The 71,416-nt window shown below is 44.9% G+C and overlaps 2 protein-coding genes across 2 annotated transcripts; both read right to left on the bottom strand.

The window, feature by feature from the left end:
* Nucleotides 1-23,258: 23,258 nt before the first annotated feature.
* LOC117003067 (transmembrane protein 182-like) lies at nucleotides 23,259-37,289 on the bottom strand. Its single transcript, XM_033072696.1, has 5 exons — nucleotides 37,137-37,289; nucleotides 34,636-34,753; nucleotides 32,680-32,778; nucleotides 30,208-30,345; nucleotides 23,259-23,619 (listed from the first exon to the last, which is right to left on the bottom strand). Exons 1-5 carry the CDS (start codon nucleotides 37,287-37,289, stop codon nucleotides 23,390-23,392), a joined length of 738 nt encoding a protein of 245 aa, XP_032928587.1. The 3' UTR covers nucleotides 23,259-23,389.
* A 5,648-nt stretch (nucleotides 37,290-42,937) lies between these two features.
* On the bottom strand, nucleotides 42,938-69,156 carry LOC117002892 (sodium/hydrogen exchanger 2-like). Its single transcript, XM_033072430.1, has 12 exons — nucleotides 68,968-69,156; nucleotides 66,467-66,930; nucleotides 65,552-65,802; nucleotides 62,149-62,366; nucleotides 58,640-58,836; nucleotides 55,375-55,464; nucleotides 53,198-53,268; nucleotides 52,026-52,190; nucleotides 51,533-51,647; nucleotides 50,066-50,194; nucleotides 45,291-45,363; nucleotides 42,938-44,397 (listed from the first exon to the last, which is right to left on the bottom strand). The coding sequence occupies exons 1-12, from the start codon at nucleotides 68,990-68,992 to the stop codon at nucleotides 44,261-44,263; spliced, it is 1,935 nt and encodes a 644-aa protein (XP_032928321.1). The 5' UTR covers nucleotides 68,993-69,156; the 3' UTR covers nucleotides 42,938-44,260.
* Between the last annotated feature and the right edge of the window lie 2,260 nt (nucleotides 69,157-71,416).

Raw genomic sequence — 71,416 nt, 5'->3', positions numbered from 1 at the left:
TTCCTGGGTGAATCACAAAAGCAGGATTTGGAGATTCTTCCGCTTCGGGAATTAAATGCTCAGAACTATTGGCTGTCAACTTGAAGAATGTTAGATCTGCATCTCTCCACGATTGTCTTAAGTTTCTTGGAATTGAGCCCAGCTATTAGCAGGGGGTAAATACGACAAAAATTGACAACAGTGTGCATTATAGGGTGAAGCGTGGAAGGCTGAGGTTTAGATGTGAATGGTTAATGGATTTCTTAGAGCTGTGATGTTTGATTTGAAGCTTACCATGTTTTTCAAGCAGGTTCACCTCAGTTGATCTCTGAAAACTTAAAAAAAAAAAAGAATATTTTATTCCATTTGAAACACTGCAAAAATACAGGGTAGTGTTTATTAACATGATGTGGTTTTGGGTGTTGTGCCATGTTATGATGGTTAAAAATATGTTTTAAATGTGCATTGTTATAAGTTTGAGTTGGCCAGATTCAGTTTGGCTGTTGCTGTGGACCAGTGCAATAAAATGAAATCTGCTTGGTGAAATAGGGGTTAAATATCTGTTATTGCCAAGTGTGTTTGTGTTATTTATAAACTCCTCCTTTTGTTTTTACAACATACAGTGGGTACAAGGTTGTGAGGTCAGACTGGGAGTGATTCTGCATTTTCAGAAAAGTGGCTTTTGCTTTATTCTTTCTGCTGCCTTATGTGTTTGGACCATAAGAATATTTTTTTCTCTTCTGTGGCACGATATGTGCTTTTTATCCCACAGTACTTTTACTAGGGATGAAAATACCCAAGGAAGAGTGATACTTTTACCACAGATCTAATGAGTCAACAGCACAGCTAAAATACAGCAAACTTGCGAAAGACCCCATTTCAAAAAGTTTCTAAAGAGCACAAATACAAATACCTGTTAGAACTCTTGATTTTCCATTTTCTCTGGAAGGAATGGAGGAGTTTTTAAATTTTATGTTCCCATGATTGCAGGTTACGGCACTGGAAAGGAAATTACTGCTGTATATATGTGGATGATGGAGACCGTTCAGGGCTCGTGATGTGCAGTGAGAAGCTCCCAAAAACTTTATCAAGGCATGACTTTAGTAACAAACACAAACCTGAGTTTGAAAATGAGCAGCTGGGTTGGTGAGATCACAGAGCAGGAGTTGGGCTGAGTTGGAGTGACTTTGGGTCTTGTTTTTAGCAAAATGTCACCCACTTGAGCCTAAGACCCTGTACCAATATAAAATAACAGCTTAGAGTCAGAGGTTTCACTGTTATTAGGTCACTGGGTAGAGGAAAATGCTAAACAGAAATTATTTTGAATATTCCAGCAAGTCCCAGGAAAGTGGGAGAGCAGAAAGCTCTGGTGCAGCTTCTCCAGGACTGCTGTAAATGAGGAGTTTCCAGATCATTCCTCTTTGCACCATGTGTATAAAATAGCAATTTGAGGTTTCAGGAGTGTCATGTCTGCATGATGAGTCCATCAATTTTCTTTGGCTGCAGGTTTCCCTTCAATGGCTGGGAAGTAAATTATGAGAAGTTGAAGGAGAAAGCCGTAAATTATTGGGCTCTGCCAGCTTCAATATCCGCAGCCTGACGGAGCCTTGATTTGACAACAATCTGCTTGTCAGTCTCTCTTGCAAAATATTAACACGCTCAATTATCAAATGTGTTACCCAACTGTTAAATCTCACGGATGGAGCAGTCCAAAGTCCAGGGTCAGGCTCCATTTCTCCTCCTTAGGCAAAGCATCTGCTCAGGCTTGGGAGCTGCTCGTTCTTGGCCCGTGACAGCAGCGTTTCTTTAGGGTTAGTAGTGGGTTTTTTTAGGAAATTCAGGCTCTTTCTGTGAGAAAACTGGGAAGAAAGGCACGAGTGTTGTTGATTGTTGTTGCTGTGGGTGCAGTTGGAGTTTCTGAGATGTGCTTTAAAAAAGCCTCGAGTTTTGGGAGGAAGCACCAAGTTACCTTCATTTAAGAGCATTTTACTAAATCAAGTGTCTTCTAATCACCAGCACAAAAATAATATCTCATCTTCCTCTGAAAGACCCTTTTGGAAAACCATCCCACTTCAGAAGGATTTTATCCATCCTCCTGTACTTTTCCCAGGCCATGGTGATGAACATTAGTCTGTCTCCTCAAGCTGTAAATTATGATGGGCCGCTGTAGATAGAGGGTTTGTGCTAAACATTAAAAACAGTCACCTGGAAACAAGTGAAAGTATGAGTAATAACCACATGCAAATGTATCCTCCATTTATCTTGCTAGTAAATGCTGACATTTGGAGAGAGGGAATGCAGTACAGGAGGAGGATGTTGAGTTTTGCAATTACAGTCCCAATCCATTCTCAAAAGATTAAAGTTTTACACAGTGGTTGTTCTCGGGAAATTTGCTGAATCCTAATATTTAAGATGAAAGCATAATGAAGGATGGGATTTTTTTTTTAAAGAATTGTCTGATAGGCTTGATTTGCCAGTTCCCACTGAAGCAAAACTTTCCTCTGACTTCAATTATCAGTAAATTGTGTTGACCTCAATAAGGGTTTTCACAGAGCTGGACCCGTAGCATGAATAGGCTGTTCTGTGCAGAAAAGTGACTGCATGGAAATGGCATCTTCTTACTCATCAGTTCTGCCTCCCGAGGGCACACGAGCTGCTGTGTCTGGCTGTAATGACAGAAATGAGCTTTTGCTGCTCTTTCCTCCTGTGAGACCTTCAGAGCTGGTGGAACCAGGCTGGGAGTTGGTGCAACAGCGACAGAATTTGGGTGAGAACAGCTCTGTCCCCTTGGTCCTCCACACCCAGAGGGGTGTGAGCCCCCAGATTATCCCCAAAAGGGTGTGACAGAACCCAAACTCCTGTCTGCACACCACAATGAATCAACCAGCATTTTCCCACTGGGCTACTCCAGACTGGGAGCTTTAAACGCTCTCTGTTTGACATCCTCCTGATTTATTGCATTTGTAAAGGTGACCTTAAATATTTTAATGGTAATAATTCTTTCAAGGGTTTAAATCAGTAAATGTGCTGTGTTCATATTTTGGCATTATATACTGTAGGCAATTTAATCCATATAAGCAGTTTCAGTGATATTAACACTGTAGGCAAACTGATACTAAAGTTTAAATGTCACAGAGAGTTTCCATATTACATCTAGTGCAAACAAAGCATTTTTTCCCCAAGTACTGAGGCATAAAATACCAGGAGATAGTAAAGACAGAGAGTGCCAATGAATCTGAAATAAATAGGAGGTGAAATTTATGGTATTTTCAAATATGTGCCCTATCCAAGGACTACTGCAGCTGCACAGATCTATAAAATTAGAGATAAGAGAAAAACCTTGTAGTGCTTCACAATAAATGCACCTCCACCAGGGTATCTATCTGGATTTCTGTAACTCCTCAGAGATTTACAATTTCACCTTGGATTTATTTCCCACTGTGCCTAGCATGGATGATATTTCATATTTCCTCCACTGTCCCACCCGTTATGCAGTGACAGGTCCCAGTTGTGATCACTGGGGAGGGATGTGGCACCACGAGCCCAGGGTGCAGACAGATATGGGCTGGGAAGATCCCACCAATATTAACTCAGAGGTGCTACAGGAGCTTGGGACCAGGCAGGTTTCCAGCCTGTGACCCCCAAACTCTGGGTGCCTTCTCACCCTCGATGGGCAGCCAAGATTTTGCCTTAATGGGGATAAAAAACAAGGATTGGGTGAGAAGAGGTGCTTTCCATGGTGAGGTGCTGCCCATGGGGGATAAATGATGCTTGTGGCTCTCTGAGCCACTGGCCCTGGGAAGATTCATCTGAGCCAGCCAAGCACTGGCTCATAAAACCTGTGACAAATGGTCAAGAGGTTTATTGGCCATGTACTGCTGTGCATGACCCCATAAACCAGCAAGGATGTGTGGAAACACGGGCTGTTTGTTAGGATGTTTGCTTGTTAAATAACCTGACCTGCTCTGAAATCTCCCGCTGGCATTGCTGGGTTAAAAATGGGGCAACTCAGTAAAAATAAGTAAAGCAACCCATGAATGATGTGTAGGAAGTCACAGGAGGAGGAAGCACAAGTGCTGTCACATGGAGGATGGGAGTGGAAGGGAACAACCACTGAGAAATAAAATTTATGAGCTAATTATGCTCTTTTTCCCTAAGGATTCTTGTCCTTGATTTAATTCCTCTGAAGGTTTGGCACAGCTCTGGTGACCATGACTCCTGGGAATGTTCATCAGTATCACTGAGGTGACGGGACTGTGGTACCAGCCTTGGCACTGCCTCTGTCTCAAGGAATTTTGAAGGTGCTTCAGGCAACTTTAGGCAGCTGGATATAAAGGAGAAAATGCTGCTCCTGTTGGGATGATGAAATCCTCAGCCTCCACCTTTCCTGGCTTCCAGGGCTTTAAGCTAAGCCAGACCTTGATGAGATATCCCAGACCACAAAGAGCTGCAGACCCCATGGCAGGAGGGGACAGCCGTGCCATGAGAAGTTTCTCTCACTACTTAGAAAACTCAAACACAAATAAGATCCTCCCAGCTGTGCCATTGCAGCAAGGTGAACTTTTTGTGCTCCAGGCTGAAGGATTCCTGTGGAACAGCACTTTTCCCATCAGGAGCCCGATGTGACCATCACCTTTTCTGGCCACAGCTCCTGGGTGAACAAGTGACCCAAAGCACAATTTACAAACTCCAGAACCTGTCAAACTCCCGTCAAAGTGAGGAGAAAATGAATGTGCTCAAGATCTCATTGCAAATTTCAGTCTTCTGCTGAAACAGAGCCAAGATCTTTAATTCATATTCACATCCCTAATCAATATTTCAAGAAAATCAAAGTGTAAAGCTCAACCTGTATAATCGTGGTTCTGCCTTCATCCTGATTGCACTTAATTTCATCAGGGTCACACTGAAGAGCTCAGGCTTGTTTAATTCTAAACTCCAATGACAGTCAGAGGAACCCAATTTTACTCGTGGCTCTGCAAGATTTTTTTATTCAAAAGCAATTAAATGGTCTTCTTAAATTGACAAATAAGGTGTTCTGGGGGATAGTTTCTCCATAGGAGGTGGTACCACCATATTTAAAATATATATAAAATGACTTGTGATAACAACCTCAATAGACGATATACCAATAAATTAAAGTAACAGCACATAAAATAATGAATTCTGGTAGACTTAGGGTGTTATAAAATAATTGGAGACTTCACTGCTATTTCCATTTTTAATGGGGTTCTGTGGCAGTACATTCTGGCAGAAGGGCTGGAAAGGTAAATTAATCTTTATGCATCATCATTGAGCAGTGTAAACACGGCCAAACTTAATTAGGACATAATAGATTGTTAAGTGTCTGCCCCTCAGAGGTGAGATTGCTCTGGCAAGTGATTACAGACTCTCAGGCAAGGTCTTCTTTAAAAGACTAATAGTAACTTTTCCATGCCTCTGACAACAAACCCTATGGAAAAGAGGCAGGTCCATGGTGCCAGGGCCAAGCACAAATCTGCAGTGAAATATTAATGAAATGTGACTTGAGGTTGTACTGCTTTGGTAGTAAAAACTTGTTTTACTGCAAAATGAAATGAATAATTGAAAAATGTCCAGCTGGATGGAAGTGCTCATCTTCCCACTGCCGTGGGCACCTCATCCTGCTGGGCTGGACAAGCATGGAGAGGGGAACTGGCTGAAGCAGGTGTGCAAAAACAGCAAAAATCTTACTTGACAGACTGTCTTTAGACATTATTGCACATTAAGCAGAGAAATGCAATACAGTCTATTTTTCACTTCTATTTCTGATACAGTTTTTTTGTCATTAGCAGATGCATTCCTGTGTGATTTTCTGTGCCTGTTGTGCTGTGACCTTTCCATGGCAGCAGTTGAACTTACACTTTTATATATAAGTATTACACTTTTATGTATAAGTATATATTTATACTTTGCTGTACATGCTCTTGCTTTTTAAGTGGACTAAGTTCACTAATTGAACACAAGGTGACAAATTCTGGTTTAAAAGTAGTTGCAAAACGTAGTTTAGAAATCTCAAAGTTTTTTTCTGAGAAAAGTAGGCAAACTTATTCTAAAAATACATTTTATTGAATAATTTCAGTCTGGATTCAATGTCTGTACAGTGTGGACAGCAGAAAATTCAGGCAAGAAAATATATTGTGGTCTCAGGGGAATTTTAGTTGTGTCTGCCTAAAAACTCATTTTGTAGTGTGGGTTTGGGGTGTCCAGGCCACAGTGGGGAAAACTGGCCAGATATGGAGACCTTTTCCACACTGCCAAATACCAAAAGGTGTCTCAATAACTGGAAATCAAACTGCAGCATCATCTTGAATGCCTTGATTGCACCAAGGCTCCTTTTGGAGTTCAACATTCTTGATTTTATTTCCTGATAATTGTGTTAAGAGTGTTCTGCTGCTCAGTTGCCTCAGGAATTAGGATATGGTTTTGAGAGCAGGGGAAGGACTCTCTGGCTAGCACAACTCTCCAGGGCAGAAAACACTTCTCATTATGGAAATTATCATAGATATTGTATGAAAAGGGGGGAAAATAAATTCAGAGCTGTAGGAAAGGTCTACTGCAGACCACCACACTGGATAAAACAGCAGAGAAGACAAAAATATTGAGTTCCCATCCTTGCAGAGAGGTTTTTACATATTTTAATTTCTATTTTAAGTCTTTAATTCACTTTTTAATTCCCTCTTTGCTAATTCATTATGTTTTGCTCTTTGTTTGCACCACCTAAAACTAAACCAGTTTAATCCACGTATATCTCAGAGTTAAACTCCACCCCTGCATTTGCTTTTGCATTTCCACTCTTTAGTAATAGCTTTTACAAGCAGACCAGTTTAAATTCTTAATTTTGTCTAATTCCTCTAAATGCACAATGATTCTTCAACTGGAAAGGAAAGAGAGTAGCTCAGAATGATCCATATGTTGAAGTACTGTATTTTCATCATTTAAATGATAAACTTCCCATCAAATATCCACAAATGTACATTCATGACTCCCATCCAATGATCTGGTGGCCAGAGGCACATACATTGTTTTAATTTATTTTGGAGTAAAGGTGCTTTCCTGCCGAGTTTGGATAAGCTTGCTATGCACCAAACAGATGTTCAATAAAAGAGACTTTACTGAATATGACAGAGGAACTCAGGGAGAGAGGAGGAAGGAAGGAAGGAAAATTACAGGATGCACGGATTCCTGGTTCATCAAACAACAGGCCACACTTTTATCTGGGGCCCTTTTGTGGATGGGGCAGTAATGAACCAGGAGAACCAGGGATGTCTTGGAAGAGCAGGGATGTCTTGGAAGAGGGTGACACCAATGTGCTGCTCGTGGTGGAATTAATTTTGGCAAACCCCCTGTGAAAGCACACCAAGACTCCCCATCCTCTGATGGGTTCAGTTCCTCCCATCATGGGAAACATCACCTGCAGGAATTCAGGTGATCTGGGAGAATTACCAGGTCTGGAGGTTGGCATGTGGGGGTTCCTTCCCACCATGTGAAACACCCAGTTCTGCTCTGGAAGGGAAAAGTGATTCTGAAAACACCCAAGCCTTACATCTATTCAGGCTTTTCCTATTTGGAGAAAGGTTTAAGGAGGAGTTGAGGAGCACAAAGCCAGCCTGATTCATCGGGAGATCAAAGGGGGAATGCTGCCTTTGAGATAAAGATGGCTCTGCTTTGAAAGGTTTCTCCTTTGTTTGGGGATGTCCAGCTCCTCCTGAGAGACACACAGAGGAGAAAAGCATCTCCTCTGCCTGCTCCCAGGGGGCTGCACCTCCAATTTTTGGCTGTCTCCATCAAAGAGAGAGTTCATGCCTGACCTTCTTGGAGCCCAGCAGGGATGAGCCTCCACCTTGTCACAGAGAATTTACTCCACAATGTAATTTTTAAACCTGGAAAATTTTAACACTCCACTGGAAACTTTCTTATTTACGAGATGTGAACCCCAATGTTGATTTGCCAAGGAAGAGGCATTGCCATTTCCTACCCAGCAATCTATGCTTGTCCAGGGGCAGTTCATACCCAGCTTTCCTCATTCTACCTTCCACCATGGATGTGTCAATGCAGTGAAAACTGGAAGTATTTAAATATTTTTGTGGGCATTTTGGTAAAATCTGATGGTAGAGAAGGTGGAATGGCTTCTGCAGGTGCAGCTCTTCCATCAGTGCTCTCCATCCAGGTTATTTGATGTTTTCAGAATCAGTCCTAATAGTAGTGGTAATTCCTTGGAAAGTGGTGTGGGACAATCAACACATGCCCTGATTTGCTGTTGAGAGTTTCTCCTGGTGTAATGGAATGGAGAGAGAAGGTAAGAAGGGGTTTTTGGAAAAGGGACCTTTATTTCATATACTTTCATTCAGGAAATCCTCAGCTTGGTTTAACTCTCTTACATTCATTTCTTTGGAAGGAACTTCCTTTCTACAACCTGCAAAGTGTGTATTTTCATGTAGACATGAGGTAATAAAAGTGAGTAGGATATATGGGGAAAGATGGCAAAAATTCATGGCAAAAGAGGATCCGAAGGAAATAAAAGGTCTAAGTGGTAACTACTAAGTATTTATTTTTCAAGAAGCTGCAGAGATGCTGAGCTGGATATTTACCAAGCTCTTCCTGGGCAGAACTTGCTGGTTACCAGCAAGTTGAGGTGAGAAAGTAACACAGATCTGGGACTGTGATGAGCTTGTCCAAAATACACATTGAGATTTGATAATTTGATAATTTGCAACACTGTCCCTTTAATAATAAATTGCTTTATAATTTATTATTAAAACCTCCCAGCCATTCAGCACCAAGGGTCAATAAACAAGAGTCTGCAACATGAAGTAGGATCCTTACTGAGCCATTACTACGTGTGAGTATCTACAACCAGGAGCACCAAGTCTCCACTGCTGCTGATGAATTCACACATGATGCTGAAGTTTCAAAACACTGAAGCCTGGGCAACATTTTTCACAAGATGGATTGGCATTTTTAATAATTCCCAGATCCCAAACACATATGAAACGAGCCCTTGATGAGAAAGGTCTGATTACAAATAACCTGCAGAGAGATGAAAGTTCGTTTTTAATATCTGTTTTTTTATTCTGCTTTCGACTTTCAAGAGGCTTCAAAAGAAGGCAAAGACTAGAAAACAGTTTGATTTAATACTGTTAGATGTGTGAAATAAAATGCTGGACAATAAGAGATGTAAAACAAGCAACAAGTGCAAATGACTTAAATCAAATTAAAGAGCTAATTGAAAATAATGGAATTAAACCCTTTTTTGGTTGTTTTTATTCATCTGGTTTTTAGCACTGTTTGCAACAGCACTTTGTTTTTTTTATCTTCTTTACTTTGAAGAACAAACTTTCTCTGCCATGAAAGACAATGATTTTAATCAGGCTCTGAAATGTCATTCTCTGGGGATGTTAAATGCCAGCGAGGAAGAGAAGCTCCATCAACACAAACCAGCAGGGCAACCACGGAGCGAAGCAGCCTCGGTGTGTGGGGCTCTGATACAACATCCTGATACCCAGATCCTTCAGCTCCCATCACAGGCATCCTCAGCAGCACGACCTTGCTTTCATTCCCTCTGTATCTAAAGGAATTCTTTTTTTGTGACATAGACACCCCCAGTGAAGCTGAGCAGATCTGGGACTCCAGTGAGGAACCACGAGGTATCTGCTGGTAAATCTGTGTTTTCAGAACACATCACCCAGTGTGGAGAGAGCTTTTGTTGGTTCTGTTTAAGCAGTTGAAGAGACATGGGGTTTATATGAGGGGTTTTGGGTGTATTTCTATCCATGAAAACAAAGGAGAGATTCCCCTGCAGTGGGATTGGGGTGACTGCAAACCTGCTGTGCTGCAGAGAGCTGCTCGTGGGTGCTCCTGCTTCTCTTGGAAGAACTCTCCTGGTTCTCCTGGGAGAGATGTCCCAGCAGGAACACAACTGTTCTTATGGATCTTCATTGTCCTTATGGCCCCCCACTGTCCCTACAGCTCCTCACTGTCCCTACAGCTCCTCATTTTCCTTATGTTTCCTCATTTTCCTTATGGTTCCTCACTGTCCCTACAGCTCCTCCCTGTCCCTGTGTCCCCTCCCTGTCCCTCTGCTCTCACCCTGCCCAGTGCCCTTGCAGTGCCCCGTTGACCTCTCCCCTGCCCACTCCCAAACCTCCTCATCCTCCAGCTGGGTTTGAGCTCCAGGGCAGGGATGGCTCAGCAAAGGTGCATTTGCCCAAAGGGCCTGAAGCCTTCAGTGCTTAGAAAAATCCTGCAGAGCAGAGTGGAGGATTTTAAGGGTCTTATCAAACTGAAATGATGGCTCTGTGATTGCAGAGCACATCTGCATGGGGATGTTACCCACAGACCTTGAATGAGGCTTGGCTTTGCAGAGCAAAATTAAACCTGTTATAAGCATTTTGTACAGAAAATTCCCTGCTAAATCCCTGTCATCAGTGTTCAGAAAGTTTCTCTCTTTTTTGACTGGAAGCTCACAGAAATAACTTCCCTGTGGAGTTCAGAGCTGGGCAGCACAGCAGGCTCAGCTGCTCCTTGGCTTTAGAGGTTATTTTTGCTTTAGCCCATCCTGCACAGGAGCAAACTACACTTGGAGCAACGTGGTCTAGTGGAAGGTGTCCCTGCTGGAATGAGAGGATATTTTAGTTCCTTCCAACCCAACCCACTCCAGGATTCTGTGATTAACTTTGCTGCCTTTCTCATGGGCAGCTTAATTTTAAGTCTTGCAGAAGAACAAGGAGAAAACCAACTGAGACAACATGAGGACAATTCCCTTGCATGTGGAAATTTATTTTTTTTTAATGAAATTATTTCCCCTGTGTACAGCTACACTGCCTCTTCATTAGAGGGACAGGAGAAGTGTGTGCTTGCTCAATGCTGAGCTCTCATGGTATTCAGGGGCTGCATTAAAAAAAAATCATTTCTGATGCTAAAAACCAACCTGACACTGCTCCTTAAGTTTGGAGAAATATCCAATCAGTCTCAGTGAGTTTTTCAGGAAAAGGAATAAATAAAATAACAGGAATAAAAAAAAAAAAAAAGAAGGGATGAAATAAAGAAGAGAGAAAACCCACCAACCCTGGTGTGTTCCCATAATAAAGGGTCTAAAAATGCCCCACTCATTGATGCAAAATTACAGTTATTGTTTATCCTCCTTCTACTTCACACAGCTTTATACAATACACACCACGAAAAATACAAGCAAACAACCGACACATTAGTTAAGAGACCTTCCATTTTACTTTGGCGGTTCACGATAATGGAATTTAATTGTGGAAAAAGCTGAATAATTTTAGCTGAATGTCATTTGGTTCATTCAAACTGGGAATCAGGGACATTTTTAACAAAGGTTTTCAAACTTCTTTTGAAATCAGGAAGCTGCTGTGCACAGATAAGGGGAGAGGTTTGAGGATTCTCTATCAGAAATTTCAAGGTTTTTTCCATCTGCTTTTTCACATTAACTGGTAATTATCCAGAAAGGCACATAATAGTGCAGAAATGACAGAAGCTGACAAAGGTTTTCCTAAGATATGTAAATTGTCAGTGATAGGCAAGGTGCAACAGAAAGGCTTTCTACAGCACAATTATTTATGCCAGTTTCATTTGCTTTTAGGTAGCACTGATGGTTCTACCCCACTGCTGCCTTTATCACAGGCACTGCACATTCCCTCACCACCAGCACGCAGGCAAGGTGGCAAAAACTGAGCTTGGAGCTTGGTGGTCTCCTCCAATGCCTCTATTTTCTATTAAACACATGCACAAGGGGCTGTGTGTGGAGATATTTCTGGGTTGGTTATAACCTTCCCCTTCATTCCTCACACTGCAGAAATAAATAAATAAAAAATGTGATCCTTCCCACATGGTGGTGGTCTCAGAGCCCACCTTCCTCACAGCAGCTGTTTGAGGGAGGAGGTGTTGGAAGGGACACTCAGTTGTGTGAGGTTCATTAGCCCCCTCTGCTAATTGCCTAATTCCAGCAGACAGATGAACCCCTTGGAGCTGCTCAGATCAGCCCCTTCCTCCAGCTCTCTCTGCTCAGGGCTGCTCTTGATGGGGCTGGAAAGGTGGGTGGTGGGACAACCACTCCATTTGGCTTCAAAAATTCATTCTGGGAATGTAGAATAGTTGGAGTTTTTGAAGGTCATCCAGTCCAACCCCCTCCATGAGCAGGGAAGGTCAGGTTTGTGTTATAATCCTCAAGGGAGGAAAGATCCCCTCTCTCTAAATTGTCCACTCAGTCTCAGGAATTTTACCCATGGCATCACAAACATGCCATCCCCTTAACCTGTCCCAGCAGGTCATCAAGTCTTGAACAGAGTTTTCCATGGATATTTTAAGTCTCTGCTGCACAGGCAGAAGGATTGGGTATTGTGAAATATCTCTGCCAAAGGAGAAGTTGGGCTGAGCTTCTGAGTCCCTCTGGGAACTTAATTTTTATTGAGGTGAGGAGTTAGGGGCTGTGCATGGGAGAAATTCCTGCCTGACCTCCTCATCATTCAGCTCATTCAGAATTACAGGTTTGAATTAACCTTGCCTGGGAATAGGAGTGCCCATGGAACTTCACATGCAACAAGAGGTTATAGGACCTTTAAAGGGTGGAAGGACTTCACCTGCTGTAGTGGCACAGAGCTGTTATGGTGGGATAAACTCTTCCCATCAACTCCTAAGTGATGTTAAAGTACCTGATGGGAGGAGTTTCTATGTATTTGTGGGGGTGGAATTAATTTCCTTTATGGTAATATTCCCTGAAGATAACGGGTGCTGAGAGAAAGGCAGCAAGATGCAACACAACAGATTTGTATAAAAAACCCCACCAAGATTGCATTTGAAAGTCAATGGGCTTTGTTATTAACTCTAAGGACCTTCTCTCCTATCTGATGCTTTGTTTTCCCAAACCAGAGAGGTCAAACTCGTGTGAAAGGCTTTGGGAGGGATGGAGAGGAAAGATTTCACCCACCAGAGCTCTTGGGCTGCAGCTGGTGCTGAGTGTCCCTGCAGGAACCAGCCTGGGGTTACTTGTTTTCCTTATTTTGTTTGATTTTTTTAAAAGACAGATTTTCTTCCAGAGGCTTTTATGCCACAAAGATTCAACAAAAATTTCCAAGAGCTTCTTGGCCAGTGCTGAACCCCACCAAGAGGTGCCAGCTCTGGGGGTTTGGATGGAACATCCCAGCAGCAGATTTTTGGGTGCTGCAGCCCCAAAATAGCTCACATGCTCACATCCCCTTTTGTCCCCATTCCTGCTAATTCCCAGGACTCCTTCCCTTCCCTGTGCAGCCCCTGGCAGTGCTGGAGGAGCAAAACCAGCAGCTCCAGCAGCTGACACTGGGCTGTAGCTCCACTGAATGATGTGAAAGCCAAAAAAGACATCAAACATGCCTGGGTTTAAGCAGAAGTTGATAAATTATTAATTGCAAGAGGAAACCCCAGCTCATACTCAGGAAAGACCCCAGGACACGATAAGGTAGGGAACAAAATCCCCAGCCCAGCTGGAAATGGATTTTGGGAATATGCAGGTGAATTAAATGGGGTGTGTGGGCCAGCAGCATCCTGCTGATATTCACACAGAGCATTTAGGATATTAAAAATTTCCTAACTGAGTGGTAATTACAGCCTTAAACTTTCTGGATTTCCTTCGGTTTTATTTTTTTTTTAGGTTTCTTTTTTAAAATAAAGTTTAAATTAGATCAAAAACCACCAGGCCTGTGAAGAGGGTCCCGGGTGGTTTGTGCACAGCAGAGCTGAGGACTTTGGAGTTGTCATGCACAGACATCAGGTGAGAGCTGGCAAAAGCACTTTGAAAAGGCACAAAGGCACTTAAGGACAGAAACCCTGAGGATGCTCAATAAACAATCACAGGAATGGTGCTGTGAATGTGACTTTGCCATTGTTACACATTTCTGCTCCTGTTTGCAATGACATTTTGGCAACTGTCTAAATACACAGAAATGGCCTGAAAGCATCATCTGGATTATCTGATGTTAGTTTGAATTTTTGGGGTTTTTTTTCTGCAGCCTCATGGTAGACTTTGAAACACAAAAATGGGAAAAAAATTTAAACATATTTCAGAGTAATTGAACTGTGTTCACATTAACTTGCACTAAAACTATTTTTAATTAAATGAACTTCCCCTGTTTGTAGCTGGAAGGTACTTGTGTGAGATAAAAACTCCATTCTAATAACGCTGAGACTCACCAGCACTTAATTAGCATGACAACTGAAGGCAGAGGGAGCAGGGGGGTGGGTCTGTGCTGCTGGGTGGGATTTTGGGAAGGGATGCTCAGCCCCCATCCCAGAGCCCACCCAGCCCTGTGAGCAACGCCAGGAGGGGAAATCACGCCTAGGGTTTGACACAGTTTGTGGCAAAAGCAATTATAATTAACATTATATTAAATATTAAGTCAAGATCATAAAATGTTGATTGGTACTGATTAGCTGCATAATCCATAATTAGAAATCACTGCACCCTTCAGCAGGTACTGTAGTGCCTTGCCTGTGATTTCACTGCTAAATTAAGCGAGAGTGATTCAGCTTTTGCCCTGAGTTTTACTCCTGCATTTCATTTAGGGCAGAAGCACTTTCAGGTAAAGGAAGGCACAGGATCTGTTTCCATTCAGGCTGCTCCCAAATTCCCCATCCTAAGGGCAGCTCCCCACTCCTTCCATGCCCATGGAGAAGTGATGGCCAAACTGCCCTCGACCATTCTCAGCTCTGCTTTGGTTGTGTCTAAAAGATTTAGGGAGGAGCTTTGGAATTGGAGTCCCCATCCCTGGAGGGGTTAAAAATCCATGTGGATGTGGCTTTTGGGGACATGGGGTAGTGGTGGCCTTGCCAGTGATCTTAGAGGGATTTCTCAGCCTAAATGACTGCATGGAATTCTGTATTCTCTGAAAATTCCTGTGTGTTTCCTCACCCCAAAGCAGAAGGTGGAGCTGAGGCTGTGCCCTCCTGGCTCAAGCCAAGATGAAGCAGAATCAGGCAGCTCCAAGATAATGATTTATTTTTGTCCCAAACTCGGAATATACCTCAGGACAGCTCAGCAAGGAGGGAGCAAAAGGAGATTCTTTATTCTGATTTGATTTTAGAAGACCAAACCCATCTGTGCCTCACTCCTTAGTGGGGTGCAAACAGGGATCCTTTGGAGAGGTTGGTGGCTCTGGGCTGAGGAGCTGCTGCAAGAGGGGGAATTATTCAGGGTGTTATCAAGGCTTGCTGCTGCAGCCCTGCTTTCCCCTAATTTTATGGGTCCATTTATCCTGGATATCCATTTGTAATGGATAATGTCATCATCACACACTGGGAAACGCTCAAGTTCTGTTAAAGTAAAGAACAAAGTCCCCTAAACCATGAGGTTTTATGTCTTTGCTGCTAATTTCAGTCACTGCCTTGGCTGGAGACCCAGCTGTGATTTTCCACAGTAGAGCTGGATAAAAATAATAAAATCTGGTGGATAAAATCCCAACCCCAATTGCAAGGAGCTCCAGCAGCCTCCTTGCAGCCAAGCTGATCCAGAGGGACCCTCGGAGGCTGCACTGGGCACCTGCTGGCAAACCCAGGGCAACAGAGAGAAAACACATTCTCATAATTTCCTCTTTTCCAAAGGCACTTTGGAGTCCTGGGGAAGAAATCTTTTCATTCCTTCTGCTGTTATCTTTGGCTCTGATTAGCATTGCCTGGGAGTGGAGCTGAGGTTCTGGGCAGAGCCTGGTGCTCTCAATCAATTAAATCAATGCAGCCGTGATGCTCCAGTGATTTTCCCTAACCAAGGGTTGGGCCTGGAGGAGGGCACAGGGAATCACAGGGAATGTGGTGCTGGGCAGGTGGGGAAAAGCAGGAAAACTGGGCTGAAATCCCCTTTTTTCCTGTGCTGGATATCATGGAATGCAGCTCTGGACTGGGTCAGGGAGGTACTGGCACTCACACACTCATTCCCACAGCATTTTAATTGTTCTCATTGTATTAATGACTATACTTTTATTTAAATCATTACTTATATATATATATTAATTTATTTTTATATATGTATTTATATTTATTTATTTATTTATATGAGATAAACTTTTAATTTAAATTAATGAGATGGCATGGACCATCTCCACCTTCTAAGAGCTCCTTTTGCCTCTTGTCCAGGGAATTCTCTGCCCTGCCTGAGCTCCTCGAGCAGCCATGCATCCTAAAGAGATTTTTGTCCCACTACAAAGCATCCAAACCCCACTCACATTCTTGGAACAGCCTGAAAACACCAGCAAGCACCAGAATGCTCCCAAACCTGGTGTGTGCTTTGCTGAAGTATTGAGAGTGTAGGGGCTGCCTCTGAGTGAGCAGTTGAACAAATAAATTCAAATATTTAAGAAGATTTCCATGCCATGACTATCAAAACCAAAATATTTCCACTCCTTTGGCATTCTCATTTGAAAAAAATAAAAATAAATTGTAGAAAAATAAAAGCAGAATGTGCTCTCTGTGTCAGCCTTTCCTGGGCAGGAGGTGCTGGGCACAGGGCGCTGCATTCCCAGTATAAAACTGGATTTGCATCTCCTGCCTGGGATGTACAGCAAATCCCTCCATCCAGACACAGCATTTTGGCTTCTGGAATACTAAAAATGTCTCTTTTCTTTTTTTTTTTTTTTTTTTTTTTTTTTTTGCCTGCAGAACCAATGCATTAACTCTGAGAAGGGGCAGCAGAAGGAAAGCCTGGAGCTGCTGCTCGCCCTGGAGCTGGAACATCCTTTGAGCAACAGCAAAGCAAGAAAAAGCAAAACCAGCCCTCTAAGATGGCTGCAAACAGAAGGTCTCTGCATCCTTCCTTAAACACTGAAGATATTTTCATTTTAAAATATCTACTTAAAGGCAGGTTTAATCTCAAAACAGCATTTCCCACTTTAAAAAAAAATCACATGCACACAAAAAACCCCCACCATCTAAAATGTCTTGAGTGATTTCTCCTTCAATTTTTTTTCCAATTAAATTAATTTAAACAGAGTGAAAAATGCTTTATGCCCTAAGAGGCTGAAACCTCTGGTGTCAGCTGAAACGGGCACTTGTGCTCTCAGCTTCAGCCCTCGCTGCAGGCACCTCTGCTTTGAAGCCTTTGAAGTGTTTGTGGCACAGGAAGAGTCTCTCCTCAGAGAACACCAGTTATTTTACAGATATTTAATGTGTGAAGTGTGTGTGCCTGTGTTTGGGTTCGGATAGTGGGGGTTTCACAAGGCAGGTGGGAAAACAGGGACGGGATCTTCACTTGCAGAGCAAAACTGAAGGGAAAACACCTCGAGAACATCTCTGAGAGGCTTCACCAGCACCACCCTGAAGATGAAATTATCTGACCTTCAGAGGGAGCAAAATATTCTTTTAGTGCCTTTAGAATTCATTCACTCTCCCAGGATTCCCTTTAGACGAAATAATGCCACCAAAAAATCCAGGAGCAAGGGGCTGAGGATGCCTGGTACAACCCCCCCAGCTTATTTTGGGGATGTGATGCAATAAATTTCATTAATGCCTGGATTTTGGAGATAATTCTTTAACTCGTAGAATGACCTTGCTTGTGATTTGAGAGGCAAAACCTCTGCCTGCATTTCAGGGGGGCTGATGAAAAATCTCCACCTCAACACCCAGCAGGACTAATTTTTGAGGCTCATTTGTTTAAATTGTTGCATTTCCCTTCTTTTTTTTGGGTGCAGGGATGTCCCAAAAGTCGATGCCTCTATTTCAGAACAAGCCACATTTGTTCACCGTGCACTGCAATTATTCCAGCTTGTAACAAATGAGGTTTAATTAATATTAAAATCTTAAATCAGCAAGTTTAGCCAATGTTATTTGAGCACTCATTTTTCTTCTGAATATCTTCTCCCATGGACTGGTATTTGAATAGAAGAAAATACCAAAAAAAAATTCTTACATCTGAAATGGAAAAACAATTATGTTCTGTGACTTTGCAGAGTTATTTTTGAGGACATGTAATATATTTTTGCAGAGTCCCTGTTCTTAAAGAGGCTCTTTCTTCTCAGTGTTTGTTGTTTCTCTTAATGTAAAGACAAGGAAATATTGGGTAATGGATATGGAATGTAAATAGATTACGAATAGAGAATAAACCCTCTGTTTTTCAAACAATTGCCCTTCATGCTGCTTTAATTTTTCATTTTTCCAGCTTTCTTGAAGCCATCCTCAACTCAGCCAAGGCCAGGTGAGACTTTTTCCTTCTTTGAGATCTTGAAGTTCATAAAGCTTCAATCTACCCTTCCATAACCAAATGCTTAGTAACTGCTGGACTATTTTTTCCTTTGATGTATTTTGTAACAGTAGTCCCACTCTTTAACCCACTGATTCTTTTGGGTTGAGCCAAGGATTCAACTGATCCACCTGGAAATATCAAGTTCCAGGAGATAAGAGCATCACCTGCCCTCCTGACAATTTTCAAACTAAATGAATCTTGGCTATATCTCAAAAATAAGTGATTTTTAGGTTTTTTTATTTAAAGAGGAGGAGAGAATACTTGTAAGGGGAAAAAAAAAATGAGAAGGAAGAGAGAAGATCAGTGAATGTCCAGCATTGATTTAGAAACAGGCTGTGCCAAGCAGGGGGAAAAGGAGCCTTTCCCAATCCATTCCATTTATGGTTATTAGTATTGATATTGTATTTCTCTTGGCTCCCAAAAGGAAAAGTGGGGAATGAATTAGGAAAAAAAAATACTTTTCTGTAAATAATTTTTTTTCCAATTCAGATGTTTTTTAGGAAACGAGGAGGGGGAGAAAAAAAAGTCTGCTTCTCAAATGTCAAGGACTTGAAAGACTAAAAATACATCACCGGAATAAATAAATTAACCCAGAAGACAGGACTGATGCTCTGCAGGCATCAGGGATTAAATAAATTCACTAAATTCAAAGTGGTACTGCAGATAAGAGCTCTTTGTGCTGCAGCATGTACAGCTTATTGATTCTGGGATTGAGGTGCTGTGCACTCTTGTAGAGGGGGCTCTGCCTGATCCAGTTTAATCCTGCCCTAATGCAGAGCCCCGTGCTCGGGGCGTGGAGCCTGCTCCCCTCGCCCCATTTGTTTTAATTTGCTTTGTGCTGCACCACATCTGTGCCCTCTCCTGTGTCTCTGTCACAAGGGGCACCTCAGGAGGTGCTGAGCCAGCAGGATGGGGGCTGCTGCAGGAAAGGGGCCCTGGGTATTTCCACAGGGATGGAACGTCCCAGCACTCCCCTTTTCCATCGGGTTTTGGGGACAAGGGGTCCCCAGCAAGGCCTGGATCATGCAGGGACCGGAGGGGAGCAGCTCCAGTGGGGATCCTGGTGCTGCACACTCGTATTTTGTTACAGGAGCCACCAAGGAATGTGTCTGACCAAGGTCAAAATAGGACCTGGACAGATAAGGAAAAAGTGGAAAGGTTTGTAATAAATCCCAGAGGGGCTGTTCCACACCCAGCTGGAATGAAGTTGGGCAAGTTCCAGTTTTCCTGTTTACCATGGCAGAGGGGGTTTTCAGCCCCTTGCTCAGATGCTGAACTATCAAAACCTTCACACTAATACAGAAGGATTTTAATTCCTCCTTGGGAAGCTCTCCTGGTGCTCAGCTCAGGTTTCCTCCACAGGTTGCTCTGAAGGGCCAGCAGAGCTCTTCAAACACAGAATTTCATCATCTCCCAAGAACGAGAAAAAGCTCCAGGTCCATGGCAGGAAAGAATTTGCTACAGGGACTTTTGGGTGACCTCCCCAGATCCCTGTATCTCCCTCAGGTTTGGCAAATCTCCCAATATCTTTCACCAAAATCAAGCTCTTCATCTCAAGACACCTCTCCTACGTAAGGCTGCCTCCTGAGACGATCCACAGGGCCCGTGTTTCAACACCCAGGATTCATTAATATTTCCTGCAGAGTGCTCAGTAAGTAGCAAATAAAGCAGGAAGTGTCCCAGATGTTGGAAAGAAAAAATGGAATTATTCATTGCTTACTAACATCAAATGCTAATGTGAGAAAAGCATCCTTGAAGAAATCCTTGACTAAAATTCATCAGAGTGATGTGAAATCACTGTTTTAATTATGCATTTTGAATGTATTTATTAGTCCCGGTTCTGATCTGACTTACAGATGTTTAGCAGTGATAAGGGTCTGCTGCAGCCTTCGGAATTACTCATGATTTATAATGACAAAACTTGGATCAGAATTAGGTCCTTGTCACTACTCTATAATATCCTTTCATCAAACTTCACATTCAACAGATGAAAGCAGCCTTGGTTTCTGCAATTTCCAGCTCTACCACGGAGCCCATGAGTTCCTTTTTTTGAAATTTCTCCTACAGAAATGATGACTCTCACAGCAAATTTTGTCTGCTTGAGTTATGCTTGCCACGAGAAACTTGAGAGAGCAAAGGAATTGGACTCTTCAATCCACCAAAATGGTGTGTTTGGCCCTGTGCTGGCAATAAGCATGGAATTTTAATGAGGGAGTTAATTGATTTAATTATGCAACTCTACAATCTCATTTTTTCTTATTGTTGTGACTACTAGATCTATATCTAATATTGAGAGATTTTCCAAACCTGTGGGAGATCCAGGGATTTGATGAGGTTACCCAAAATCTCAATCCCAGACAACAACTGGATGTGCTCAATACCAGATATTTAAGATAAAAACACCCTCTGTTCAAGAAGGATTCAAAGCCATGTGATTTCTTCCCAAAGAATGATGGAATTTTAAACTATTGCTTGTTCTAGAGCTGATCCAGAAAGAGCAAGTCTCAGGGGATGCTTTACTCCCTAAGGCATGAATGCATGATTAAGCTAAATGTATTCCATAAATGCCTTGATGACATTAAACTAAATTTTTTAAAGAACAGATGGAGAAAGTTAATAAATATTTCATTCTATAATATAAAACTCACTTCTATATTCACAACTTCAGGGATCCTCAGCTTCACAGATATCAATAAGTCTGATGGATTTCTTGCTGCATTCTCATTCTTCTGCCCTGGTGTCTCTTATGGGATCATCATTTCTGCATGCTTGGATTGTTTTATGGGATCAGTGAAAGGCAAGTGACTGTAAATCTTGACCTCTTCTGCTCCTGGATTATATACTTTTATTCTTTGTGACCATAAGTGTTCATCTCCACATTGAATAGATAATTAAATGACAAAAAATATTCAAAGGGAATTTATAGTGAGAAATTATCCCTTGAAGAACTGATGGGGAACAGGCATAACCCAAGGAGAATCAGGGAAAAAACCACAGTTTAGAATGGCCAAATAAAACACTAAAACCTCTGTGTATTTGGGAATGTCATGAAACATCCATTCACTGGGCAAAAAACCCTAAGATTTTTACCTGCACATCCCAATTCTATTCAAACAAAAGTTCTATTAAGGGAAAACAGTGTGGATATTGCTTAAGAACTGTAGCCCAAGCCTGTTATTCATATGAAAGAACTAATCTTTACATGGGGGAATTACAATTTCTCACTCTGTGTATGCCATGAATCTTGTAAAAGAATAATTAGAACTTGCTCCGAAAGGAAAGAAACGCCAGACTTGAATAATATTGTAGGAAGAGCATTAACAAACATTTTTACACTGCCAACAATCTTCAGCGCTTCCTAGCAGAGATTTACATTCCATTATTAATTAACTGCACTGAGTCAATAGTGTGACATAAAGCTTGGGAGATGTGAGTTGAGCACAAACTCTGACATCCACGAGCACGAAGCATTTTTGAGGAGTTTGATTTAAAATTTATGCAAATGAGCTCAGCAAGCAAGGACCCAACAAACTACTTCAAAGCAGCACGCTCCAGCCCGAAAAACACACAACAAGATCAAATCTTTGTCACTTCTCAAGTGTCTTTACAAACCCCTGCATATTCAGGACAAATTATTTCACCCCCAGTACCCAGATAGTTTGGTGGAGAATTAGGAGGGGATTGCTCTTTGTAGGGTGGAGAATTAGGAGGGGATTGCTCTTTGTAGGGTCACTGCCACATCAGCCAATCACCTGAGTGACTGCAAGAATTTCAATGTATTTAAATGTGATATAATTTGACTTTTTGAATCTGACTCTTGTGAGGTGTCTGTAGAATACAAGGTCCCAGCTGAGCTGCCTGAAAGGCTGACCAAAACAAAGCCAAAAAAATGCCAGTGCTATTGTCCCCATTCCCATCATCAGTTTTGGGCTGAGAAACTTCCCCAGACTGTGTCCAGGGAAAATATTCAATTCAGAGTAACGACAAAAATTATTCAAAACAGTTTTATAGTGAATTTATAGCGAAGAACTGATGGGGCACAGGCACAAACAAGGTGATATCACATCATGCTATTATCCTTCCTTCTTTTCCCTCAACTGGGATCACCTTTCAGTTTTTGGGTTGGGAATCCCCACAAAACTCCATCCAGGGAAAATCTTAAATGCAGAGTAAAGTATTACTGTAAAGAAATACTAATTAATTCATGTTATATTTCAGGCCACAGAAATTGGTTTATTCCCTTATTGAAAGTTAGGTTAGGACCAGGTACATTTGTATCTTCAGAACCAGGGCTTTTAAGGAAGAAAAAAGTTTCTCGTGTTTCCCGACATCCCATTAAAATGGTTGTCCTTTGACGTCAATCAGAGCCAGCTTTAAAAAAAAATCATCCTTAATTGCTTTTTAGAAACAGACATTATTGCTTGCACCATCTCAGCAAGATTCGATTTCCTTTTACAAGAAACCAGGATGCTGGGAATGCTGTAAAGCTCCAGCTCTGCTGAATATGGATGTGGGGCTCTGCTGACACAGAGCTGCAGAGAAAATCAGTGCAAAGCCCACCAAGATGCTGAAATGTGTCCAGAGTGGAAAAGGCTGGAGTTGGATGCTCAGGGATGGGCACCTCTGCTCTGGAGCCAGGCTGGGGGAGCTGGGGGTGCTCATCTGGAGAAGAGAAGGCTCCAGGGAGCGCTCAGAGCCCTTCCAGTGCCTAAAGGGGCTCCAGGAGAGCTGGAGAGAGACTGGGGACAAGGGATGGAGGGACAGGACACAGGGAATGGCTCCCACTGCCAGAGGGCAGGGATGGATGGGATATTGGGAAGGAATTCCTGGTTGTGAGGGTGATAAAACCCTAACACAGGGTGCCCAGAGCAGCTGTGGCTGCCCCATCCCTGGGAGTGTCCAAGGCCAGGCTGGACAGGGCTTGGAGCAACCTGGGATAGGGAAAGGTCCCTGCCCATGCAGGGGATGGAACTGGATGGGTTTTGAGGTCCCTTCCAACCCAAACCATGCTGGGATTTTGTGGATGCTCAGAGCTCCATCCCTGCCTCCCCACGAGAGCGAGTGTAACCCACCCCGACAATTAGCGCTACAAAACCCATCAAGCCCTCAAAACCTGGGTGTGTTTCTTTACAAGGAGCATCACCAATTTTCTCAAGGCCTTCTCCACGTTCCTCTTTACTGCAGGGAATCCTTAATGTCTCTGCCCACCAGGAAGAAGAGGAGTCCAGAGAGCAGCACCAGGGGCACGCCGGCGGCGGCGAGCATGAAGGACCACCCGTAGTAAACGTGCACAGGGACATCGTCCAGGCACCTCTCACTCCTCTCCAGCAGGATGTACTTCTGAAAGTCAGCTGCAAACTCCTTCCACATCACAAACAGAAACACCAGCAGGAGAAACAAACCTCCTGGGAAGAGAGACAAAAAGGAGTTATTGGCCGTGCAGGAAATGCAGGGATAAAGGTGAGGAAAGATCACAGCAGCTGCTCATCCATGCTCTGCATCAAAGCTTTGGGCTGCAGAATTGTTGCTCTGCAGGTTCCTGGGGAAGCTGAGGCCACTCACCATGGGAGAGCCCCACACCACAGAGGTCAGTGCCTCTGACACTTTGTGCTTGGAGCACCAGCACTTCTGCAGGTTCTGTGCAGTGGGATAAAGCCATGGAGAAACCACCAGAGCAGGGCTGGTGTTCCCAGTGTTCCCCTCTCAAAGGTGCCATGTTTCACCTTTTCACTTTTAATTTCTCAGATATTAATGAGGAGACACCAAAACTCACTCCTTTCCCTTTTTTTTGTCTCAACCCTTCCAAGCAGTGTCACAGCCAAAGATGATAAATGCCACAACAAATCCTGCTGATGGCAAAATTCTGGCACTGCCACCCCCAGAGCCAGCAGGGCCAACACATTACAGGGTGGGAAAGGCACACAGCCATGAGATATTAACCTTAGATGGGCCACTAAATACCAGAATAATAATAATAATAAGCAGCTTATGCCATGAGGCTGGAAGCAGATGACAAAAATCAGAGTGGCCCAAATCCCATTTACTGTGTATCATTAAAAAATACATATTTCTGTGGTGCATTTTAAACTCAACATCTATTAAAGCTAAATAGTGACAGTGTGATGACAGGTCTGAAAGCAGTTCAGAAATATCTGATCTTGCTACTTCACAGGTAGAAGCTGCTATTTTTAAATGGTGCTGTATAACATATAGATATACACACACTTATATGAAAGAAATATATCACAGCTTATATTATTTTTATGGTTGAAGTGAACTGCTCGAAATTAATTTAGTTGACAAGTTACCACACAGTTCTGTGGATGTGTTGTGGCTTCTGCAGGATTTAATTTCTCCCCTTGCCATTTTTAAATCAAAGGTAGTTGTGGTGTATTTAATTATTCTTCCTGGCAGCTTATACACTCCAAAATCCAGCTCTTGTGCTAAGGAAAGGAAAGGTGTAAAGCTTGACGTTGATTTATCTGCTCAGGGAGGTTACTGAATCTTCAGTCAGAGAAAACACATTCATGTTTTACTGTGATTCTGTTTATAATGGTTATAAAAACACCTCAGAGACAAAAATAAGACCCACATGAAGGCAAGAGGCTTCAAAGTCCTCACGAGGAATGAGACAGAAGTTGCAATTCCCCACCCTAAGCTGTCACATTTACTAAACTGCCTCCCATGCCCTGAAAAGATGCAATCTTATCATTCAGAAATTGGTGCAGCCATACAAATATTCTTTACATCACCCCACACTGGTATTCCAGCCATTCTCCCTGACGTGGAGGAGTCCTTGATTTTCCTGGAGAGGCAGGCAAGGAGTTAAACAGCAGCTGCTGGAACATTTGCATGTTCATTGAGGTTTTGATACCACTTGAAATTAAGTGCACAAATAAATATTTTACACTTACTATGATAGTTGTATGCTTAAAATACCAATTATTCTACTATAAGAAAGCCAAATAGCCGCATGTCCTTTACAAAATACAATGTATTGATAAGAAGGCAATTAAGTCTTTATTACTGATGTAATTTAAAATTAAATTAATTAGATAGCAACTGAACCTTGAAAAGTGCTCCTTTAAAGATCAATTTCTATTTCATTAACTTATAATACCTACGGTAAGAGACGCAAATGAAAGCGCAGCCCCAGTGGGACAGAGAACGTGGGGATGGAAAAGTACTTTGGAATTTTGCTTTAAATAACCAGGAATTCTGTGTTGATTTCTCCCAGGAGAATTTAGATGGCCTAAATCTCGTTTTTTGAAGTAATCAGATCAAAACCTTCCAGTTCTTACTGAGGAGGGGGTGGGAAGTCCCACGTGTGGGTGGCACCATCCCCAAACTCTTCAGGAGACAAGGAATGGGAGTTGGTTCCTCCTCTGGCCTCAGGAGGAGCTCCAGGTCTTGGCACAGAAGGATTTGTTATTAAACAGGTACTGGAGGTGATGGCATGGCCATGGCATCTAAATTAAGAATGTTTTCACACTCTGGGCAAATGACAAGAATATGTGAAGCAAGCAGCCTTCTTCCCTGGAATAATTACAGCTGAGAGATGAAGAATCCCTGGGATTTACACCATGTCCTGGCTGGGAAGAGAAACTCAGAAGGGCGGGTGCAGCCAAAGGATGTGGGAGCTCAGGAAGGGCAGCTCACCCAAATCTGCTCAGCCAGAAATTCCTGTTTGGAGAAATCACAAGTGTACCTGAACCTGCCTAAAATTTGTCACACTCACAGCCATCAATGCTTCTTCATTATGAAAAAATCAGGATGTGTCACTCCCATATTACCAAAGTGTTTGGCATTTTTGTTTTAAAATGCTGTTGTATTTGGGATTTTTCATTTGTTGAACAGGTTTCACTTTACCCCCTCCTTTCTGGGGTTTTTAGTGTTGGACACAGCAGAAAATTATCTTTGTTTCCTGCCAGCTTTGAATGTAGAGACATAGATTCCTTCCTGCTTTGGGCAGCAAAATAAAAAACTGAAAAAATGTAGTTTTTGTCCTAAACATGACATTGGCATTGGCACCCACACCCGAGACACAGGGTTTGGGTTTGGGTTTGTGAAGAGCTCATCAAATCTCATCCCCATGCTCCTCTCAGCACCCCTGTGCTTTCTCCACTGAAAATTCCCCGAGTGATCCCTTTCCTCTCCTCGCCTCCTTCTCCCCCTTTGCCTCTGTTCATTAGGATAGTACTGGGAAAAATTAACTGTGAAACTCCTTCTCCAGGCTGATGAGGTCACAGCATCTTCTGGGGAGGGGCTAATTGCCAGAAAATTGCAGTGGGGCATTAAATCTGTCTCCTCTGTGAGCTCCATCCCCCTCTCCCAGCAGAGCTGCATCTTCCATGTGGGCAAATTGAAGAAGAGCTTTTCCTTTCACTTTATTTCCTTGTGACACCTTTATAGCTGCTAATTGTGGGGACAGGTGAGTGAACTCAATCTTTAACTCTTATTCTGGGGAAGCTACTGAACTTCTGTGTAATCTGCTAATTAGGAGAATAATGAACTTTGACTCGTTCTCCTCTCTCTCTCGTTGCCTCTTACGGATGTTAATAATGATGAAATGGAGGGGTGACCTCCAGCTGCCCTTCCATCACTGCCAGCCTTCACTGCACGTGGAGCCTGAGACTGCCAAAGTGGAGCTGCTCCACTTGGGAAGTAGAATCTGAGAAAAAAAAATCCAGCATTTTAGCTCACAGGGCTGGGAAATGTGCCCTTTTTTCCATGCTGCTGGGTCATGGAAGAACAGGTTGGTCCCACCATGGGCAGGGATGTGACCCATCATCCACAGCACATCCAACCTGGCCTGGAGCACCTCCAGGGATGGGGCATCCACAGCCTGTGCCAGTGCTGCACTTCTAAATCTGGTCTCTAAAATGCCCAAAGGAAAAGAAAACCAAGGAGCATAAGGTAGGAAAAATGAAGGAGCACAAGCAAAGTCTCAGCAGCTCAAGGAGCTTCCAGAAGCTGCAGCACAGAGCTCACCCAGCCCTCTTGGGGACCCTGTAGTGACAATTAACCAACTCTGACTACTGAAATAAAGGGACAATCAGGCACCAGGCAGGACCTGCACCCCTTGGAAGCACTGAAGTTCATTCTGAGATGGCAAATGCTGGGAGGAAAGCATCACACTGGCTCGTGTATTCCAGATGCTTTTGGGAGAAGCTGGCAGGGAAAACTGCTCAGCTGGGGCTGTGGATGTGCAAAGGCAGCACCAGCAAAGGTCAGATGGGTTCTGGCTCTTTCCAGAGTCACCCAGTGGAGGAAATCCAGAGAAATGCTTTGGAAGGGCTCCCAGAAACAGCTCCCAGAGCAGTCCACTGGGTATGGGAGCTGGCACAGTCAGATTTGCCCTCTGGAATGCACAGGAAATAAAAGGCATCTCAGGGAAATGCAGAGGGATGAAGTTGAGCCATGACAATCCTCCCCCTTTGGCACTGGATTCCCCCAGCGAGGGATGGACACACAACCCCCCTCTGGAGCACGCCAGGCTGGTCATCCATGAATAGCTGGGGATGCATTTGCACCAGTCTTGTCTTTTTTGGTGGAAAAACTGACATCAGTGAATAACCAGAAATTCTCCCTAGGGATGGGGGGCAGAACAAAGCTGCAGGTGAAGGCTGGGACATCCCACACTCCTGGAGCTCCATCTCCCATTCCCACTGCCACACCACACTCCCACCCTGCAGACTGCAGCTTTTTCACACCTCCTCAAGGAGCGATCCTTTCTGCAGGGGAGGTTAATTAACACTGACCTGCAGGCCATGATTAGAAGACAAGAGCTTTCTCCTGCATCATCCCTGCACATCCCGAAGGGAGGGGATGGCTGGGGACTCGAGGCTGTGCTAAATCCATTGTTCCTACTGCTTAGTGCAATTATGCAAAATATTTTCAGAAGGGATAAGGAGAAAATAACCATGGAGGGATGCAACCCAAATCCATCCAGAAGCCAGGCCCAAGCAGGATCCAGAGGTCTGAGATCAGGATAAAACCCCCTGAATAAAGGGATCAGTTGAAACACTGAGGAAACTTTGCTGCAAAACACATTGAATCCTTCTGCTATCATTTGAATGGAAAATACAGCAGGAAGTGTCTTCCAGATGAACTCGTTCCCCCGAATGACTGTTAATAACAATGATTGCTGTTCAGATTGAAGCTGCATTAATACAAACTTCAATTTTAACAGCAGCATCTTTGTCTAATGCCAAGAGGTTTATGTGATGCATAATCAGCTCTTCTAAAAAGTGTCACATTCGAAACCCCAGCCTTTTAATCAAGGAATAGTCAAATAAAGTGGAAAAACAATGAGGAAAAAAAAGAAAAAAAAAGGAAGACAGTTGAGTATTACTCGGCATCCTTTTCTGTGATATTTCTGCCTGATGTGCAGGCTGGACACACTCCTAGGGACATCTGCTGCCTCCTGGGAGCCTGGACTGCAGATGGAAAAAAAACTTCCTGCCCTGGTACAGCCCTTGGATTATTATCCATTCTGGGATCACAACAACCCCATGGAAAACTCCAGCTCTGGGGCAGCGTGGCTGGAATCTGTTTGTGGAAAAGGCCCAGGGGGTGCTGGTGACAAGGGCTGGACATGAACCCAGGTGTGCCCAGGTGGGCAAAAGGCCAAAGGCTTGGATCAGGAATGGTGTCCAGGGAGATCAGGGCACTGCAGGGACACCCCCAGTGCTGGGGACAGCTCTGGGACCCTCAGGACGAGAGGGCCATGGAGGGGCTGGAGCCAGTCCAGGGAAGGGAACAGAGCTGGGAATGGAGCTGGAGCACCAGGAGGGGCTGAGGGAGCTGGGAAGGGGCTCAGCCTGGAGAAAAGGGGGATCAGGGGGGACCTTGTGGCTCTGCACAACTCCCTGACAGGAGGGGACAGCAGGGAACAGGGACAGGAGGAGAGGGAACAGCTTCAGGATGGGCTCAGGTTGGACAACAGCAGGAATTTCTCCATGGGAAGCATTGTCCATCTCTGCCCAGGCTGCCCAGGGCAGGGGTAGAATGACCATCCTTGGAGGAACTTAAAACTTGTGCAGATGTGGCAGTTGGGGACATGGGGCAATGTCAGGACCGTTCTTGTCAAATATTTTCACTGACATTTGCAGCCCCCCCAAATTTGGGCTCACTTAAACCATAAACTGAGGGCAAAGACAGTGTTCCATGTGATTTATGGCAGATATGAGGAAGCAGGAGCTGGTGAAGGATCTGCAATTAAGCAGTGGTTTTTCAGAGAAAGGCCTGATTTCATTACAAAGTTCTTCACTTGGCGCAGCTCAACTGAGCTCCAGCCTGTGGCTGCTTGAGTCATAAAAGAGCTTTTTTCTGAGTTTGAGTCACTGGTATAAATCAAGTATTTCTACTGTTGAAGCCAGTTATTCCTCTCAAATGCAGAAAAGGAAAAAGCCCAAGTGATAATTCAGTAGAATCATTGGTAACAGCAGTGGGGAAAATGAATAAATGCCTATTTTTAATTCATTTTCCTGCAGTGCCATCGTTTCATCTTTTCAGGTCTCCTTAAGCCAACCCTCCCATTTTGGATCATCAGGTTTGCCTTTCATCACTCCAAGGGTTTCCAGCTCTATCAAAGCTAACAGCAGAGGCAGGAGCAGCCCAAATGCAAAGCCTGACTTTGGGGAACTGAGCTGGGCTGATGCTGCCCAGGCTTAACACACCTGCAGGCTCCACTGAAATAAAAGGCTGGCATAGAGGAATAGTAAAAACAAAGTGATTTTCAAAAATCTCAGCTTTGCTAGGACTAAGGACTATCTTGCTAAAACCTGGCTGAGCACAGAATAATGGATTGGAAGGGACCTTAAAGACCACAAAAGACAGGGACACCTTCCACTGGCTGCTCAGAGCTCCCAGGGGTTTAATTCCAGTGGGGAATCATTTGCTGCTCCCAGCAGAGCCCCATCTCCCAGGGCAGCCCTTCACTCCAGCTGCCCCCATCCCAGAGCCACCCTGCCCCAGCCATGTCCCCTCACCTGAGAGCAGCAGGAATCCTCCCCCAACTTTGTAGGAGTTGGGGCTGTGGAAGGGGACCCCACACACCAGCAGGAGCCCCCCCACGAGCCCAGCAGCCACGGCCAGCAGGATGAACGCCGTCCAAAATCCTCTGTACACTGCAACAGGAGCAAAGTCAGTGACAGGGGAGGGAAAGAGGCTTTCTTCAACCTCAGGAATCTTCTCAACGATGCCATGTTTAAGTCCTGCTTTAGCAACAGTGAAAACAACAACTTGTGATACATGCCCTACATGCCCTACATGCCCTACAGAATGGGACTGGAATCAGGCCAAAGGGTTGGGAAGGTTTGCCAGGGAAGCACACCAAAAAAAGGGGGTGGGAGGAAAGGACACGGCTCTTAGTCCTGGGGGAGGTTGGAAAAGCTTGGCAAGAAGGGAAAGCAAAATTTGGAGAGGTGGATTCAGACCACAGCTTTGTTCCACTTTAATTAACACTTCAGGAAGGCACCAGGCTCCTGGTTTAAAATAAAAGCAGTGTTTGCTAGCAGGACTGCAGGAAAAAAGGAGCTCATGAGGTCCCCACTAATGGCCTTGTTTGACTCTGGGAAAGACAATGGGGCAGGAGAGCAGCTGCCTCTTCCTCCAAGGAATTTGGGGGATTGGGCATGACTTCATACAACCACCCCAGGCAGAGCTGAGCAAGCTTGGCCCATCACATCCCACCACATGGAACAGGATGGGATGTAGCCCACTAATTTAAGCCTCCCAGTGGGCAAGTGTCGTGCTGACACTGCCATAAACCTTATCCAAAGGTAGAATCCTCCAGCACAGACCCTCTGACACCCTGCTCCCCATGCCCTGATTGATCCCATCCCTTGGATCACCACATCTCGCCCTGCCACTCGTTTTCCAGAAGCTCCAGCTCGATTTAAGCCGAGCATGAGCAAGTGGGTAGTGCTGAAATGATTCACACTTGAAAGAAAAATGATACCGAGAAGATGCGTTTTCCTCATTTGAAACCATTTTGTCAGGAGAGCCACTTAGGGAGAGATAAGTATCTTGAACTCTCCAAAACCACAGAATTCATTTTCATGTTTAACCTCCCGTCACCCGTTTCTCTCAGGGAGCCTAAGAGGATGCAGATAAGGCAGAATTATCTCTGGAGCAGGTAATAGCTGGAGGACCCTCTCCTTGGACAGCCTCCTGTTTTGTCAGCAGCTGCAAATGAGGATGGGCTGGTTGGAAAGAAAAGGGAATTAACCACAGAAGTGGCTGCTCCCCACAAGGGCTTTGCAGAGGGTTGGGGCAGGGGAGGAGCCCGTTGTGTCTCTGCCCAAAATGTGGGGTGAGCCACCCCCACATCCCCAGAGGGGATGGGGACAGGCAGAGCCTGTGCAGCCCCCATCTCCAGCAGCTTCACAGAACCATCAGGACCAGAAAAGAACCTCTGGGAATATCGAGGAGGTGCCAGGAGTGTCCCTGGGGACACATCTGGGAGGCAGCTGGGGAGGGTTTCACAGGGTCTGACAGGCAGGGACAGATGCCTCCAGTGCCCTTTATTTGGGATGGAAAAATAGTTCCTGTGTTTATCAGCAGGATCATCCAAGTCCTGGACACTGTGCCCATCTCTCCCAAGCAGAAACAATCCCACTGCTTATCCCGTGTGCTTGCTGCACATCCTGCTCCTCCTCCTCCTCCTCCTCCTCCTCCTCCCTCCACAGGTCCCTCGTATCCATCTGACACCACAGAAAATTCCCCGGGGCAGGAATTCTGCACAGCACAGCCAAAGAAACGAGCTGCCCTCCCTCACATGCTCCTACTGGCAATATTTTTATTTTTAATTAATTTTTCATAGAAAAAAAATAATAAAAACTAGGGGGAAAAAAAGGTACTACTAAAGGCTAAGGAAAAGGTCAAGATGTTTGTTTGTGCAGAACGTCTGCCCTGCATCCCCGGAGGCAAGGCAGACTGATGCACACTATTTAAAGAAATCAATTCATTTCAAAAAAGATCATTGAATTAATTCTAACTGCTGCCACCAATTTAGCAAATTAAAATTCCTAACAGCAGCTGATTCATTAAAGAACTCGGAAAATATGGAGAAACATAAATAAAAAGGGACCCGGTTGAAAGGGAGCTCTCCAACTGCTTAGTGTTCAGCGCTTTAAAAATAAGCCAGTCACTTAGGTGGGTTTTCTAACAATTTGGTCTCCAATTTTCCAGTGCTTGTTTGTTTTGTCTTGCAACAAATCAACACCTGAGTTGTGGGACTGAGTCAGACTCAGGCTGGGTTTGGGTTATCTGAGCACAGCCCAGCCCAGCCCAGAGGAGAGAAAACATGGGAGAGCCTCTCGTGGTGTGCCTGGGGCAGCCAACCAAGCGACCAACAGGAGAAGCACAGTGCTCACACACATCCCAAACCTCTGCCTGAGCCCTGGGAAAAGGAGCTGCTGGGGGAGGAGGGAAGAAAACGAGGAGGGAAGAAAACTCACCTGCAGTTGTGTCATAGGAGGGATGGGGGAAAGGTCCCACAGCAATGGGCATGGGGAACAGGTAGCCATGCATGCAGAACTTGGGGTGTGCTTGGCTGGCTGGAAAAGATGAAGAAAAAGAATTTAAATCCCTATCTGCTTTTATTTCCTGCAGAATCAGTTACAGTACTGAGATGGTGTTGTGCTGTTCTGCAAAACCTGCAAAACCCTCAGAAGGCTGGGGAGGAAAAAAAAGATAATAAATCTTGGTTAGAGAGAAAAATTAAAATAGAAATAAGAACCATGAAAGAGGGAAGATATCAGAGTATCTGAGACTGCTTCTTGCACATCTTCTCATCTTCATAACCTGAGTGTGAGGTGGACAAAAATCATAAAAGATGGAACAACTGAAGTCAGTGTCAATATTCCCATTACTTTTTTCCTCCAGAGAATGTGCCTGTCCACCTGGAAGGGTCAAAATGTTTGGCTACCAGAACAAGGAACTTCCAAGACCTCCAGCTGGTGAGGAGGAAAAGCACAATTAGAATGGAAGTGGCCCATCAATATTAATACCACTGAGGCTTATCATGATTAACAGTAATAGAATGAATGTTAAATGAATTAATTAATGGTTGGCCACTTATTTAAATATGTTCCCCAGCTCAAAGGAGCACTTTATAATAGGTGGACATTAGTTCATGCTAAATTGACTATGGAATACCTATTGAATTAATTATTACATCCACAAGAGCAGCAAATTAATTTGCCATGATCAATCCTATTATAATAAATACCTAAAGAAGTAGCAAAAAATTTGCCAGTTATCAGAGTGACTCATTTTACTTCAGGTAAAATTATATTATGTATTTCCACATAATGCAATTCAGTAGCAAACTCCCTGTCTCAAGCCTGTCCTTTATTATTCACAAATTTCCCGTGTGAAAAACCTCCCATTGTTCAGTTGAATGGTGGTGGGAAGAATTCCTGCAAGATTTTACAGGAAACAGGTCAGGGGCTGGGGGACAGTGAAGTCATTTGAAATTTTAATCACTGCAGAGCAAATTCAGTGTGGGAACCTGCATTATTTTCAGAGCAGTGCCCTCTGAGGTGATTGTGCTGCCCCACAACCACAGCAACATCTTCCATCAAGAGCACAGGGCCAAGGTTTTTTCGTGGTGTTCAAAGACTTTGCAGAATTTATTTAAAATCTGGGGGGGTTTATCCCAAATCCAGCAGGGTTGGTGGTCTCAGTCCTTTCCTATTCCTGCAGGGAGCTCTTGGTTCCCTGGGCCAACCCTTCCCTGCTCGAGGACCACCAGGTTGGCACCACCAGGTTGGCACCACCAGGTTTCACCCTTTCCTTCAATTTGTTTTTGAAGAATGAATGCATTTAAATAAAAAAAAAAAAAAAAAAGTAAAGGATTTTGCATCCCTCTCTGCTCTCAAGTGTAATTTCAACAATCTTAAAAAGTTTAAAAAAGGTGAGATCTTAAAGTAAAACGGCTTTCCATGGTGCACCACTGGTCCTGAGCACCCAGGGACATCACAAACGGGCTGGAATCAGTGGGAGCTGGGAATGCTGAGCACCTGGAAGGCAGAAAACAGGGACAGAAGGGGAAGGGCATGGGCTCACATCACCAGAACTTTGCTGAACACAAACACCAAGAGGTACTGGGAGGGAGGGGGAGGAAGGAAAGGTTCTCCTTCCACCACTTTGCGTAATTTTGCAGGTGATAAATTAAATGGCCCCAAGAGATTGCAACATTTCTGTGAACAGCCCTCTGAGAGCAAAACCCAAGTCAGAGAACGAGCACAGAAAAGGCACAAAAAGAGCGAGCCAGGTTTGCTTTTGACAGAAGATGAGGATGACAAAAATGAAACAAAAACTGTCTCAGCATCCCCCAGAGGGGAGAGCTTCCTGTGCTTGGCTCCCACCCAGCTGAGGGATGCTGTGGGTGCAGAGAGGGTTGTACTCACTGTACCAGAAGCTCCAGATGGTCTCGGGGTGGCCCTCACCAAAGAACCAGCACCTCCAGAAGAAACCCTCGTGGTGGAACGTCAGGATCTCCTTCCCAGCCTCTGCTGGAGTTTCTGCCTGGGGAGGAATGAAAGTCCAGGCTGAAACTGGGAAGATGGTGGTACCAAGAGGGTATGCTTTGCTTAGACGGACATTGATGTAATTATTTGTTTTCATTTGCTTTTTGAGTCAGTTTGGAGGGATTGGGGATCAATCCTTGACTTTCTGCCATGACAAGTTCTGAAAACAAATTGTCCTGCAGACCTGCACAAACCATTTGCTGCCTGCTCTGCTGTCCTTAAGCCCCTGCTGGCCAGAGCTGGATGGGAATTTCAGGGAGCTGGACCTTCTACTTCCAAACACCTTCCTCCAACCCCCAGAGCAGACCTGTGAGCACAAGGTTTGGTCTTTCCTGGAGGGACTACATTGTAAAGTTCAGTCATGGAAGATTTACTAAAGGATTTATTAAAATTATCTCAAAACCAGTTTTATCTTCCTCCCACACAGTTTGGTAAAGGAGACAAGGCTGTGACAAAATTAAGAAAGATGGGGAATGTCCAAGGAGGAATCTGCCCTGTGAAGCAGAAATGGGACTCAGCAGGGAGGTGCTAGAGGTGCTTACCCTGTCACAGGTTAATGGATTTGGGTGGGAAGGGACCTTAAAGCCCATCCAGTGCCATGGCAGGGACACCTTCCACAGTCCCAGGGTGCTCCAAGCCCTGTCCAGCCTGGCCCTGGACATTCCCAGGGATCCAGCTGCTCTGGACACCCTGTGCCTGGGCCTCACAGGGAAGAATTTCTCCCCAGTATCCCTCTGGCAGTGGGAAGCCATTCCCTGTGTCCTGTCCCTCCATCCCCTGTCCCTCTCCAGCTCTCCTGGAGCCCCTTTAGGCTCTGGAAGGGGCTCTGAGCTCTCCCCAGAGCTGTTCTGCTTCCCTCACCTCAGGGTTTTTATGCATCATGTTACAGCAGCTTCCAGAGCTCTGACCTGATTCTCCTTTTACTTTCAGGATAAAATCCTGGCTGTGACAAGGGGAACATTCAGCCCTGAAACCTCCTCAGCTGGTGGCTGGGACTTGGTGAATCCACAGCACATTTGACTGAGTTTGCCAGACACTGAGCCCATCCTTATCTGCAAGGGACAGGATTTGACAGTTTAAGAAGGGGCAGAGAAGGTAGAAACAGAGCCTGTTATCCACAACCAGTAACAGAAATAGAAATAATAGAAACAGTGTCTAAAATAGAAATAAAATAGCTCAGAGGGAAGAGTAAGAGCAGTTCCTATTTCTGCCTGGTGCTTTTGAAGTCACTGCCTCAGCGTCAGGCTTCCCAACACTTGGCCAAGAGCGTTTCTGAAATGTTTGAGATGCTTATTTGTGTCATGCAGGGCATCATCTCTGCTCTCTCCATTTTCAAAAACAACTAAAACATGCAACAATTAACACTGTCACTTCCCAAGTGCACAAAAAACAAGTGGCACTTCTCTGTCTCTGCCAGCCCCAGGCTTTACTGAGATGCTTGAAACTAAAGACCTTCTCTTCTGTTTCACTTCTCCAGGCATTTTTGCCATCATATTTTATTTTTTTTTAGTTGGGAAAGTCGTTTGGAACCATGACTCAAGCAAACAGTGCCCTACATTTGATTATGGGATTCTGAAATGAAAGAAAAATGTTTCTTGCTGGCATCATGAGGCTTACCCAGGGTGACTCACCGCACCAGGAAAAAAATCAAACCTAATTGGATTGAACTTTGAAGTAACAAAAAGTCTGCACACAACAAGGATCTTCCTGTCATTTAGTAATGGAAACCACACATTGATTGGCACAAAAACATTTTGGGGGAGTGGGTGGCTCGAGGAACTGATCTGGTTGTTATTTCATTGGAGAGTTAGACAACAGCAAGTGCAGTGAAAATCCAACTTGAGGGATCCACAAACGAGCAACACCAGCCCTTAGCACTGCAATATCAAGCTGCCCCTTGAAAATTACATTTCCTGCTAACTAAAATCCTACCTAAATCTTACTTTGAGGATATCCAGGCCACTGGTTGGATGGGCAGGAACCCCTCTGCTCTGTGTCTGGTGTTCACTTTGGTGTCTGTGCTGCAGCTGGACCACTTCAGATGGAAGTGATTGCCAAGCCCCACACTTTTAAACATGAACTAGCTTTAAATGAAGAAACTACAGAGGGAGAAATCTTGTAATGCCAAATATCAGGAGATATCTTTGGTCTGTCAACAATTAAAGCTCTTCATTCTCTAATGTTCATATCTGCCAGATTACAGAGGTGCCATCCTAATGTTTCCTAGACACAATTTACTCAGGTCAAAATGCCCAATATCATGGAAAAGCCAGGATGGATTTTAAGGAATTTAAAGTTTCACATTCACTGAGCATAAACATTATGACAGATTTCAACATTTCAGATCTGAAATGACTTAGGTAAGTTGTTTGAGAGCTCACCCCCCCGGTGCTCAGGGTGCTGTTCCCATGCTGCAGGAGCCCGCAGGTGTCCGTGGCCAGGAGCCAATAATCCGTCCCAAAGGCGAGGAGGAAGAGCAGCACCCCGGTGCCCCCCAGGATCCCCGCTGCCAGGGTTGCTGCTCCAGCCTTCATGGGGCAGCAGGGGAAACAGCACAGCTGCAAGTCAGAAAAGGAGGAAAAACCCCCGAGTTTCCCAGTCTCTGGAAGAGCAGGGCCGGAGAAATGCTATTTTGGGATGTGGATAATGATCTCCTGGCCGGTGTGGGTTTCAGTGGGTGTGGAGCGGGACTATTAAAAGCAGATGACCCGGTGTGAGTGAGCAGCTGTGGCATTAGGGATCATGACAAGCAGCCATTGAGGCAGAGCACGAGCCACCCACGGGGACACACAGGGCAGAATTCCCAGGACACCAGGGACTTATTCCCATCCCTCCCATGAGGGGTTTTCCCCACACCATGGTGTCCTCAGCCACTCACCTCTCACTGTGTCCCCACAAATGGCACTCCTGGAATTCCCATCTCCTTCTTCCTCTGAGCAAAACTCTGAGGTGGCTTTTACAGAAAGTAACCCCAGGGATGCAAGAAAAACATCAAAGCACGGGGGGATCTTCAATATCCCAGACTTCTGGAAGGGTTGCAATCAACACCTTTGCACCAGGCAGGTCCCCATGGAGCTGGACAAGGAGAATCCAACCAGGGGCACACATGGACACACCAGGGGTGTCCTGCAGTTGTTTGTGAATGATGTTCTCCCTCCTGCCACAGAAAAGTGAATTATACGGATGCACACGTGTCCCATCCACCCAGCCTGCAGTGGGATAATGTCTCCTGGGAGCAAGGACATTCCTGCATGGAATTTCACTGCCATTTGCTTCCTAACGTTTTTTGTTTCTGCTGGAGCATCTGCTGTAGATCACTGCCAGGAATGGGATGCCAGACTAAGAAAATTATAATTTCTGTAGGGCAATAACTATATTCCTGTGACATGCCAGGAGGCTGGGAGAAGAAATTTAAATTACAATCAAAAATCAAGTTGTGATTTTCTTACCTTAGCCTTAGTCATGACCTGCTCTGAACAAGGGAGGGGGGTGATGATGTTGACTTCTCTATCCTATGGGAATTTGTGTTGCCAAATTAATTTCCAAATCAATTTAATATTTAAAGTTACCAGTGAACATATGGGTATCTCAAAGCAACTGCACACTGGTTGGGGAACCTGGAGAGGGCTGGGAACATTTTGACTACACTTCTTGTTGAGGCATGATGAATGTTCTCAATCTTCTGCTGAGCTTCTATGAGCACAAAAGAATTTAAATTATAATAATTTATTTTATCCTCTGCATTGTCTTTCTTAAATATTGCAGGGGTAGCTGTTAAATAACACATTGGATCTCTCTCCCTCCCTGTCCCAGGAGCAGAGTTGCTCCTGGTTTAACCTGACTGTGAGATGTGAGGAATTCCACAGGATCCAGGGGAATCCCTTCACTGACAGAGAGATAAAGGAGAGCTGGGACAGGCTGCAGACTTCCCATCACACAGGGGTAAAACTCAGCACAGAGCTGGGATTCTGCAGGAATAAACTCACCCTGTCCATCCCATCATCCTGCCATTAACTCCCAGCTACTGCTGGGGAATTCCATGGAGGTTCTTGTGACCTTCCCTAAACCTCCACTCATCCCATTCCTACACAAATCACCCTTTCCCACCACATCCCAGCATATTCACTCTTTTTCCATAGTTTTGAACAGCAATAACACACCCATCTCCCAGTCACTGCTGCTCCACTGCTGCTTGTGCAACATAAAATGGGTGATTAAATAAAAAGTAAAATAATCAATCAGTGCAATTCCAATCAGCTGTTTAACCACCACAATCCTGGCTAAACCTGTCTGAAGTTACAATGACAATTGGTTGCCATCTCTTCTTGTGATCTCCTCAAAGCTGGACACGACTGGCAGGAGTTTGGCAATGCTCAGAGAAGCTGGGTTAAAACAAGGATTTGCACACCAGGAATGAAGAATTTTCTTTTTTTTTCTTTTTTTTTTTGTAGCTCACACTGCAATTACATAAAATTAAAATGCAAAGTGGGCACTTGTGTATTTTTGTTTTTAAAAGGGATTAATGCACACTTCCACATTTCTGGGTGTGTTTTGAGCCAGCTGTATTTGGCGCTGCTGGTTTTGTGCTCCTGCACATCCCAAGTTCGTGCTGTTTGCCATTTGGAAATGTTCTCAGGAATTCTGGGTCCCACTGGCACAAAAACCCTGCGTGGCTGAGGCAGAACATTGCTGGTGCCCAGCCTTGGCTCTTCACAGGATGCCTTGTGCCCAGTCAAACATCTCCAGATCCCGAGGCTGTGGAACAGGAATTGAGTTCCCAAGGTTGAAATGTCTCTCTGGGCACTGAAATCCCACTCCTGGCAGGTGTTTATTTTCAAAGACAGGTTGGACAGGAATTGCAGCAGCCTGGTCCAGGGGAAGGTGTCCCTGCCCATGGCAGGGTTTGGAGCTGGATTATCTTTAAGGTCCCTTCCAACCCAAACCATTCCAGGATGATTCTGATTCCCTGTCACAGCCCCAAGCCTGTCCTCATCACCCTCAGGATCCAAAAAATTCCTGGGCAATGAGACCTGTGTGGTCTCCCCCATAGCCTGTAGAAAGTGCTCATGATGATGTTTGTCCTTTGGAGCCCCTGCTGGGATCTCTGGAATGCCACACCAAAGCCAGGGGGGTGAATTAACCACCCAGCACCACATTCCATGCCAAGGCAGACACAAATACCATTTAACTCAGGAAAACAGCCCTTCCTTTCTTCCCTCACCTCTCCTGGTGCCAGCAGGGATCTGCCTTCAGCATCCTCTTACCCACAGAGGTCAATGCCACCATGGGCAGCTCCAGGACTTCAGTGGATGGACAGGAAACTTGTATCCTGAGCATTTTATTATTTTATTAATTCCTAATTGACACTGAGGAATTTTTTGTTCTCCCTTAAGCTTTCAAACCAAAATTGTGACTCCCCAAAATATACATATTCTAGCAAGGAGCTGGAGCAAGTCAAATTTTTCACAGAATTAGGTGTTTTACCTTTGAATTGATCAAAGACTCCATCAGCACAGTCTGTGTTGTTATTTCCTATAGTTTGATCCTTGCTCACAGAAAAATTTACATTTTATGTAGATAGATCAACATATTTTCACTCTCTCATGAAGAAAGCAGAGGATTTATTGGAATTTGATAGAGAGGGGTATCTTTGGAGATTTCACTGAGTCCCTTTGGAGATCTGCAGACTTTTCTTTGTTGCAGCTTGGCCTGACAATCCTGGGTGGTGAAATCCTGGAACAGTTCAGGGCAGGGGTGGAATTCCCATCCCTGGAGGAATTTAAAAGCTCTGAGAATTGGACACTTGGGAACACGGGTGAGTGGTGGCAGTGCTGGGGGAATGGTTGGGCTCCATGGGGCTTTTCCAAACTAAATAATTCCATGGTTCTGTGATCTGCCCTGCTCCAAAACGTGGTGTTCCCTTAGGTAGGTGGGTGAATCTCTCTAAAGTCTCTTCTTTCACTCTTTTCTCCCCAAAACTCAGAACCAGAGGACACCAAGAAGCAACAAGAGCACCCAAGCACTGCCAGCTGGAAAACCACCAACATCCCCAATGGTTTCACAAAAAACAACCCCCCAGTGTGAGCTGTGCTGGGAGGGAGAGCAATAGATACCCATGGTGACATTTGCCCCTTTAATTCTGCATTAAAATGATAATCTCCAGTTCATCTCCATCACATGCTCCTCTTTCATCTCTGCCGTCTCCACGTCTCTTGGAAGAAGCACATAAGCCAGGATGTTGAAAGATCCTTAATGGTTCTTCTGAGGCTGAATCCCCTCCAGGACTTGATGGCAGGAGAGAAAAAAGCTCAAATTTGCCTCACCTGCTTCTCAAGCACTGCAAGCCCTTTCCAGGATTAAGTCATTATAATCTCCTTAAGCAGTCACGAAATAAAATAAACACAAGCGTGGTTTTCTGCTCAAAATAAAAATACTAAAGTTCACATGAGGAAATGCTTATGGAGTTCTGAGTACAGGGGAGATTTTGCCTGATTTTCAAATGCAGCTGATTGATGTCTTTGCAAAGAGTTTTCTGATGTGGTTTTTGGGCTCTCACTTTGCCATCGAGCTGCTCCCCCTCATTAACAATTTTTGCCCATTTTAACCTGAACTTTCCACAGACTCCTGTAAACTTCCAGAGTAAGCACAGAGCAAAAACTCTCTGAACTCCTAAAGGAATCAAATTGATGCAATTTATTTCCACAGAACCATGCAATATTCAATGATACACTGAATCCATGTTTTTAACACTTTTTAAAGGACTAAAACCCTGGAAAGAATTAATTAGGCATGCTCTGAAGCCTGAGCACTTAACAGTTTTCCACTTGGTTGTAGAATTTTAAGACCACCAACACTGGATACTGGCAAAGATTATCAAAGGTATTCTGAGCTGAAATACAAACTAGTCAGAGGGCTTGGCCACTAAGTGGCTGGAAAATACTTCATAAAAGCTTTAGCCAGGCTATTATATTTTGCAAAGAAATTTTAAGAAAAAATCCACAGTATCCCGAAGGTTAAATTTAGGGCAGAGTGACTCATTGGGAAAAAATGTCCTGCTGGGAATATCTCTGCAGATCAAGCAAATTGTGCATGCAGCAGAGAGGTATTGATGGAGCCAGCACTCAGAGTGGGGCTGGAAGGGAATGGTGCAGGAGGGATCCCGTTCCTGGGCACGGGAATGTGGAGCCAGCAACCTCTGAACTGCCAGAAGCTGGGAGATCCTGGCATGGAAACATCCCTCATGCTGAATTGAGATTAAAATGTACAATTTAAAAAAATATAAATAAATAAATGCAAGGAATGTTTTTAACCTTTTTTTTTTTTCACATGAGATAAAATTTCCATTCCATTTTCTGACATTCTTCCAAGCAATTCAAAGAAATACAAAGAAATCTAACCCACCAAAACAGCCAAAAAAAAAAGGTCCTTGATAAAAAAAAGGTCCTTGATAACCCATAATGATATTGCAGAGAACTGGTGGAAATCTCAATTGGAAAAACTCTGTATTTAAGTGCCTGATGCCCAGAAAAATGATGGATGATGTACAAAGATGACAAGGATGGATGCAAGACAAAGATGGCACAGACACCCAGGTATTTTGGGCAAAAATAACACAGTTAGATGCAAAATCATAAAACCAAAATAAAAGAGCCAAAAACCCCCAAGCAAGAATTAGCCAATCACATTTCTAGCCTTGATTAAAAACTCTTTGACAAGCAAATTGATTTAATTTCCTTTTTGCTCTCCCACTATAGAATAAAAACTACTCACCTTTGTAAATCCTTTTATGACTGTTTATTGGGTAGAACTTAAGGAGAAATTTAAAACACTGAGGACATAAAACTGCAGGTGAACAGGGACATTCCAACCCCAGAGAGCTGAGAACCTTCAGGTTCAGTGATTTTTCTCTCCCTGTATTCAATGGCTTTCACCAATGAACAACAACACCAATTTTATTCCCTTGGTACAATCGCTTTCCTCACTCATGATCCTGGGATCACTGGCCAGGGGTTGTAGAGATGCTGTTCCAAGAGGATCTGCCTGGAATGACACCAGAGTGTCCCCAGCTCCTGATGATGTCACCAGCAGCTTGTTGAAGATGAAAGCAGAGTAACTCAGATGATCCCAGTTTAATTTTGGAGTTTAATTGAAATACAAGCACAGAACATTTCAACATATTCATAAATGTCTTCAATTGTATCATATATTACAACACACTCAAAGATGGGCTGTTTTCTGGTACAGCCAAACCCACATGGCTCCCATGCATGTAGATTAAACCAGGAAACAAACCAAAATCGTAATAAATTAACTGAAGATGACAATGAGCCTGTATTAAAATCAATGCATATGTACATGTATGTATATACACATGTAAAACACATCTATTGCTAAAAATTTCAATTTTCTTTTGCATTTATGGGAATTTCAAGTGATGGAAGGACCTTCAAGTCAACATGAACCACCTCAGCTTATGCCAGGACATCATAAAGGGGTTTTTTCAGAAGAAAATGAGACCTTGGATCATTGCAAAGCAAATACACAAAAATTTGTGCCTTTAATTTAAAATGAAAGCCCCAATGTACCATGCAGGGGTCTCCTAAGGGAATATTTCTGCACACAGGAGACTGGTTCTGCGAGCCCAAAAACATCATGGAGGGGAGTCTGTGCATTCCTACAGTTCCTTTTAATGCTGTTTCAAAAGGAGCCACTCATTCAGATTAAACACTCTTGGACCAGAGGAAGGAAAAAGAAAAATGTCAACACAATGTCAGAAACCTTTCCCAGATATTTAAGGGCAGTCACCCTCCTCTCCTGGTATCTCCACTGGGTTTGGAGCTTCCTCATTTTAACTTTGAGGTGAACCATTCCTTATGTAAATTTTTAAAAACCAGTAAGAACATATTTCCTCCTTTTAACTCAGCTGCAATAATTTTTCACTGGCAGAACTGGGTGTGGGACAATCCCTCAGGTAAGACACAAGCCCTTACTTAACTATGTCATTTAACTTTGGGCTTCATGAGATTAATGTTCATAGCCAGGATCCATCAGCTCCTGAGGAGCAGAAGAAATCTGTTGCTGTTTCTGCTCTTTCCTCCATCCCCTAATAAAACCTGATTTGAGATTATCAACTTTTTCCCAACCTATAATCCAAACGCTCCCTGCTGTTTAGCCTATCCCTGAAACCTAATGAGAAGATCTCATATCTCACCTTATTAAAACATCCTTCCTTGCAGTTGTAGGCAATTTTCAGCAATTTTCCCAGCCTGAGCAGGATAATTTTTCCAAGAAATTCCTTAGAAATGCCCCCTCAGCCATTCCCTGGCATTGCTGATGCCCAGCTGGGCATCTTCTCAGTTCCCACTAAAAGTTTAGCACTGGGCAATAAGAGCGACTTTCCATGCAAACCACTCTGGATATTCCCAGCCCACGCTGTCCTTCCCAAAGTGCATCTTATTTACATTATCTACACGTTGAGCAGCCCCCCCTGAAGGAGCCAGAGCCCTCATGGGGAGCCAGAGCAGCCCTTGTGTTTGAACATCTCCAGGCTGAGCTCGTTCCTGCCGCGCCAGCTCGGTGGGATGGCACACACGGACTTGGATCGGCTCTCCTTCACCTCCCGCACCTTCTCCGTGTTCCCCACTGTGGGAGGAGAAAAAAAACACCATGAGAAACAAACACCATGAGAAACAGCATGAGAAAACCCCTTCTGTGTGGTTCAGCAGGAATGAGGAAACACCCAGGTGGCCACGCGCACTTTGGGGATGAGATGCTCCACTGCATCCCTTCCCAGTTATAGAACAGGATCACTGACCAGCAGAGATCTGTGTTTCCAGGGAAGAGAAAGCCAAAAGATCCAAGTTTGCACTTTGAAATACACAAAGTGTTGGATCAATATCATCAGTCTTTTCTCAGTCCCCACCTGCAACTTCACAGAGCAAAATTTTGCATTGGTGACCACCTTAAAGCAGCTCTGGAAAATGCAGGTGTGCTGCTGGAGCATCTGGAAGGTCATGTTGTCACATTATGGGAATTTTTGATGGGGATGAACATGCAACCATGACAGAAGGGTTACAATCTCCTTCTGCTCTGTCACCACTGAATGTCAGGGGCTACAGTGCTCGGGTTTTCCTTGGGGTGATAAAAAGCTTACCTAGAAACAATGTTTTTTATCATTTTCCCTGATTACAGTCATGTTTTTTTACAGGAAGAATATAACTGAAGTATTCCTGGTAAACTATGGATTAAACCAACTACATCCCAGGTTGGATGAGGTAACCTGACCTAGTTGGAGATGTCCCTGTTTGTGGCAGAGGGGCTGGAATAGATGGCTTTGGGAGGACCCAAACCCTTCACACCAATCTCAGCTTGGGCTGAGAGGGGACACTGGGGCTGGGAAGGTTTTGGCTCTCCTTGCTCATCCATGAGGCTCATTTAAGGAGCCCCACATCCTCCCTGTCACCTGCTGGGCCGTTCCAGGGGGATGAGGGTGGGCAGGGGAGGGCAGGGAGGGACCCCCAGCCCCCCAAACTTACCGGTGAGGGAGCGGCAGAGCTTGAGCTGTGGGGTGGGCTCGCCCTGCGCCGAGCACGAGTCCTCCTTCTGGGACTGGGGGAGAGAGGGATCAGTGCCTTGGGAAATCTGTTCACAACTCTCCTGCCTCATAAACCAACCCTCTGCAACCCCTAAGGATTCCACTCCCATTCGTTTAACTTTTGTCATGTGAAAATAAACAACGAAACATAAAAAAAGAAAGATTGCTACAGACTGAAGAGATGGCAGGAAGTGTTTGCACACAATGATTTGCCACAACATAGAATCGTGGAATGGTCTGGATGGGAAGGGACCTTAAAGATCATCCCATTCCCATCCCTCTGCTGTGGGTGGGGACGCCTCTCACAGGACCAAGTTGTTCCATCCAACTCAAACCCTTCCAAGGATGGGGCATCCACACTGGAAGCTCTTTATGGACTGTCAAGAATTTAGAAATAAAACTGAGCCAGTGCCAGAGGCTTAAAGAACTAAAATTGCACAATACAGCAATTATGATTTGAGTTCTGGAAGAGGTCTGAGCTGCCCAGGAATGGTTCAGCAGAGAGGATGGGAGCCCTGGAGCTGGGAGAATGGGGCAGGCAGTGGGAAGGCAGAGCTGTCCCCAGGATATGGATGTTCCTCACCTTGGCTGTTCCCCACGCTGGCTGCAGGCCAAGGAGGCAGGTAACGAGCTGGCACTAACGAGCTCCCTGTCCTTTCACTCTAGTGCTAATCTCCACCCTCCAGGACAAAAAAAAAAAAAATAGGAACCAAAAAAAAATAAAAATCAGGTAGCACAATGCTGCCTGGATTGTTCGGTGCCTCTGTAAACTGGGAATAAGTCTCTCACACAGCTGTGATTTGGCACCTCAGTCCAGAAACCCAGACTGCCAAAATAACTCTGGACACCTCCCAGCCTGGTTTTCTGTTTTGTTTCGGTTCGTTCTCCTCCCTCCCCTAACGAGGACCGCTGCCCTCCATCCCTTGTTCTCACTTTTATTGACCATTTTAATAACAATGCCTGCCCGGCTCCTGCAGCAGCGCCTGGTTCCCTGGAAAGCCATTCCCAGGGGCATTGAATGATTCTCAGAGCATGCTCCATGAAAGGCCTCCGACATAATTACCAAAGGCACTGTGTCATTTGTGCACATGGCTCACAGGCTGCTCCAAATAAGCTCCTTCTGGGGGAGTGCACTCGTGTTTTGGCAGGAGAAAAGAGGACCAAGTTGCCTGGCTACAGGTGCAAGGATTTTCTGGGTGCTCCGTGGTAAATTAAAACTGTCCTGGGTCTCAGAATCCGCCCTGCCAGCTCAGGCTGCGCTGGATCCCTGCCTGAAATAAGGCAAGCCCCAAATGTGGCCGGAGCTCGGAGCCAGCAGTGGTGCACAGCTCCAGGAAGCAGCAGCCTTCAGCAGGAATTTTGTCCTTAGGCAGAGGAAGAACTTTCTGCTGGAAATAGATAGTCTTGGAGTTAATCCTCTGGGCTGTGGTTCAGAGCTGAAGTCACCTCGTTCTCCTGCCAAGGTCCTTCTGCCTGGTGTAAATCATTTAACCTGCTCTGGAGGGAGGGAGATGTTTTTTTCTCACTGCTTCTCCCTTTTTCCCCATTTGAGCTCCAAACTCTCCTTGGAGGAGGCTCCAAGATCCTCCTCTCCTTGCTGCAAAAGCACCTGAAGAGCAGGGGACCCCTAAGGCACCTAAAGCAGAGGTGACTCGGAGTCACACAGCTCCAAAGACCATCCCATCCAACCCCAAAGCCCTGCTGGCTGGAGCCTGGGGCTGTGTCCATCCTGCTGAGGCTCTGCTCTCCCTGTGGAAGGAGATGGATTGTCCAGCCAAGAGGAACTTGGCTCCTCTCCTGGTGAAGCCACCAAGCTGTCCCACACATCCCTGCTTTTGTCTGGGGGGAAAAGTTCAACCAGCCCCTAATAAAATATGAGTTTAACTGAGCTACAGCTTCATATTTAACAGCAAAGCTCTCAGCAGCTTCACTATAAAAGAAAAACAGATGCTCACCAAACAAAAAACAGGGTTTCCACTGAACCAAAGAGATTTTTAAATTATTCCCTCAGCTCCTAACGCTCAAGGTATCACCAAAGCTTTTTCCAAGACTGCAATGGAATTGCAGGAGCTTCACCAGCCCCACAGGGGTTTCGTGGCCCTTTGCTGAAGTTTGTTTCCTGTCCTGGATTTCCAGCTGGGTTTGCAAACACAGTTGTAATGCTTCCATCTCGTGGTGAGATGTAGAATAGAAAATCGTGGGGAGCAGCAGCATCCAAGTTTTCCTTGCTGACTCAAAACCTGGAAGGCCAAACCCTTCCCTGTGGGACTACAAGAGATGGAATACCTGACAATCAGAAAAATCTCTAACACTATTGACATTTTTCATTAATAGCTTTTTTAATCAGGAAAACACAATTTTCTTTTTAATTTGGCATGGAAGAAACATGAGTAGCTGCTTTTTTTCCCAAAAAACTGGTAAGTACTGAGCTGCTTATAATAGGTTAAAATCTACTTTTTAGCAAAGTGTTCCTTCTTTCTGCTGACAAATTCTGCAATCTGTCCTCCTACAGCACAATGTAAGAGCATTCACCCACCCTCCTTAATATTACATAATATTTTATATATAAAATTAATATGGTGTTAATATTTCAGAGCTCTGTTAGAGCCTTACCCCATTGCTTTGAGGCATCATTTTATTTCTATTCACAGTAAATGAGGTAAAGTAATTTAAAGTAAATTCTTAGAAATGAGCAGAAAAGCTGCTGGTGACACAAAAGAGGCCTGGCTTGTCCTTTTGGGCACTGAGGGATGGTTTTTGGGCTGGGGCCACCCTTACAGGTGTCACTGGGATCAGCTCCAGTATTTACTGTCATCTCCCAGGTGGGACAGCACGTCCTGATCCAGTGGAAGGTGTCTCTGCCCATGGCAGGGGGTTGGAACTGGATGATCTTCACAGTCCCTTCCAACCCAAACTATTCTGGGGTTTGCATCTGCTCCCCCTCACCTGGCACAAGGGGGTGGGAGCAGCACCAAGTGGCTCCAGTGACACAACATTCAGTATTCAGCACCAACCTGGCATTTTCCACAACCCACAGGGCATTTTCCACAGGTCAGTACAGACAGAGTGAATCTTATTTCTTCTGTAATTCACCAAAAACTATTCTGTTCCTCCAAAGCTGCAAGCACTCAAAGGGAACAGGAGAAACAGCTTTCCCAGGGCTCCTGAATTTCCCACCAAATGCAGCAGAGAAGGGGAAAGCAGGAGCACAAGGGTTAACAATCAAATATCCTTAAAGTAGGGAACGTCGTGCTCAAAATCAGCCAGAGTTTGATGTTGCTCTTTTGAAGTTTAATTATACCAAATGTTCTACAGGAACATGCCATGTTCTTGCCTATCTATTCTGAATTGTAAGTACCAATCAGCATGTAAATGATCAAATTAAATCCTTTAAGTTGTTTGCAAGAGCCAGAACACCTTTCTGGGAAGGAAGGGCTGAGCACCAGCAGTGTTTGGTGCTGCTGTTCTCAGTGGGCTCCTCCATGATTGGCACTTCCACAAGGAAATTGGAGTGGGAAAAAAATCCACAGCACCCCTGAGCTCTTGTGCTGTCATGGAAAATTACTATCTAAATAGGGAAGGGTAATTTATTTCTTTCTAAAAGGTCATTTTGTTCTCCTCAGTGATGGAGCTTGGCTGCCCAGATTAGAGATCACAGCTCACACTTGGACAGAGCTCCAGCTCAAGCCATCAAAACCTAAAATTCAGAGGAGTGAGTGAAATTTAGGGATGGCTCAGCAATTACTGCAAGCACCAACCCTGCCAGAGCTCAGAGTGCTTGGATCACACTCTCAAACACAGGGTGGATTCTTGGGACTGTCCTGTGCAGGGCCAGGAGTTGGCTCAATGATCCTCATGGATCCCTTCCAACTCTGGATGTTCTGTGATTCTGCACTGCTGCTGACCTGGGCATTTGGGAGCAAAACATGACAAGGGTTAAATGCTTTTCCTCTAAAGAATTACAGAGAATGGGGGAACTGAAAAGACCAAGCCTGCTCCTCACACATCATTCCTGGAAAACTTTTATTTTTCCACAGCTAAAGGGTGGCCCAGCTTGTCTCACCAATTTCCAAAGAGCAGAAAGTCTTCATCAGGCACAGACATTGTATTAACCTTGTTTCTCCTCTGATTCAGAACATAAACCAACACAGAGCTATGCCAGTAGTAAATTGGAAAAATTTTTGTTTCTCACATGAATCTGGTAAGCAAAATGTCCCTCTATTTTACTTCTTTCAAGCCTGACCAGAATTGTAGAAGTGTTTAAAAACAAAAAAACTCACCTCCAGAATGAATAAGAAAGATCACAAAAATGCTTCTGTCCTTTCAAATTAATTGGGGGAGAAAAACCCCACAGAGCAGTTTCAAATATTTACAGTCCTTCTAGACCACTGACAATGGAAGAGACAAACTCTTGTCTTTGATGAAATCTCCCAGAAAAGAAAACAGGGGCAAACCAGACCTGAGAATGTACAGAGTGAAGCCCAGTCAGTAACATTTGCTCAGAAAAGAAATTTCCCAGCAGGGGTGGAACTCCCAAAGCACTGAGCTGAGCTGGGTTGGGGAGTTCTTCCCTTGGGATTTTTCCTATTCATTGGAATGTGATTTGGGATTGAGACCCTTTTTTAACTGTGAGCTAAAGCAACAAGATTTGCCTTTTGAAGGATGACCAGCAGCAATCAGCAGGGTGTGAGGGAAGCAGGCTGAGCTCCCTCTTACCTCCTTCCTGGAGCTGCAGGTGTCGCTCACCTCCACCAGCAGGCTCTTGTGCCGCAGGAGCAGGATCTCCTTGGCTTGCTCGGCGGGCTCGCTGTCCCCAGGCAGGGTGTGCCTGTTGTAGGCTGGGCCCTGAAGGGACACAGAGAACATGGGAGCATCCCTGCCCTCCCTGCAGGGACACACAGAGGACAGAGAACATCCCTGCCCTGCCTGCAGGGACACACAGAGGACATGGGAGCATCCCTGCCCTCCCTGCAGGGACACACAGAGGACATGGAGCATCCCTGTCCTGCCTGCACTGCAGAGACACACAGAGGAGAGAGAACATCCCTGACCTCCCTGCAGGGACACACAGAGGACAGAGAACATCCCTGCCCTCCCTCCAGGATCCTCCCCCTGCAGCCATCCCACCCACACACTGATTTAGGAGAGGTGGGATGGAAGGAGCCACAGAAGGGAGATGGGACTCCAAACTTTGCTTTTTTTTATGTGAAGTCTCCCAAGAAACCACTGGATGACACGACTGAGTTACACTTGGTGACAGAAGGAGTGCAATGACTCTGCTCCAGGTGCCTTCACAGCTTCAGCCCCCAAAGCTTTGTATTAACCCCACCTTCCCATAATGGGAACCATAAGTTCTTCAAAAGCCACCACCAGCCAAGTTGAAATCTCCCACTAACACCAGTGGGAGCTGGGATAATGCTGTCACTACAATGGGTTAGGCTGGATCAATGCAGGATTGAGCACAACTTGCATCTTCATCCCTTCCCCATATCCATAGGTCTCTTCCCAGCCTTATCCCATTGCTTCCCTCAGCTCAGCAAAGGGACAGGAGTGGGGGGCTGATCCCTCTCTGCTGAGGTGCCCACACCAGCCCCAGCCCTAAGGCTGTTTCGGGTGTAACCCATAAAACAAAGTCTTAGGTGGATTTTAAGGCTAAGCCTGCCTACAAACAGCATTTCCCAGGAGCTGTGTGAAACCCCAGACATGATCCACGATTCTGGAAACACCAAGGCGGGGTTTATGCCCTTTAACCACTGGTACCAGTCCCAGGGCAAAACTGCTGGATTTAAAATCTGCAGATCAATTCCCACTCACACCTCTCTTCCATGGGGTAAAATGTACCATGAGGATAACCCTGCTCTGCCCTAGGAGCTGCTGCTGGATCTGCTGAAGTCCCACGTGCTCCTCCTTTCTCCTTTTCACTGCCAGGTACCGATGCCGAAAATATTCCATGAAATTATAGGCTGACTGGGTGAACCTTTCAAAAGCTGTCAGGCAGCAAACAGAAATGTGCCACTGACTTGGAAACTGGATCTGGCTCCACACAGCCAACTATTCTCTGCTCACAAAGAGACATCCTGGGTAATTATGGAAATATTCATAACATCTGCTCAGGCTGTTCGGATAACCGGGGAAATTCGTGTTATTGGACACTCAAAATATGGATTGAGGGGAAAGTTCTACCGTCCTCCTGATCCGGTACAGGTTCCTCGCCAATATTTCCTGTATGTTGTCCAGGACAGCAGGATTTAGAGTGTCCTCCAGTTTTTGGTCTGTTATGACAGTCCTGTCGCTGCTGCTGCAAAGGAAAGCAGAATATCTTATTTTGGAAGAGGGACAAGAAGTGCATCCCCAAATCCCAGCGTCCCTTTGGGATCCCACCACAGCCAACAGCTCATCCTCGCAGATGGAGCTCAAGGAAAAGCAGGAATTTGGCATGTCCATGTGCTCCCTGGTGGATAAAAGAGCCATGGGGAGCTGTGGCAGAGCAGAACCCTGTGTGAGGTCTGAAGTGGCAACCCAGAACATCTGACAGTGCAAACCCATCCAAAACTGGGCAGGAGCCTCTTCCTCAGAGCACCATTTCCCTGCAACTCATGGGGACAGAGGTGACCCTCCACCATCAGTGCTGGGTGATGCTCATCCAGCCCATCATTTTTGGAGCTGTTTTGCTCACAGGAAGGAGGGCTGGGCTGGGCTGTGGCCCAGCTGCCCAGCCTGGGCCAGCTCCATGGCGTGTTTGCGCTCCAGCTTCTCGTAGAGCAGCACGATGCTGGACTTGGGCTGGTCGTACTCCCTGAGCAGGATCTTCTGCAGGTATTTGCTGTTGAAATATTCCAGCCTGTTGGAGAACAAAATGAGATGGGTTTGGCCTCTCCTCTCACTCCCCAGCACCAACAGGCCTGAGCAATGACTGCTCCCTATTCCATTAAATTCTATGATATCCCATTAACTCCTCCTCAGAAACCAAGAGGTCAGTCCCTAATTATTTCTGCATTCAGTACATGAGTCAAAATATTAAAACTTCACTAAATACAACAAAAACTTCCCAAAAGTGCCAGATACATCATGAACTCTTCTGGAAGTGCTACAAGAACATGCAGCAGCCACAGACTCAAACACTTCCAGATTCCCTCTTGAGCCATTTCCTCTTCTTTTCTGCTCAAGTTGTTGAATAATTTAGGTTGGAAAAGACCTCAGAGATCATCAATCTCTGTAAGATCTGCTCACAAGGAGCCAGGATGTTCCTCAGCAGCAGTGACTCCCATACCCTCTAGTGGCACTTCCAAGCATGGGCATTCCTAAAAAATCTGTTCCAGCTGCATCTGTCTGGACCACCAAGGAATAGATAGTCTTTTTAGTATATTTTATAGTATTTGTGATTATTTTTTAAATCCTGATGCATTTTTTTTAATTTTAAAGTGTACAAACTCCCAAAATTTAATGAAAATTGAACACTTTGCTACAGAAATCTGTCGAGATCCTCTGTAATTTCAGTCCACAACGAGCAGTGCTGCAAACTCAGCTCTTTAATGTTAATGACACAGCCTGTGTGTCATGGCCATGGCACTTCCAGCAGATTTCTTTGGGTGAGAAGGGACAAACACAACGAGAGAGGGGAAAAGATCTTTTTTAGGGCGATGCACAAGAGGTGTCTGCAAGCAGGGAAGTGCCCTGAAAACCTGGAGTCCCCTAGGACAAGGAAAAGCTGCCCCTGTGTCACCTCCCTCGTGCCACGAGGATGAACAAGACCCAGCTGCCCACAGCAGAAACTTTGGGAATAGAAACCAACCTCCTTTTTTTTTTCCCCCTACACATGTACACAGTTGTATTTTGGCAAATCCTTACTTGTCTTTCCAGTAATACTGTCCCCAGTGTCCAGATATATCTTCAATGCCAGCCAGCAAATGATCCAAGAACTAAAGAGGAGAGAGGATTTTGCTCTACGCTGGTTGCATACGTGATGAACCCAGGCAGCAAACAGCAACAGCCACACACACAACAGGGGAGCTGGGAAACAAGGAGGGAAGCACTGGGATAATTCTCCATCCACTCATCCACTGGTGCTGGAGCACAATGAGTGGTTTGCTTTCAGATGTGGGCAAGCAGAGAATAAATGCTGAGGGTCATGGATCTGCTCTCTGTGATAGGTACAGGAGGGCTGATGCTCCCATGTTCTGCCCTCTGGGCCTGACCAGCAGGAAAAGCTCATTTTGGGGTTTTTCAGGACTCAGGAAATCAGTATCTTCAGGATATAAATGCAGGTAACACATAATGAGTAATAAATACTGCCTTCCCCATGACACTTCCCACTAAATGAAATCAGCATATCATACTTATATAAATACACTATTATTGTTTAAAACGATATTTAAAATCTCAGCCTGGCTGGCTTTTCCACCTAAAATTTAGATCCCTGTAATTTCCCAAACTGCTTTCCCTCCCAGTGATATCTCTAAACTGGGAGAGGGCTCTGCTCTGCTGCCCCTCCACACTCAGGCACTGATCACCCTGGAACTGCTCACAGCTCTAATTTATTTCTAAACTATCTTTTTGGGGGGGTCAAAGACAAAAAGGTTTCAGAGCAGCTGGCTCAGCCCTGCAGCCTGGTGTGGGTTTAGTGCCCTCACATGGCTGCTGGCAGCTGTGAGTTCCACAAACACAACATTGGAGGGAAGCACTGAGTGTCCCTGGATCCCTGGGAGTGTCCCAGGCCAGGCTGGACAGGGCTTGGAGCACCCTGGGATAGTGGAAAGGGTCCCTGCCCATGGCAGAGAGTGGAATGAGATGAGTTTTAAGGTCCCTTCCATCCAAACTACTCTGATTCCCTGGAATTACATTCACACACTCCTGCAAGCAAGACTATCCCAGCTATCCAGATGGCAAAATAAATGTGAGGAAGAAAATTCCTTCTGGCTTCTGCATCCCTGGTTTCCAACTATCTGCATTTTTAAATTCTCAACTTAATTGTTGCATTTTCAGCTCACACCTCCTAATAAACACATTTCTGAGATGATTTGCCATTCACACCCTAACAAAAGAACAAAGTCTTTTCTGCTCATGACTGGACAAGGCTCCTCAGCCTCCCGAGCTGCTGTGTTAACCTCAGACAAAGCTCTGCAGTCCAACCCCATTGTGAGGATGCCAAACAGGTTTTACAAATGTCCTCAGCCCCAATGGCTTTATTGCTAAAGAGGACAATGACAATAATATTCCTGAAGGAGCCATACCCACAGAAACGTGGCTGGGATTGAACAATTAGAATCAGAAATACATTAATTTTCCACTGGATGCAGATACAAGTGCAAAGGCTCAGCTGAGTGGGAGAGCAGCTGATCTCATGGAGCTGAGCCTGTCCCTGAAGGCCTCTATGAGTACAAAGAGCAATACTTGGGTGGTGAGAATGAGGGGAATGAAATCCCACCTCTGGGTTATGGATGTAGAACCATGGAATGGTTTGGGTTGGATGGGACCTTACATATCTCATCTCATCTCATCTCATCTCATCTCATCTCATCCACCTCATTCCAGCCCCTGCCATGGGCAGGGACTCCTTCCACTATCCCAGGAGGCTCCAATCCCCATCCACTGAATAATTCCAAGGATGGTGCACTTCAGAGGTTCTCTCCCTTACCCTCTCTTTCCTCATTTTTTTGCAAAAATATCCAAACCAATGGTGGTGATGGGACTGGAGAGCACACGGGAGTTCCTAATCCTGAAAGCATCCAAACCTCATTTTCTTTCTTTCTCTCATTCTATAGACCACAGAAATTGGAGTTAGGTCAGAGCTTAAAGTTTTTGGCAAGAAATCATTTTTTTCTGTCATGTTTGTGCACTACCTGATGTTACATCAGCCTGATTGGTGGCTGCTCTTCCAAAGCAAAAATAAGCCATGGTTAGAACCTGAACAGGACTTCCAAGGTGGAAAGGGGCTGACCTGCAGAGGATTTGGGTAAAATTGATCTGCAGGGTCCCTGGAGACACACACATTCCAGAAGATTGAAAGCTGTGGGATGCTCACTTACCCTGATGTGGATCTGCTCTCCCACAGTGGGAGCACTCTCCCTTTTCCTCTTGACAGCCAGCAGGTCAACCAGGGGACGGATGGTCATTCCCTGCAAAGCACCACCAGCACAAAGATCAGCCTTTCCTCACACCTGATTTTCCTGCCCTGGAACAAAAGCCACAATGACCTTGTTCTGGTGTTCCAGCAGCCTCTCTCACCTGCCCTGCTTTCCTGGCAGGAGAAAACCTGCAAAGATTCAACAGGATTACAAATTGTTCTCCCAGGTGTAAACCTGCAAAGCTTCACCAGGACTGCAAATTGTTCTCCCAGATGTAAAACCTCCAAAGTTTCACCAGGACTGCAAATTGTTCTCCCAGGTGTAAAACCTGCAAAGCTTCACCAGGACTGCAAATTGTTCTCCCAGGTGCACCCCAAACTCTTTGCTTGCTCCTGAGCAGGAGCTCACAGAGGATGGGGAGAGGAAACCTCTGCTCGCCTCCTCAGAGACCACAAAAAGCCAACCAATAATTCCAAGGTCATTCTGTGGTTTGCTGCTGCTCGTGGCCTCCCAGGTGGAAAGGGGCTTGAAACAAGCCAAGTTCAAATGCCTGAAGTGAGGATAATCCCTGAGATTTCTCAGCACGGAGCCTCCACCAGCAATTGTCTGCTCACTCCTCAAGCACTGTGTGTCACACACCATTACCCCAGCGATCTTTGATGGCCAGCCAGTGGCTAAGTTTCCTAATCAAAGCATCCACCTGGTGGGAAGGGTCAAGGGAAAAGTTTTAATATCCCTTAAGCCTCGTGAGAGAACTAAAATGCTGCTGTGGTGTGTTTCTTGGTCCGGCTTCCGTAGGAAATGACTTCTCTAGGACATGTTTACAGCAAGAATGATGGACTAGTTGATGTTTATGACTTCTGAATGTCACAAATGCTGGCATGGAGGAGAGTTGAACACATTTTTAATTGCAGAAACAATTAATGTGTCATTTTAATAGCTAATAGCAATAAAAAATGCGTCGCTATTCAGAGTCAATAACACAGAACTCACAAATTCCAAAATAACAGATATTACAAAAAATTGAGTAGACACTGTGCAATTTGGCCTCTTGCCTTCCTGGATAATCAGTCACAGTTGCTTCCATTTTAAAGCAGCATTTGGGATTGTTATGGGAATGCCATGTTGGTTCCAGGCCACAAATCATTTCACAGCACACCTGCAGGTCCCCGTGCTGCTGCTCCTCCCACAGGGATAACTCAGCCCAGGGAGTGTCTGACGGCTCCATCACAGCTCACACAACATTCTCCACCTCCAGAAACCCAGTGGTTCAGTGCAGCCATCAAACAACCTCCCCTCTTCACAATTATTACGTTTGCTCAGCATTTCATGGCAGAGGTCAGGGGCCAGTAAGCTGAGAGAGTGAATTTCCAACAATATTTAATTTTAAAACCACACCAAGAGGCAGAACAATGAGGGCGGTTTGTGACATTCCAGACGAGCCCAGAGAGCTCCCTGGAGAATTTCCTGCTCCACGTGGCACATACCCAGCCTGCTTGGAAGCACTGAGGATTGACAATGGCTCAGTCAACCTCCTCCAAATGATTAACCAGGCTCGTTGTGGGAAGAGCCCTGGGTTAGGAAGGCCAAAAAAGAGAGAGGAGTTTCCTGGCACTGAGAGCCATTCCACTGTGGCACAAGGGTTTCCAGGGGCAGGGTTTCCAAGGGAATCACAGGATGTGGAGGGTTTGAGCTCTGACAAGATGCTTTGCTGGCCCAAACCAGCCCAAATCACCTCTGCCTTGGTTTCTGTCCTGTTTTAACACAGACACACCCCATCAAGTCTATATTGAGATCACTGAAGAGAAAGAAAACATTTTGCATAAAGAACAAAAATGCCCACTGTGCACAGAAGTTGTTTCACAGCCAGTATTTCTCTTGCCCTTTCCACACACAGTGACCATGAAAGATGCTGGGATGATAAAAGTATTCCCTCCCCAATAAAGCATCCATCCATATGTCAGCAGCAGCACCACAAACCTGATTTGCAAACCCAGGTTTTTGAAGGTTCTGTTACCTTTACCCACCTTTTCTGTGCTGAGCTCCAGCAGTATCTTCCTGCCTCAGGCTTTAGGTAATTTTCCTGTGTTTTTTCCTCCCCCTGTTGTCGTGGTGGCCCCGGCACTGCAGGTCCCTGGAGCCCCTCTGCCCCACAATGTTCCCCGAAGGGATGAAGGTCAGGGGTCTCCCCAGCCACACGGGACCCTGTTTGACTCTCACCCTTCTGCACAGGCATGACATCACCAGCTGAGCTCTGAGGTTGCACAAAGCCCTTTTCCCTGCCCCAGGAAGGATTCCCCAGAGCTGGAGCTGCTGCCTTAGAACAACCTTTGTGTGAGGCTCAAGAGGTTCTGCGTGAGTGGACGTGCCTGGGGACCAGGGCTTCTCAATTTCTGACCCACATTTGCATCTTAAAGCTTGTCAAGCTCCACCTAAGCACATCCCCCATCCCTGGCCTGGCCCTGCTCTCTCCTCAGGCTGATGCTGTGCCTGGTCCTGCAGGTACCACTCCGATCCCACTGGCACAACACCCTCTGATTCCTCCTCCAGCTCAGCATGAGGATTCAGGTGGATGTAGGGAAGCAAAATCAACCCCAAACTCCACATTGTCCAAGCTCACACCCACCTGAGAGGTTCAGGCAGGAAAAGCAGGAGGGATTGGCTCTGAGGGTGATGCTCAGCCAGGAGCCACCATCTCCCAAAAGCCCAGGAATTCTTCTGCTCCCTCCACCGAGGTAGGAGGAGGGTGGCTCCTGGCCAGCAGCTCCACATGGACCTCGTGCCCTTGACCAGGAGATTTTCTACATCAGATCTTTCTCCACATCCCACTCTCTTCAGTCTTGTAGGGACCCACTCTACTTTTTTGGGCTAAACAGCAGGTGGACACCATTGCTCACTTCAGCACCAGACAACCCCAATTTTTCCACCACATCCTCCTTCAAACGTGGCAGTGCCTGCCAGGTGAACTAAAGCTGTATTTTAGAGAAGCCCTTAGAGATTTGCTGCAGGTCAGGGAGACATCCAAGACCCTCATCCCACAGAAAGCTGCAGGAATGGTTTTACCACTAGATGTCACAGCAATGCTGAGAGCTGCTGCTCCTCCCGAGCATCACATCCCTTAAAACTCGGTGTTGGAGCAGCAGGAATTAGAGCATGAGGGAGAGGAACCTTCTCCATCAGATCCTGGAGGGACCCAACCCCAGTCTGTGCCCAGGACTGGTTTTACCTGTATGAACACAGTGAAGAGGATGACCACAGTTGTTGCTGCAATGAAGAGCTTTTTCCTGTGGAAGTCAGGCAGCAGGAAAACCAGAGAGAAGCAAATGGCCCCTCGGAGCCCCCCGTAGGCAATGATGAACTGGTCCTTGCTGGTGACCGTGTTCACGTGGAATCTGTTCACAAAGAAAGTCAGCACCAGAACCCCTGAAAAGCAGCAAGGTAGATTGAGGCACATCAGTCAAGCAGAACAATTAAACTCACAGTCTTATATTTTTCCAGTAAAACATCACAGATTTGGTAACACCAACTACAAGGAGGTAGCCAGGGCACAAGGGGGGATATTCCCAATGTGCCACTGGGGATTTTTTCTTCCAGTCTGATCCAACAGGTTGAAATTTGCTTTCTCCAGATAAAACTTAATCCCTAACATATTTCTAATTTGAGGGATTACAAATGTTGACTGGCTACAGCTCTGAAATAATAATTTATTTATTCTAATTGGTGATAGCAAGTGACTGAATTGCTGAGGTTACAAATGTTTTTTGAGGCAAATCATCAGCAACAACATAGCCACAAATTGCCCTCCTATCTGCTGAAGTTTCCAAGCAGTAGCTTGGATAAGTAGCTATATTCCACCAGTGTTAATGTGATTTCTTTCCCTCAGATTTATACTGTACAAATTGAAGGTCTGTGAGGTGACACAGCAATTGCTGTGATTTACAGCCATTTGCAAATGCACAAACAGATGCAGAAAGGTACAAAAAGTCAGGCCTTAAATCAGTAGGGTGTGATTTTAATACCAATGGATGTGATAAACATCCTATTTTCCAAAGATTAACAACCATTTTGAGAAGTGATGGCACCACCCATCGCTGACTTTTGTTAGGAATTAACTGGAGCCACAGCACTGCTGCTTTTCTAGAGGGGGCTTGTAAAAGAAATAAAAACAGTGCATTTATTATGTACATATCAAACATCCTCCCACACACCTCCAGCTAAAAATAGCTGAACTTTGACTGTGCATTGGAGGAAAACAAAAAGCTGGGGATGTTTGGGAATAGGGAACTCAGTTAACTGAACCTTGTGACACCTTCCCCATCTCTGGAGCTCTGCAGAACTGGTGCCCAGACCAGCAGATGGAAAGCACTTGGGTGTCAAGGTTCTTTGCAACTTAAAAAATAAATAAAACAAAGCCTCCTTCAGATCCACCCCTACTCTACAGCTCAGGCAGTGCTGATGATTTAAAGGAATAAAATTTACTTGAGCTGATATCCTGGCCTTTGTCTTAATTTAATCCTTCCTCATAAATTATTATTAGCGTTCCCTAAACTAATTCAAGGCCAGTTTGCTCCAAGAGATGACACACAATTAATCATTCTGAGCAGAATGTATTTTCTCCTGCAGATACCTTGGGAAAGAGCAGGAAATGTCCCCAGGGCTTGGGTATCAGCAGAGCCCCAGTGCTGCTCTCTTTTCCTTTTTGGAGGATCTTCCTCACACCAAAGGAATCCCCCAGATTTCAGCAGAATCATCTCTCAAGTATTTAAATCACTGGGAGTGTTCTGTGAAGGACTGGGGTAGAGTTTACACACCAGTCCCAGCACCACCCACCCAAAAATCCCCAATTCCTGCAAGGAAATGTGGGGGCACCTCCCTTTTCCGGAGCACCTCCAGAATCCTGGAATCCTGGAATTGTTCAGATTGGAAAAGATCATCAAATCCAACCATTTCTCCAGCCCTGCCAAGGCCACCCAGTCCCCACCCATGTCCCCACGTTCCTCACAGGTTTTTTGAACACTTCAGTGCTGTTGTCTCCACCACTGTTTGGCAACCCTTTCCATAAAGAAATCTTCCCTCCTATCCAGTTATTAATTATTAATTAACCCAGAGCTGCTGGGTGGCTCTGAGCAGCCCAATTTCCACCACCATGTCCAAGGCAGGAGTTTCCCAGTCTGGTTTGGTGCAGCCCCTCCCCAGTCCTCCCCCTCCCTGAGCTTCCCAGGAAGGTGCTGCAGGACAGGAACACCCTCTTCAACACCACTCACACAATTTCCAGCCCTGGGTTGTGTGTTCTTATTTAATTCCAGGGAGGTTTTGTCTGGAAAAGGGTGGCTGCAGCCTGAGCCCTTCCTTAATAATGTGCTGCATAATTTAAGCTGCTCTCAGAAGGGCTTAGGGAGGATTTTTGGGGTTATGTTCTGATATTTTGAAATTAAGAATTTTTGAAATAAAATTTTTAAAAATCAAACTCACTGAGAAGTCCTTTTATCTGAGCAAATAATTTAAGAGAAACCCCTTAATGGTAACAAAACACTTGAATGTACAAAAAATTGACTAATGAGCACATTTCCAAGTATGGTGAGCAGTCATTAAAACAATCTTTGGCATGTCCTAACAGCTAATAAACCCAATTCTGCTCTGCCTTGCTAATCATGGCCTAACCTATTTAAACAATTTCTTGAAGTGTCTGTCAAATTTGAGTTCACTGCTTGACTCACTGGTTTGTAAACATAAATCCTGTTGAATGTTTTTAAGCTCTCGAATTCTTTGACAAAAATGTGTGCTGTTATTTTCACAAATATTGTTATTATATATAAATATGCCCATAACTGAGGCACTCTGCACTCATTAGGTGCCAAACAGTGTAAGAGGAATGGAGGTCCAGCCTCTCCCAACAAGGAATCAGCACAAGATGTAACTGAGGAGAATGGAAACACAGCACATTTATTTTTTTCTGATCGTTTCCAATGCATGAAAATGGGATCCCAAGGAATTCTGAAACCAGAACTTGGGTTTTCATCATAATTGTGGCTAAATAAAGTGCAGAGATCAGTTATCAGGAGAGCATTTTCCTGCCTTGCTCCTCATTATCACCAAGCTGTGAGGTTGATCACACACCCTGAGAGGTTTTCTAGAGATGCTGTAGACTCTCCATCCATGGAGATAACCAAAACCCATCTGGACAGTCTAGATCACGGGTTAGGTCCCAAATCTCATCTAGCCAGGACAGCTACTGGAATGTTCCTCCAGTTTCCCAGTGAAGGATGCTGCTGTACACGAGCTTGTTATGAATTAAATCCCTTAAAGTGCCACAATTCAGAATATGGGATCTGAGGATCCTCATGGATCTCTCACCCCAAGGTATGTACCTACAGATTCCCTGTAGGGAGAGTACCAAGGGACAAAAAACACTGAAATGGAAGAGGAGATCATGGCAATGAGGAGAGCAAAGGAAGATCATGACAAAATAGGGAAATTGATAAAACAGATCTCATGAGAGCTTCTCTGCAGCAGCAGTGAGTGCACAGAGCAGGAGCTGCAGCACAAGGCAGGATTTGGAATTAGGATGGAGGAGCAGGAAGCATTGGCTGGGATGTCCCAGCCCATCTGGAACAACCACTCTGCAGACCAGGCAGGGAAGGATGATGGAGGGGCAGAGCTCCCTCTGATCTAATGGAATCTCATCCCTCACTCCCACAAACAACATAAAAAAACAAAATCCACAATTCCCCTTACCAAGTGCCCTCCAAATGAGGCAGAAAATGACGGTGAAGCAAATGTAGGGCCAGTTCCACTCGTGGTTCTCCCCGATGGTGGAAACCCCGAGGAAGATGAAGATGAGGGTGTCACTCACACTGCTCCACATCTTCATGAAGTACTTGACTGTGGTGTGGGACTTGAGGGAGATGTTGGCCTCCACGTAACGCTTCATGCCCATGGCACAGGAAATGATGCTGAGCAAGGGAGAAATGAACAGTGGGGGAAAAAAAAAACAATAAGTTTTTCTACTTGGACACAGAAAATCAGCACATCAGTAATGGAAAAAGTGGGTTTCATCAAGTCTTGGGTGTTTGGAGATGTTTCACTGAGGGCTGATTTCCTTCCTATATCAGGCCAAGAGTATCAGGATCACTAGGATAATAAAATACTGTATAGGCAGCCCAGACTGTCCAAATCTGTCCAAATCTGTTCATTTCTGTTTAACAGATGAACAATTCACCACCTGTTGCATTTTATCAGAGCACAAAGCAACACCTCCAGCTAACACCCAGCTCTTCCCATCCCCACACACCATTTCCAGTGCTTCAACTTTGCTGAACTCTGACCTTGCAATTGCCTGGCAATTTTTCATGGATAATTGGTTCTTCAAGTTGCAGGGAACATGGCATTAGCCTAATTCATCAGCTTTTCAAATCAATACATTTTCAGACCAGCAATCCTAGGAGGTCAAAAAAATTGAGTGTTCCAAGTGCTGAAGCTCCATTTTTCTATATTTTAATCTGGATCAAAACATTTTTGTTTTGGTCCAGATTAAAATATAAAAAATACTGCAGCAGGAATAGAAAAAGGGCTTTAAATTTCCAAGATCTGACTTGCAGTGCTGTTTGGTAAGGCCATCCACATTTTTATTGCACTGAAAACCACTTCCACAGGGAACCTCATGATGTTGGATCACAGAAAAGCCAAGGGAGAAGCAGATTCTTGGCTTGTCCCTGGCTCTGGGTGTGACCTGGTCACTGCTGCTGTGACCAGGACAGGTAAGTGACCCAAACAAAGCTGCTGAGAGAGGTGGTGGCTCACCCAGAACTATCAACTAAGAGCTGCCCAGAGAACTGCCAGGCAATTCCTGCTTTGCACTGAAAATACCCTGTTTAACCCCAGAATGTCACCAACATTTCACATTATTTTGAAGACACAAACATTTGGGTTTGTTTGAATTTAAAACTGGGCCTTAGGGAGAGGATTTGTGGCAAAAGCAGAGGATAGGAAAGGACAGAATAGGGAAAGTCATGATGCTGAGAAGTGGGAACCTTTGTTATCCAGCAGCAGGTGACCAAGATTCAAATCCCTTTTTCACCAAATGTTTGAGTTCACATCTTTCATCTCATAAGAAAATGCACCAGTATATAAAAATATTCTAATACAGGTCTGGTTTGATTTATCCTTTTTAGATCTGCCCTGCTTTGCCAGAAAGAGCAACAGGGACTGAGCCACAGATTGACAAAAAAAATAATAAATTGTTCCGTTTCTGTGTCTGCCTCAATAAATACTGGGGAATATAGTTACAGTAAAAAAAAAAAAGAAATCCAAGTATTTCTGGGCAAGTAACTTCCAGAGCTGTGGTTTGGGAATGCTGGAGAACAGACATGGGATCACAGCTGGGTCACAGAAAGGGAATAAATTTGTCAAGGCTAAAGATGGACATTGCCACCAAGGCAAGGAGCAGGGAAAAAAGAAAAGATAATAAGAAAGGAAAAAATCAAACTAAAACCCATTTACAGAACAGTTTCACAGACTGAGCTGTATTCAGATTTCTTATATTTTTTGGACTGTGCAGAATTGATTTTTTTGGCAATCAAATTATTTTTCAAAGAAACAAACTGCCAAAAGCTGCTTCTTATAATACAGTATTCCCTGGCCACAACAGAATGAATTGTTTGAACTCCAGATCTATAAGAGAGGCATTTCTAATTTGGCAATTAGAAGGGCACAGTGCAGGAATCAGCTGCCTTTGCCATTGTTTTGCTTTAGAAAAAAATGCATTATTCAAAAGAACAGCAAATGGGTTCCATAATGGGTACAGCAGATTGTGATTGATAGAAGGAGACACCATTAGGATTGAATGTTTTCTGCTCCACGATGATTATGCAGCATATTTATTTCACTGTTCTGTCTTGCACTCCTATAAATAGGTTTTTCCTACCTATTCCCAGAGCTGGAATTGTTTTCAGTAACACTCAAATATTGCTCCTATTAACCAGCTGAGGAAACTAAATCTGCAAGATGTAGGAATGGTTTATATCCAAAGCAACATCATTAGTTTCAAAATAGATCTCCCAGATACTTCTGAGATGAGCTGGGAGCCCACTTCATTTTTTTTATTTGCTTTTCATCTTCATTCTCATCAGCTGCACAGTTGTTTACACTGCAGCCACTGATGCAGGGTAGGTGCATTTTGGTGTTTTTGGGGGATATTAAATGGTTGTGGTCCTCAGTAGCAGCTCAGTTTTTGGGTAGAGAGCCACACTCCATAGATACCACCCCACACAACCAGGAGGGCTGGATCCCTCTGGTTTTCCCCTCTCTCTGCTTTCCAAAGTGAGATTTTGGTGAATATTGGGGTCTTTCTGACTATTTTTGTCCCAGCATCTGCTCTGACAGGGAGATGTCTGACAAGTTAAGCACACAGCTTAATTAGTCTCTTAAATCTGAAGGATCTGGCCCCAAATTATTCATTTTATAGAAAGATGTGCCCAGTTAAAAGAAAATTAATGATGTCTGACAGCTTTGGCTGGAATGGGCCAGCAGATTCCCAGCGTTACTGGAGACAGAGGTGTTGCTGACACCTGAGGCCAGGCATGAGCTGTGTCTGAGCTTCTGGAGCCAAGTCAGGATCTCCAAAGCAGAGGTTTCCATTAGAATCCTCTGCTCCCAAAAACAAGGAATATTTCAGGCTTCAGCTCCTGTCCCATCACTCGCTGCTCTGTCACAGCAGGAGCTGCCAGGTAGGACATGCAGGTGGGGAAGGGGATGTGAGAACAGACGTGCTGCAAACCCAGACCAAACCTTTCCAAGGAGTTCACTAAATCCTCCTTGTAACCCTTCCCATGTTGGCTTTGACTGGGCCATGTGGAAAATAACAAAATAAGCTAAGAAACTTCTTCTGTCTCTGCCAAACCCACCAGACATCTCACTGTTGGAACACCCAGCCTTTCCAAACAAAAACCATGGAGCTCAAACAAACATTCCTCAATAACCTACACAAATTCCACACCCATTGATGTGCAATTTGGGAAACAGAGTGACACTTGGAGAGGGCCAGGCACAGATTTCCACATTCTAAAACGTTTGTGGGGATTGTTCAGCGGATGGAGGCAGGAGGTTTTCCTGGAGGGAGGAGCTGGCAGGGCTCACTCACGCCACGATCCCGGAGAGGTGGAACATCTCGGCAGTGAGGTAGGACAGGTAGCTGTACAGGAACACGAACAGGGGCTCGATGACGCGGATGTCCTTGGTGAAGCGCGTGGTGAAGGCGGCGGTGAACCCAAAACTCAGCCCCACCAAAACTCCTCCCAGCCCAACCACGAAGAATTTTCCGACTCCAGCAAAAACATCCGTGCTTTTGATGGTTGGCATCTCACAGAAAGAGCGGAAGAGCTTGTAGAGCACCTTGTGGAGGAAGGAAAGGGGGAAAGAGCTGTTAGATGTTCACATGTTAGATGTGGCCATGACACCAAATATACTGCTGGGATTTCTGCCCAGGAGGTCTGGATCCCACTGCTGTGACCCTCACAGACATTTCTGTCCCCAGACACAAAGAGAAACCTGAAGGTTTCTAAGTTCACCTGAATGCTGCCCAGGACCTCAGGGCAGAGAACTGGACCAGGAGTCCTCTGCTAGAAGGGGTTGTTGATGCCTTTTCCCTCAACAAATCACAGAATCGCTGAGGTTGGAAAAACCCTCCAAAATCATCCAGTCCAACATTAACCCAGCCATGTTCAGCACTAAACCATGTCCCCAAGTGCCACATCCACACAGTTTTAAGACACTTGCAGGTGTGGTGACTTCCCTGGGCAGCCTGTGCCAAAGCTTTTTCCATGAAGAAATTTTCCCTGATAGCCAATCTAAACCTCCCCTGGTGACACTTGAGACCATTTTTTATCCTGACACTTGTTCCCTGGGAGAAAAGACCAATTCTACAATTCAAAACATGGCTACGACCTCAATTCAAGGAGCTGTAGAGGGAAGTAAAATCTTCCCTGAGCCTCCTTTTCTGCCGGCTGAGATCTCCCATCCTGTGCAGGTTCAATCCCCAGCTCAGGCCGGTCCTTACCACGGTCACGGCGTCGTTGAGGAGCGATTCCCCAAAAACCAGGATGTGCAGCTTCTCGTTGACGTGGATCTCCTCGAACACAGCCAGCACGGCCACGGGGTCCACGGCGGCGATGAGGCTGCCGAACAGGAGGTTGTGCAGCAGGGACACGTCCTGCAGCCGGAAAGCTTTCACCTGGCAGATGCCATAGAGGGAAAAGCCGATCCCAAAAACGTTCCAGATGGTCCCCACCACGGCGTAGAGCAGGATGGTGCCGATGTTCTCGAAGAAAGGGCGGCTGGGCATGAAGTAGCCGGCGTCCAGCACGATGGGGGGCAGGAGGTAGAGGAAGAAAATGTCGCTGTCCATCACTGGGGGTGAGCGATCGTTCAAGCCGTAGATGATCCCACCCATGATGAGTCCCACAAAGATCAGCAAACAGCTTTCAGGAACCACGGAAGGCAGCTTGTTGTAGAGGTGGAACCCTGGAGGGCACGGAGAGAAAGAATTCGTGTCATCAAGCCAAGCTCTCAGAAAGTCCCCACACCTCACTGGCAGCAGGTCACACCTCGGAGCAGCACAAAGAAATTCACACCCTGAAGCTGCTCAGAAAATCTAAGAATTACTGAAAACACCAAACTTTCTCAAATTACTGCCTGTTCAGACCTCATTTCGTCATAGCATAAGGTTAGAGAGATATATGGAAATAACAGACAAAAGGTAATAATCTGCATAAATAAAACAGTATTTGGAATTATTAATTATGTAATCTAGTCAGCACTAGAAGTAGCAACTTCTAGTTTTAAACACAACACAGATTCTATACAGATCCTATAATACAGATTTTATACATTAAAAAAATAAAAAAGCCTTCCCATTAATTATAAACAGGTCCACTTTTAATTGTATTTAATCATTAGTATTTAAAGCTAAAAAATGTCCAGTCAAGCCTGTCTTGTGCAATGCCCAATATTAGAACAACCACCACAAGTACAAGGTGAGTTATTAAAAGAAAAAGTCATTGAAACAAACCTAATTAAAATAAGAATAATAATTTTTAAAAATCTCTGATCATTGTTATGTCTTCTTGCATGTGACTAGAATTAGGGTCTCATTATGTAACATGAAATTAGTCAGACAAAAAGACCCTTTCCATCTGACAAATTCTGATCAAACCAAATCTTAGAGTCTTCTCCATTCTGAGGAAATGAAATGCAAGGAAAAAAATGCTGTACAGTAAGTTTTACACCAGTAATTTAACAGAATTTAAGACAATTCCTGGAGAAAAATGTTTTTTATAATTTTCACTTTCCTATGCCCAGTTTTTCAGAGGACAATATAAAAAGATCAGATACTTTGCATAACTTAAATCTTTCTGAGATGACCTTGCACAGACAATCAATGCACAGAGATTTTATTTTAGGCTGTGTGACACCCTGGACATGGCTGGAATTATTCCTTGGCCAGACACAGGGCACTTTTAGAAGAATAAGGAATCTTCATTTTAAGATGAAGATCTCAGAGCACCACCTGCACAGAGTGAAATCAAGGTGAGCACACACCTTGGTGCGTCCTGCAGTTAAATCAAATTCCTCCTCCTGCAAACCCAGTATTTTCCCTCCTAATAGCAACAGCACTCCTATGTATGAATTTCTAAATGAAAACCATAATTTTCAACCTGGAATACAACTTTTCTTCCACCTGGACAGCGTCTCTGACACACAGTGCATGAATTCCAGGGGTTTGGCAAAGGCCATACCGAGATTCCCTGTCCCTCCTCACCCTCTCAGGAGGCCTCACTGTCTTGGGTTACAATCCAGGGTGTGATCAAAGGTGTCTGTTCTATCACCATCTGTTGAGGGTGGGGGCAGTGATCCTTATCTCAACGGCAGATATTCTGCTAACGGGCCATCCATTGAAACCAGGCAGGGCATTGTTCTTTATCTTTTCACAACCCATCCTTCCTCCAGCCAGTCATTGTCTGCTCATGGCCATTGAGTCCCATTGTGGGACTGATAAAATTACTGCATCCCATTGGGAGTTGCTCCAGCCAGGGGGAAGAGCCCAACATTTCTTACCAAGATAAAAACAGAGGTTTTGGGACACTAAGGGAGCCCCTTTCTCCACTGGACTCCAGAGGAAAACCGGATTTCTCCACATCCCCACTGGAGCTCCGGAGGGAAACTGCACCTTGTACAGGAGCACTGCCCCAACTGAGCCACATCTGTCACTGCAGGAGGATGCAGCCACCAAGGAATGGGACTGCTGCCAACACCCTGCCTGACGGGTGTCAGGTTGTACTCTGACTGTGTCAGGGTTTGGGGTTTGTTCTTTGTAGTGCTGTATTTCTATTTTAATTTCCCTAGTAAAGAACTGTTATTCCTAATTCCCATATTTTTGCCTAAGAGCCCCTTGATTTCAAAATTATAATAATTTGGAGGGAGGGGGTTTACATTCTCCATTTCAGAGAGAAGCTCCTGCCTTTCTCAGCAGACACCTGTCCTCCAAACGAAGACACTCACCTATTTTGGCCAGGGATGCCAGCATGATCCAGAGTGTGATTTCAAAGGGGACCTGGACGTGCTGGTAATCCAGGGAGAAGAAGGCGTGCTCCGAGGAGTCATTGCCCTCGGCAGCCCAGCTGATGTTCTCCAGCACCGCATCCTCCAGCAGAGGCTCCTGCAGGGCTCCCACCCGCGGGGCTTGGAGGATGCAGGAGAGGCAGGAGGCAGCCAGGAGAGCTGCAGCTCTGTGTCCCTGGCTCTCCATGTCCCTGGGAGCTGCTGGCTGCTCCTGCAGTGCAGGGTGAGTGGCTGGAAGCGCCGCTGGATGCACCAGCGCTGCTGGGGGAGGCTGCAAAGGGAGGAGCAAATGCTGCACCTCGGGCTGGTTTCCCTCCCTAATCCAGCAGTGTCCAGCTGGGAGATCCTAAAGTGCTGCTTTCTGGTGTCCAAACAGGGGATGCTTCCTTGAGGATGCTTCCTCATGTGCCCTCAGACCAATGGCATAACTCACATTTTAGTCCCAGCTCTTGGTGAGTTTTGGCTCCCAGTCCCTCATAAACCTCTCTAGGAGGGAAAATATTAACTTTCAGTGCTGTTAGAACAGACAGACTTGACAGAACAGCTCCCATCCTGAAACAGCTCCATCACACTGGGGGCTTCCCTGCGTTTCTGCAGTGCCCACACAAAGAACACAACACAAACATTACTGGAAATCAGTTTTCATTTGGTAAAACAAGCAAATCACCCAGTTTGCTGGGCTAAATACAGAGCTGCAGGAACAGAGGGCACCTGTGTGAGACAAATAAGGCTCTACAGTTGCTTAAAGTTTCCTATAAAAAAAAGATTAACAGGAGAAGTTCTCTTCATCTCTCCCGAAAACAGCATCAAAAACGGAGCTGCTCAGAATAGTTGGGAAAATAAAGGTAGTTGCAACAGTGTTTAACAGATTTTAATAAAACAAAGGAGAAAAAAAAAATGTATTGGGTCAAATTCCCCCATGGTGAAGCTTCATTTTGGTTGCTGATGTTTCAAGAGGCACAAATTCAGCCCAAAGAACACTGGTAATTAAAATGCAGGGCCCGGGGCTGGATCGATGGCCCATTTGTTCCCTTCAGCCACTGAAGTGACACCAAAATCCAGTGCCAGGCTGGTGACCCAGTTCTGAGCTCTGGGGGCCCAGAACAGACCCTGGGCTCAGCACCACGTGAGCTCCCTGTGCCTCATCCCATTTGTAAAGCAAGAGGAGGAGACACTTTGGAATACGTGATACCCTCGAGGAGAGACTTCTTCCTGCTTGACCATTCTGTTTTTCATATTTTTTATATTTTTATACCATTTTATTTTTCATATATTCTATTTTTCAGACAATGTTTGGGTTGGAAGGGACCTTAAAGCTCCTCTCCTTCCAAGCCCCCATCCATGGGACACCTCCCACTAATCCCAGGTTGCTCCAAGCTCCATCCCTTGGAAAATTCCAGGACAGCCACAGCTTCTCTGGAAAACCTGTGCCAGGGCCACAGCAGCCTCACAGGGAGGAATTTCTTCCTAATATCTAACAAGAAATCACTCATTACTCTGAAGAAGGGAGAACAGTGCTCTTAACAGCAATTGAGAAATAATTAAGAAATTATTTAGCCAGAGGAAGTGCAATAGGAGCAGCTCTGAGCCTGGGCTCACATCCCAAGCCATCATATTTTCCTCTTTCTGTTGAAATATTGGGTGTTAAAGTTAAGGGTTTGAGGATTTGTTTCATTTGGCAGCACAGAAAAGGAGTTCTGCCAACCTCACATTCCCCTCCAACCCCAAATGATCCATTCTGTCTTTTGCTATTCTTAAAAAAAAAAAAAAAAAAAAAAAAAAATTAATGCTCACCTATACTTCCCTTAAGCCAAAAACAAAATGTTGGCATCTTGGAGGGGGGAAGAAATCTTGCAGTGGGGAGTTCAGCAGCTTCCTGGAAACTGGTTTTGTGTATAGAATCTATATTTATTTAATGATGGCACCAGGAAAAATCCAACAGAGCTGGGACAGAATTTGAGGAAGGTCAACAGGGAGGATCATTTTAAAATATGCTCTGTTTTTCAAAGAAAGCTACCTTATAAAATCATTAAGGTTGGAAAAGGCCTTTAAGACCACAGAGTTTGTTATATATTAGCTATGAATAAGCCAAAAGCCAAAGACAAAATGTTTTTCCCGAGTTCTGTGATAACAGAATTCGTGCTGTTCCTCTGGTAATGGCTATTGATATTATTGATCCACTTTTTCATGTGAGCACCATTTGATCTGATGTTTATGGACAGGCTTTCATTTTTTCCCCTAATGTGATGCTCTTTCCTACATTTTTCAGTCTCCAGGCTGGACTCTGATCCCACAATTGTGCTGATGGGCACCTTGCTCCTGGTGGAATGAGGAAGAGAAGAAGAACAGTTATTGTGGGATATCAGTGACCAAAATTCAGGCTCCTGCA

This window comes from Catharus ustulatus, chromosome 14, assembly GCF_009819885.2.
Source record: "Catharus ustulatus isolate bCatUst1 chromosome 14, bCatUst1.pri.v2, whole genome shotgun sequence".
Lineage (NCBI taxonomy): Eukaryota > Metazoa > Chordata > Aves > Passeriformes > Turdidae > Catharus > Catharus ustulatus.
This window is presented reverse-complemented; position numbering and strand designations above follow the sequence as displayed.

Bases quoted from the DNA above. Each gene is read 5' to 3' on its own strand.
- LOC117002892 (XM_033072430.1), bottom strand. From the start codon at position 68,992: ATGCTGGCATCCCTGGCCAAAATAG. The intron at 58,837-62,148 runs GTAAGGGGAATT...GCTGCTTTTCAG, and splicing joins CCTCATTTGGAGGGCACTTG to GGGTTCTGGTGCTGACTTTC. The intron at 45,364-50,065 runs GTAAGAGGGAGC...TCTCTCCCCCAG, and splicing joins CCTGCAGCTCCAGGAAGGAG to TCCCAGAAGGAGGACTCGTG.
- LOC117003067 (XM_033072696.1), bottom strand. From the start codon at position 37,289: ATGAAGGCTGGAGCAGCAACCCTGGCAGCGGGGATCCTGGGGGGCACC. The intron at 32,779-34,635 runs GTGAGTACAACC...CATCTTTTCCAG, and splicing joins CATCTGGAGCTTCTGGTACA to CCAGCCAAGCACACCCCAAG. The intron at 23,620-30,207 runs GTGAGGGGACAT...CTCTCTTCCCAG, and splicing joins AGGATTCCTGCTGCTCTCAG to GAGGTTTGTTTCTCCTGCTG.